Source organism: Arachis hypogaea, chromosome 14 (genome assembly GCF_003086295.3).
Source record: "Arachis hypogaea cultivar Tifrunner chromosome 14, arahy.Tifrunner.gnm2.J5K5, whole genome shotgun sequence".
Taxonomy (NCBI): Eukaryota; Viridiplantae; Streptophyta; class Magnoliopsida; order Fabales; family Fabaceae; genus Arachis; species Arachis hypogaea.
In genome coordinates this window covers 68,525,698-68,597,786 of record NC_092049.1, presented here as the reverse complement: position 1 = coordinate 68,597,786, position 72,089 = coordinate 68,525,698, and the positions used below count along the sequence as shown (strand labels likewise).

At 38.5% G+C, this 72,089-nt stretch overlaps 3 non-coding genes across 3 annotated transcripts; all 3 read right to left on the bottom strand.

The window, feature by feature from the left end:
• Window positions 1-5,048: 5,048 nt before the first annotated feature.
• Window positions 5,049-5,155, bottom strand: LOC112745120 (small nucleolar RNA R71). The gene has a single exon (XR_003173064.1). It is a non-coding gene; the product is annotated as a small nucleolar RNA R71 (small nucleolar RNA).
• Window positions 5,156-55,080: 49,925 nt separating this feature from the next.
• LOC112745985 (small nucleolar RNA R71) lies at window positions 55,081-55,187 on the bottom strand. Its single transcript, XR_003173887.1, has one exon. It is a non-coding gene; the product is annotated as a small nucleolar RNA R71 (small nucleolar RNA).
• Window positions 55,188-66,088: 10,901 nt separating this feature from the next.
• LOC112745432 (small nucleolar RNA R71) lies at window positions 66,089-66,196 on the bottom strand. The gene has a single exon (XR_003173361.1). It is a non-coding gene; the product is annotated as a small nucleolar RNA R71 (small nucleolar RNA).
• Between the last annotated feature and the right edge of the window lie 5,893 nt (window positions 66,197-72,089).

Sequence of the window (72,089 nt, the reverse complement as noted above, 5' to 3'; positions counted from 1 at the left end):
GCACTGAAGCCCTTGCATGAGCATATGATTTAGAGTTCACCCCACTGATACTTGATCACTTCACTCACTGCACTGTACAAGTATTCCTAAATCCATCTTAATTGAAAGAATCTCTGAGCATAATTCATTTCTTGCTTGGGGACAAGCAAACTTTAAGTTTGGTGTTGTGATGACAAGTCATCCTAGCCTATTTTAGCTAGTCTTTTTCTTTTGTTTTCATTAGAATTATGCACTTTCTTGAGCTACAAGCAAGCTAATTGAGTAGATTTTCATGTTTCCCTTGATTGAACCAACCATATATGAATTCATGCCATTTCATGAGGTTTTATGCTATATTTGTTGCATATTATGAAAGAATGAATATCTCATGATTTTGAGCATAGCTTTGATGTGTTTGGTTGATTAATGATAGGTGAAGAAAGCTTGGAGAAAGGTTGAAGCAAGAAGGAATAGCTAGGAGTAAAGAGAAGACAATGGAATAAGTGAAATTGAACCAGGAAGCAAGAAGCTGGACCTAAAGTTAGCATCAAACTTTTGCACAAACTTTTGGTTGAAAAGTTAGCCCTAACGTTAGCCCCTAACTTGGAGGCTAACGTTGGAACTTGAAAATTCTCCCCTGGGCTCCAAAAGTTTGCGCCAACGTTAGCCCCCTAACTTTGAGGCTAACGTTGGCACATGAATTTCTCCCCTGGGCACCAAAAGTTTGCGCCAACGTTAGCCCCCTAACTTGGAGGCTAACGTTGGCACATGAATTTCTCCCCTGGGCACCAACGTTTGCGCCAACGTTAGACCCCTAACTTGGAGGCTAACGTTGGCACATGAATATTCAAGGAAGAGGAGCAAAAGTTAGCCCCAACGTTAGCCCCCTAACTTGGAGGCTAACATTGGAACTTGAGAATTTCTCCCCTGGGCACCAACGTTTGCGCCAACGTTAGCCCCCTAACTTGGTGGCTAACGTTGGCGCCACTAGCACACAAAGCAAGGCCAACGTTAGGGTCAAAGTTAGACCCCTAACGTTGGCACCAACGTTGATATCAGAAAAATGTGCTAACTGATATGAAAAGTTGGAGCCAAAGTTAGACGGCTCAAACTTTTGGTCCAACTTTTGCTAACCTCAAAACCGGTTCAATTGGTTCACTTCGGTTCTTCTCCAAACTTCAAGAGCAATCAACCAAGGCCTCTTTCAACCCAATTCCACCAAGAGCAAAGGCCCAACTCAAGGCTTGAAGATCATTTTTGAAAGTGTATAAATAGGATAGGATTCAAGTTCTTCGGGGAGCTTTCTTTTTGGAATTTTCATAATAGTTTTCAGAGAGCTTTTGTTATTGAGTGAACTTGAATTTCTTTGTTTTCATTGCTTTCAATTTCATTTACACTTGTCTTGGATCTTGGATTGGAGAATTGAAGAAATTCTGTTTCAATCTCAATCTTGGATCTCTCTGTTTCTTTACTGTTAATTGAATTTCATTTCCGGTTAATTGCTCTTCATCTTTTCTTTGCAATTTACATTTTCTTTGCACTTGTTCTTGTTGGATCTAGGAAGGCATTGAGATCTAGACTTGGTTTTCTAGTCTCTGGGTCCTGAGATCCAAATCCCCAATTTACATTCTGTTTCTTTCCTTTCTATGTTCATTTACTTTTCTGCTTCATAACCGGTTCAAGCTCAACTGCCTTTCCCTCTTCTGTTTAATGCAATTCAACTTTTCCTTGTTTAAATTCTGCAAATCCATTCCCCAATTCCCTTTACAATTCCAGCTGTTTACAATTCTTGCACTTTAAGATTCCGTAATTTACATTTCTTGCACTTTAAGTTTCTGCTATTTAATTTCTTGTCCTTTATGTTTCAGCAATTTATTTCTTGTTCTTTTTACTTCAATGCAAATTAAATTCTGCAAGTCACAAAACCATCAACCAAATCTTAATTCGCTTGACTAAATCAACCACTAAGCTAAAATTGCTCAATCCTTCAATCCCTGTGGGATCGACCTCACTCCTGTGAGTTTTTATTACTTGATACGACCCGGTACACTTGCCGGTTAGATTTGTGTGTTTTGGGAGAGATTTATTTTTCCTCCAAAATACTCATCAGGTCCCTCAATTTCAGCCAGAAAATACCTGAAATCACAGAAAAACACACAAACTCATAGTAAAGTCCAGAAGTGTGATTTTTGAATAAAAACTAATAAAAACATAATAAAAACTAACTAAAACATACTAAAAACTATGTAAAAATAATGCCAAAAAGGGTATAAATTATCCGTTCATAAAAAAGATGGAGAATAAGCAACGTTGGTGGCCAAGTTGGACCGCCAACAATGCCTCAAACATTAGAAGAGAAGCAGAACAAGGCTCTGCATATTTCACTGATGCTCACGTTGGAGGGAGCGTTGGACATCCAACGTTAACCCCAACGTTATGACAAAATGATCAATTCTGGGGCTGATGGATTTTTGAGTGATGCGTACGCGTCTATGACGCGTACGCGTGAAAAGGCCAAATTTTCAAATCCACGTGCAAGCGTGAGTCACGTGCACATGTGGAATGGCAAAATCGACCATCCACGCGTAAGCGTGGGTCACGCGTATGCGTAACTAAACAAACGTTGGAGTCCAACGTTGCCTCAAATGCCAGCCTCCAACGTCTGCGATGAAGAACTCAGAATTTGGATTAGAAAAACTTAAATCGACATGTATGTAGCAGTGACGCGTACGCGTGGTTGGGAAGAAGGGCGAATCACGCGTAAGCATGGAATACGCGCACGCGTGAAAATGCTAACGTTGGAGGGAACGTTGGAGGTCCAACGCTGAAGCCAACGTTCCGTGCTTGGTTTTGAAGCTGTAAAATGAAATCTTCGCATCCATGCGCACGCGTCAAGCACGCGTACGTGTGGATGAGAATTTTTACCCCTTATGCCCAAACGCGCAAAGCACGCGCATGCGTGGATAGCAGAATGTTGGCCCTCCAACGTTGAGTCAAACGCCAATGACAGCAAGTTTCTCTGGTTTTTCTGAAGAGCATTTGAGTCAATGTTGGCCATCAAACGTTGACCCCAACGTGAAGCATCAGACTCTGCAATTCAAAACCAATCTCTTCTCAACAGCAAAGGGAACCAATTGGAGCCAATTCAACCCAATTCTACCAAGGCCAAAAGCCCAATTCAGAGATTGAAGTTCAATGGAAGAGAGTGTGTAAATAGTTTAGAATTTAAGTTAGAGGGACCTTTTTCCCAATTTTTGACTGGTACACTTACTGCACATTTACTTTCTGTTGATTTCTCTTTTGCAATGAATCTTTCAATTAGAATTTCCATTTTGAGAGTTATGAACAACTAAACCCCTTTTCATTGCGTTAGGGAGCTCTGTGTAATTCAATGGATCAATAGTAATTTTTATTCATCTTCTTCTTTCTTTTCTCTTGATTTTGCTAGAAAGCTTTCGGTCTTCATCCAATTGGATAGTTATCTTGGGAAAGAAGCTATTCATAATTGGATCTCCTCAGAACCTTGGGAGAGGAATGAGGAGATCATGCTAGAAATGCTTTCTCACATTGGATTAGATTGGGGTTTGGATGGATATAGTGACATGTAATCCTACCAACACTTTGATCTGTGAATTTGTGTGGTATAATCAGTGACCAAACTTTATCTCTTCTCATGAGCACTTAAATCAAGGAATTGGGCAATTGTTCATGTTTAGAGAGACTGGTGAACCAAGGAATTGGGATCTAATCACTTAAGATTGCCAAGGAGATCAATGAATGCATTGATTGCGGAAGAGATGAAAATGAATTTGATCCGGAGAATTATACATCTCCTGAATCCAATGAATTCCCCTTCTCTAATCTACCCATTCTATTTACTTTCTGCTCTTTAATTTCATGCTTAATTCCCCGTTCCCATTTAATTTCCAGCAATTTAAGATTCTGTCATTTACTTTCATGCCGTTTAATTTCTACCATTTAATTTCTTGCAATATAAGTTTCCCGCCAATTTAAGATTCTGCAATTCCCAATTCAATTCTGATTTTGCTCAACTAGCATAATTCTCCAATTAACATTGCTCAATCTACCAATCCCTGTGGGATTCGACCTCACTCTACAGTGAGTTTTTACTTGACGACAATCCGGTGCACTTGCTGGTAGGAAATTTGTTGAGAGACGGTTTCCGAGCGAATCAAGTTTATGGCGCCGTTGCCGGGGATTGGTTTTATATTGACAATTACTAAATTGAAGGATAACTAGATTGAGCGCTTTACCTTTTCTTTTGATTAATTGAATTTTAATTTCAGTTGTTCAGTTTATTATCTACAATTTTCTGTTAGTTATTTCTCTTTAATTTTACCTTACTTCTTTACTTTCCAGCAAGCTAACCTACTAACTATTTGATAAATTGCTCTAACCAAGCAAACTATACTCTGTTTTAGTAGACTCTACACTTTTTGTTTCTTGTACTTGTTCATTGTATGACAAGTAGGAGAAAGGAAACCTCAACTTCCTTTTATAGTAAACCGGAAAGAACCTTCCTGAGATTAAGGAGGGAAGCAAGAGGAAAAAGGGTTGTTGGTGCAGAAGAAGAGGAGGAAGACTTGGATATAACCATGGAGGATGATATGGAAAACCATCATGAAGGAGAGGTGAACAATCATGCCAGAAGAGGAGGAGCTAACCCTGCTGGACAAGAGAGGAGAGTTCTTGGATCATACATCAATCCAAATCCAGGAAATTGTGGCAGCAGCATTCAAAGGCCAACTATCCATGCTAATAATTTCAAATTGAATCCTCAGCTGATAACTCTTGTCCAGAACAACTGTTCTTTCGGAGGAAGTGCACAAGAGGATCCTAATAAGCATCTCACTAAATTCCAAAGGATATGTGACACGGTTAAATCTAATGGTGTTCATCCTGACACCTATAGATTGCTACTGTTTCCATTTTCTTTGAGGGACAAAGCATCAAAATGGCTAGAGTCATTTCCCAAGGAAAGCTTGAACACCTAGGAAGATGTAATGAACAGATTCTTAACAAGCTTCTACCCTCCACAAAGATTAAACAGGCTAAGAACTGAAGTGCAGACTTTCAGATAGCAGGATGGTGAAACTCTTTATGAAGCCTGGGAGAGATTCAAAGACTTGACAAAGAAATGCCCCCTGATATATTTAATGAGTGGGTGCGAATCCACATCTTTTATGAAGGGCTGAATTGTGAATCAAGGAAGGCTGTAGACCACTCATCTGGAGGTTCCCTAAATAAGAAGAAGACCATTGAAGAGGCCATTGATGTTACAGAGACAGTGGCTGACAATGAGTACTTTTATGCCTCAGATAGGAGCAACAACAGGGGAGTCTTAGAGTTAAACCATATGGATGCAATCCTGGCCTAGAATAAGATGATCACCAAGCAACTGGCTGAATTGACCAAGCAAATGGAAAAGAATCAGGCTGCAGCTATCCACACTCAACCATCACCCCAAGAATAGTTGGAGACAGAAGAGGGAGTTAACTAGGAGGAAGCTAATTACCTTGGAAACTCATCTAGGCAAGCTAATGATCCATACTCTAAAACCTATAACTCTGGTTGGAGGAGCCACCCAAACTTTGGGTCGGGGAACCAACAAAGCCAAGGCCAAGAACACAAACCTCACAATCCAAACCAGTATAACAACTCCACTCACCAAAACTCCAGCCAAAAATCATACCAGACCACACAAAACACTTATACACATGCACCATACCAAAACCACAACAACCACTCTCAACAACCCAATTCCAACCAACCCTCACCACATGAAGATGACAGAATGGCCAGGATGAAAGCTATGTGATGAGCGGATAATTTATACGCTTTTTGGCATTGTTTTTAGTATGTTTATAGTAGAATCTAGTTACTTTTTGGGATGTTTTCATTAGTTTTTATGTTAAATTCATATTTCTGGAATTTACTATGAGTTTGTATATTTTTCTGTGATTTCAGGTATTTTATGGCTGAAATTGAGGGACTTGAGCAAAAATCAGATTCAGAGGTTGAAGAAGGACTACTGATGCTGTTGGATTCTGACCTCCCTGCACTCAAAATGGATTTTCAGGAGCTACAGAACTCAAAATGGCGCGCTTCCAATTGCGTTGGAAAGTAGACATCCAGGGCTTTCCGGAAATATATAATAGTCCATATTTTGCCCAAGTTTAGACGACTCAAACTGGCGTTCAACGCCAGCTCTCTGCCCAATTCTGGCGTCCAGCGCCAGAAACAAGTTGCAAAGTGGAGTTCAACGCCCAAACTGGCACAAAAGCTGGCGTTCAACTCCAAGAATGACCTCTCCATGTGTAGACTTCAAGCTCAGCCCAAGCACACACCAAGTGGGCCCCGGAAGTGGATTTATGCATCAATTACTTACTTCTGTAAACCCTAGTAGCTAGTTTATTATAAATAGGACCTTTTACTATTGTATTAGACATCTTTGGATTATCTTTTGATCTATTGATCATGTTTGGGGGCTGGCCATTCGGCCATGCTTGGACCTTTATTACTTATGTATTTTCAACGGTAGAGTTTCTGCACTCCATAGATTAAGGTGTGGAGCTCTGCTGTTCCTCAAAGATTAATGCAAAGTACTACTATTTTCTATTCAATTCATCTTATTTCGCTTCTAAGATATTCATTCGCACTTCAACCTGAATGTGATGAACGTGACAATCATCATCATTCCCTATGAACGCGTGCCTGACAACCACTTCCGTTCTACATTAGATTGAATGAGTATCTCTTAGATCTCTTAATCAGAATCTTCGTGGTATAAGCTAGATTTTCTTGGCGGCATTCATGAGAGTCCGGAAAGTCTAAACCTTGTCCGTAGTATTCCGAGTAGGACTCTGGGATTGAATGACTGTGACGAACTCCAAACTCGCGAGTGCTGGGCGTAGTGACAGACGCAAAAGGATAGTAAATTCTATTCCAGTATGATCGAGAACCTCCAAGATGATTAGCCATGCAGTGACAGCGCATCGGACCATTTTCACAGAGAGGAATAGGATGCAACCAACGACAAGGTTGATGCCTCCAGACGATTAGCCGTGCTGTGATAGAGCATTTGGACCATTTTCCCGAGAGGATTGAAAGTAGCCATTGGCACCGGTGACATCCTTACATAAAGCCAGCCATAGAAAGGAGTAAGACGGATTGGATGAAGACAGTAGGAAAGCAGAGGTTCAGAGGAATGAATGCATCTCCATACGCTTATCTGAAATTCTCACCAATGATTTACATAAGTATTTCTATCCTTATTTTAGTATTAATTTTGAAAGCTCCATAACTATTTTATATCCGCCTGACTGAGATTTACAAGGTGACCATAGCTTGCTTCATACCAACAATCTCCGTGGGATCGACCCTTACTCACGTAAGGTTTATTACTTGGACGACCCAGTGCACTTGCTGGTTAGTTATGTGAAGTTGTGAAGACATGTTTAGACCATGGTTCTGTGCATCCGTTTTTGGTGCCATCGCCAGGGAATCAATTTCGAACAATAATTCACAACCTGAGTAACAATTTCGCATACCAAGTTTTTGGCGCCGTTGCCGGGGATTGTTCGAGTTTGGACAACTGACGGTTCATCTTGTTGCTCAGATTAGGTAATTTTCTTTTTATTTTATTTTCAAAAATTTTTCAAAATTCTTTCAAAAATTTCTCCTTTGTTTTCGAAAAAAAATTTTAAAATAAAAATGTTTTCAAAAATATATTTTTCTTCAAAATTTTTAAGAATGAATTCTAGTGTTTCATGAAGCATGTGAAAACCTGGCTGGCTGTAAAGCCATGTCTAATTCTTCTGTATGGGGCATGTCAGGCGTGTCATGTCTGAGTTACATACTAAAGCTTGGCTGGCTATTAAGCCAATTCCTGACCCTTTGATTGGAGCTTTAGGCTAAAGAGCATAAGATTCCTGGAATTCATATTAAAAATTTTGGAATCCTTATTTTCCTTTTTAAAAATAATTTTCGAAAAAATTCCAAAAAAATTTAGAAAATCATAAAAATCAAAAAAATATTTTTGTGTTTCTTGTTTGAGTCATGTGTCATGTTATAAGTTTGGTGTCAATTGCATACTCATCTTGCATTTTTCGAAAATTCATGCATTCATAATGTTCTTCATGATCTTCAAGTTGTTCTTGGTAAGTCTTCTTGTTTGATCTTGATATTTTCTTGTTTTGTGTTGTATGATGTTTTTCATATGCATTCTTGCATCCATAGAGTCTAAGCATCAAAGATTTCTAAGTTTGGTGTCTTGCATGTTTTCTTTGCATTAAAAATTTTTCAAAAATATGTTCTTGATGTTCATCATGATCTTCATAGTGTTCTTGGTGTTCATCTTGACATTCATAGCATTCTTGCATGCATCACATGTTTTGATCTAAAATTATCATGCATTGCATAATTTTCATGTTTTTCTCTCTCATCATTAAAAATTCAAAAATCAAAAAAAATATCTTCCCCTTTTTCTCTTAAAATTTCAAAAATTTGGATTGACTTTTTCAAAAATTTTTAAAATCTAGTTATTTTTATGAGTCAAATCAAATTTTCAATTTAAAAATCTCATCTTTTTCAAAATCTTTTTCAAAAATCAAATCTTTTTCATTTTTCTGAGTTATTTTCGAAAATTTCAAAAATATTTTTCTTAATTTCACATCATATTTTCGAAAATAACATCATCAATTAATGTTTTGATTCAAAAATTTCAAGTTTGTTACTTACTTGTTAAGAAAGATTCAAACTTTAAGTTCTAGAATCATATCTTGTGATTTCTTGTGAATCAAGTCATTAATTGAGATTTTAAAAATCAAATCTTTTTCAAAAACTAATTTCTATCATATCTTTTCAAAAATATCTTCTTATCTTACCTTTTTCAAAAAAGTGATTGCAAAATATCATTTCTAACTCCCTAACTTCTTATCTTTTCAAAATTTGTTTCAACTAACTAACTAACTTTTTGTTTGTTTCTTACCATTTTCAAAACTACCTAACTAACTCTCTCTCTCTAATTTTCAAAAAAAATCTTCCCTCTTTTTCAAAATTTCTTTTTAATTAGACTAATTATTTTATTTTTTATTTGAATTTTCGAAAAACTACTAACCTTTTTCAAAAACTATTTTCGAAAATCACTAACTCTTTTTCAAAAATTATTTTCGAAAATTCTTTGCTCCTATCATCACCTTTGTGTTTGGATTCTTCATTCTTCTTCACCCCTATTCCTTTTCTTCTTCTACTAACAATAAGGAACCTCTTTACTGTGACATAGAGGATCCCTCTTCTTTTCTTGTTCTCTTCTCTTTCTTATGAGCAGGAACAAGGAAAAAGGCATTCTTGTGGAAGCTGATCCAGAACCTGAAAGGACTCTGAAGAGAAAACTAAGAGAAGCTAAATTACAACAATCCAGAGACAACCTTATTGAAAATTTTGAACAAGTAAAGGAGATGGCAGCCGAACCCAACAACAATAATGCAAGGAGAATGCTTGGTGACTTTACTGCACCTAATTCCAATTTACATGGAAGAAGCATCTCCATTCCTACCATTGGAGCAAACAATTTTGAGCTGAAACCTCAGCTAGTTTCTTTGATGCAGCAGAACTGCAAGTTTCATGGACGTCCATCTGAAGATCCTTTTCAGTTCTTAACTGAATTCTTGCAGATCTGTGATACTGTTAAGACTAATGGAGTAGATCCTGAAGTCTACAAGCTCATGCTTTTCCCTTTTGCTGTAAGAGACAGAGCTAGAATATGGTTGGACTCTCAGCCTAAAGACAGCCTGAACTCTTGCGATAAGCTGGTCACGGCTTTCTTAGCCAAGTTCTTTCCTCCTCAAAAGCTGAGCAAGTTTATAGCTGATGTTCAAACCTTCAGACAGAAAGAAGGTGAACCCCTCTATGAAGCTTGGGAAAGATACAAGCAGCTGACCAAAAAGTGTCCTTCTGACATGCTTTCAGAATGGACCATCCTGGATATATTCTATGATGGTTTATCTGAGCTATCAAAGATGTCATTAGATACTTCTGCAGGTGGATCCATTCACCTAAAGAAAACGCCTACAGAAGCTCAAGAACTCATTGACATGGTTGCTAATAACCAGTTTATGTACACTTCTGAGAGGAATCCTGTGAGTAATGGGACGTCTATGAAGAAGGGAGTTCTTGAAATTGATACTCTGAATGCCATATTGGCTCAGAATAAAATATTGACTCAGCAAGTCAATATGATTTCTCAGAGTCTGAATGGAATGCAAGCTGCATCTAACAGTACTCAAGAGGCATCTTCTGAGAAAGAAGCTTATGATCCTGAGAACCCTGCAATAGCAGAGTTAAAATACATGGGTGAACCATATGGAAACACCTACAATCCATCATGGAGAAATCACCCAAATCTCTCATGGAAGGATCAAAAGCCTCAACAAGGCTTTAATAATGGTGGAAGAAACATGTTTAGCAATATGAAGCCTTTTCCATCATCCACCCAGCAACAGACAGAGAATTCTGAGCAGAATCCATCTAGCTTAGCAAATTTAGTCTCTGATCTATCTAAGGCCACTATGAGTTTCATGAATGAAACAAGGTCTTCCATTAGAAATTTGGAAGCACAAGTGGGCCAGCTGAGCAAAAGGATCACTGAAATCCCTCCTAGTACTCTCCCAAGCAATACAGAAGAGAATCCAAAAGGAGAGTGCAAGGCCATTGAATTAATTACCATGGCCGAACCCACAAGAGAGGAGAAGGACGTTAATCCCAAGGAGGAAGACCTCCTGGGATGTCCAGTGATCAATAAGGAGCTTCCCTCTGAGGAACCTAAGGAATCTGAGACTCATCTAGAGACCATAGAGATTCCATTGAACCTCCTTATGCCATTCATGAGCTCTGATGAGTATTCCTCTTCTGAAGAGAATGAGGATGTTACTGAAGAGCAAGCTGCCAAGTTCCTTGGTGCAATCATGAAGCTAAATGCCAAATTATTTGGTATTGAAGCTTGGGAAGATGAACCTCCCTTGTTCACCAATGAACTAAGTGATCTGGATCAACTGACATTGCCTCAGAAGAGACAGGATCCTGGAAAGTTCATAATACCTTGTACCATAGGCACCATGATCTTTAAGGCTCTGTGTGACCTTGGTTCAGGGATAAACCTCATGCCCCTCTCTGTAATAGAGAAACTGGGAATCTATGGGGTGCAAGCTGCTAAAATCTCATTAGAGATGGCAGACAATTCAAGAAAACAGGCTTATGGACAAGTAGAGGACGTGTTAGTAAAGGTTGAAGGCGTTTACATCCTGATGACAAGTCATCCTAGCCCATTTTAGCTAGTCTTTTTCTTTTGTTTTCATTAGAATTATGCACTTTCTTAAGCTACAAGCAAGCTAATTGAGTAGATTTTCATGTTTCCCTTGATTGAACCAACCATATGTGAATTCATGCCATTTCATGAGGTTTTGAACTATATTTGTTGCATATTGTGGAAGATTGAATACCTCATGATTTTGAGCAAAACTTTGATTAGTTTGGTTGATCAATGATAGGTGAAGAAGGCTTGGAGAAAGGTTGAAGCAAAGAGGAATGGCTAGGAGTGAAGAGAGGACAATGGAATAAGTGAAAATTGAACCGGGTTGCATGAAGTTAGCCCCAACGTTAGCCCCCTAACTTGGAGGCTAACGTTGGGCATATGAATCACTCTTTGGAAATAGCCAACGTTAGCTCCAACGTTAGCCCCCTAACTTGGAGGCTAACGTTGGAACTTGAGAGTTTCTCCCTGGGCTACCAACGTTTGCGCCAACGTTAGCCCCCTAACTTGGAGGCTAACGTTGGCACTTAAATCACAATGGGGGAGTAGGCAACGTTTGCGCCAACGTTAGCCCCCTAACGTGGAGGCTAACGTTGGCACCAATCACACCAAGCAAGGCCAACGTTAGGGTCAAAGTTAGACCCCTAACGTTGGCGCCAACGTCTAAACCAGAAGAATGTGGTTTGCTGATATGAAAAGTTAGGGTCAAAGTTAGACCCCTAACTTTGACCCTAACGTTGAAGACCAACGTTGGCTAACTCCATTTCCGGTTCAATTGGTTCACTTCGGTTCTTCTTCAATCTTCAAGAGCAATCAACCAAGGCCTCTTTCAACCCAATTCCACCAAGAACAAAGGCCCAACTCAAGGCTTGAAGATCATTTTGGAAAGTGTATAAATAGGATAGAATTCAATTTGTTTAGGGAGCTTTTTGGGGAGAGTTTTCTTTTAGAGCTTTCCTTTTAGAATTTTCATAATAGTTTTCGAAGAGCTTTTGAACTTGAGTGAACTTTAATTTCTTGCTTTCATTGCTTTCAATTTCATTTGACTTTTGTCTTGGATCTTGGATTGGAGAATTGAAGAAATTCTGTTTCAATCTCAATCTTGGATCTCTCTGTTTCCTTTACTGTTAATTGAATTAGCATTTCTGTTTCTATTACTTGATCTTCATCTCTTTTCTTTGCAATTTACAATTTCCTTGCTATTGTTCTTGTGGGATCTAGGAAGGCATTGAGATCTAGACTTGGTTTTCTAGTCTCTGGGTCCTGAGATCTAAATTCTCATTTCAATTCTCTGTTTAATGCTTTCATTGTTCATTTACTTTGCTGTTATAAGATCCGGTTCAATCCCAACTCCCTTTTCCTCTTCTGTTTGATGCAATTTAGTTTTCCCTTGTTTAAATTCTGCAAATCCTCATCCCAATCCCCTTTACTTTTCAAGCAATTTACATTTCTTGCACTTTAAGATTCTGCAATTTACATTTCTTGCCCTTTAAGTTTCTGTCATTTAATTTCTTGTCCTTTAAGTTTCAGCAATTTACTTTCCCGCTCTCTTTAATTTCATGCAATTTACATTCTGCAAATCACAAATCACCCAACCTACACTTGATTCGCTTGACTAAATCAACCACTAAACTAAAATTGCTCAATCCTTCAATCCCTGTGGGATCGACCTCACTTCCGTGAGTTTTTATTACTTGATACGACCCGGTACACTTGCCGGTTAGTTTTGGGTGTTTTGGTAGAAATTCGTTTCTCATCAAAATATCTCATCAAGTTTTTGGCGCCGTTGCCGGGGATTGATTAGATTGACAATGATTAAGTGAGGTGGTAATCTAGATCAAGCACTTTTTCTTTATTTTTCTTTAACCTTTGATTAACCCACTAACTGTTTGAATTTTTGCTTAAGCTAACTAAAACTTCATTCTAGCAGTAGATTGAAGTATCACTGGTTTGTGTGCTCTTATGTTCTGCTTGTATGTCAGGTACACAAAGAGCCATACCCAATTTTCATGAACAAGACGAAAGAACTCTCAGGAGGTTAAGAAGAGCCGAAAGAGGGAAAAGTATTGTTGGAGAAGAAGAATCTGAGGAAGAATACCACGAGATGGAAGGAGATACATCTAATCCAGGAGAAGGAGTTAATAATCCACCACAACAGAGGAGAGTATTGGCTTCCTATACTTTTGCAAATGCTAGACATTGTGGAAGCAGCATTCTCACCCCTAATGTCAATGCAAATAACTTTGAACTGAAGCCACAACTCATCACATTGGTCCAGAATAACTGCTCATTTGGAGGAGGACCATTGGAGGATCCAAATCAACATCTATCTACCTTCTTGAGGATCTGTGACACTGTCAAATCCAATGGTGTGAATCCTGAGACTTACAAGCTTCTGCTGTTCCCGTTCTCATTAAGGGATAAGGCTGCACAATGGCTTGAAACTTTTCCCCAAGCAAGTATCACTAGTTGGGATGACTTGGTGGCTAAATTTCTAGCCAAATTCTATCCACCCCAGAGAGTCATCAGGCTGAAAACTGAGGTGCAGACATTCACACAATTAGATGCTGAATCCTTGTATGAAGCATGGGAGAGGTACAAAGCCTTAATCAGAAAGTGCCCTCCAGAGATGTTCAATGAATGGGATGTGCTGCAAAATTTCTATGAAGGCCTGACATTGAAATCTCAGGAGGCATTAGATCATTCTGCTGGAGGTTCACTACAACTAATGAAAACTGCTGAGGAAGCTCAGAATCTTGTGGACATGGTGGCCAACAATCAATATTTCTTTGCTCATCAAAGAAGCCGCCAACCATCACAAAGAAGAGGAGTAATGGAACTAGACGGAGTGGATTCAATCCTAGCTCAAAACAAGATGATGCAGCAGCAATTTCAACAACAATTTGAGCAAATGGCTAAGAGGATTGACAGTCTCCAAGTTGCAGCAGTCAACACTAGCCAGCCATCAACCACATGGGGTCAGAGTGAAGAGACTCAAGAGGAGCAACAACAAGAACAAGTCCAGTACATGCACAACCAAAATTCTGGGCCAAATGAAGTATATGGTGACACTTACAACCCTTCTTGGAAGAACCACCCAAACCTTAGGTGGGGAGACAATCACAACCAAAATCAACAACCATGGCAGAGAAACTCAAACCAAAACACTTTAAGAAACAACCAAAACCACAACCAGCAGCAAACCAACCAAAACCCCTACAGAAAACCTCAAAACAACTACTCCAACCCCAACCATTACCAATCTAATAACCAACCCACCAACCAAAATGTCTACCATCCACCATCCACATTTCACAACCCACCACAAGCATCACCTGAATCTCACAGACTCACCAACTTGGAAACCTTGATAGACAAAATGTGGAAACACCAAGAAATGACAACCAAGAACCATGAAGCCTCCATGAAGAGCCTAGAGAGGCAAATTGGGCAAATCTCCAAACAGATTTCTGTTGAGAAATCTTCAAGCTCACTGCCAAGTGACACAATCCCAAATCCTAAGGAAGAATGCAAGGCAATACAATTGAGGAGTGGAAAAGTCTTGGTGAAAAATGAAGAAGCAACCAAGAAGCCAAAGGAAAGTGACAAGAAACAAGCTGAAGAAGAGAAAGTCAATGACAAGAAGGAGGCAGCAAGCAAGCCAACTCAGGATCAAGCTCAAGAAAAAGAAGATCAGCCACAAAAATCAAGAAAGGGAAAGGAAGTAATTGAAGAGCCAACTGAGGACCAAAGGCAGGGAAATAACTTCACTCCTCCCTTGCCATATCCTCAAAGGTTTAACAAGGAAACTAAGGACCAACACTTCCCAAAATTTCTTGAAATCTTCAAGAAGTTAGAAATCAATATTCCCTTAACTGAAGCACTTGAGCAAATGCCCCTGTACGCAAAGTTCTTGAAGGAACTTATCAACAAGAAGAGGAGTTGGCAAGTTAATGAAACTGTACTGCTCACTGAGGAATGCAGAGCACTAATCCAGAAGGGACTTCCTCCCAAACTTGAGGACCCTGGGAGTTTCTTTCTACCCTGCGCCATTGGCAGTATGACTATCAAGAAGGCGATGTGTGACTTGGGAGCTAGTATCAATCTGATGCCTGCTTCTCTAGTGAAAAAGTTAGGCATAAAAGAGGTAAAACCGGTACAGATGTCTCTAGAATTGGTGGACAAATCAGTGATATGCCCCAGTGGTATAATTGAGAACCTTCTAGTCAAAGTAGACAGATTCATCTTCCCAGCAGATTTTGTGATCCTGGATTCGAATCAGGATGAGGGCGATTCCATTATACTGGGAAGACCGTTTTTAGCCACTGCTAGGGCCATCATAGACATAGAGCAAGGAGAATTAACCCTCAGGATGCATAATGAAAGTATCACTCTGAGTGTACTACCAGAAACACCGAACAGTAATGAAAAGAAGGATGGTACAGAGACAGACAAGGAGAATCTGCAGTGGAGGGAGGAAATCAACAAGACAAACAACAACTGCCCTCCCAAGCAAGAGATAGACGATACAGCAGGCCAAAAAGAGAAAGAGACTGTGCAAAGTAATGAAGAAGCTCAAGGGAACATTGTAGTATTGGCAACTAAGAAAAGGAATTTCAAAAGGGAGCCTGTTTTCAAAGAAGAAGAATTAACAAAAGGAAGGAAGAAAAACAAAAACAGAATCAAAAAGGGGTGGAAGAACAAAAAAATCCCAACAGAAGGGCTCTTCAAAGGTGACAAAGTGCAGTTAGTCTATCAACAACTGGGAACAGACCAACAGACTAACGATTACTACACTGTGAGCAAAATATTATCACTAGAACATGCTGAGATAGAGCACCAAGGAACAAAGAAGAAGCTCACGATCAGAGGGGACAAGTTGAGGCACTACAGTCATCAACCACCATAAAAGAAAGCTTCAATGTCAAGCTAGTGACAATAAAAGAGCGCTTGTTGGGAGGCAACCCAACCGGAGGTACTTTTCTTTCATAGTTAGTTCAATAAAAAGGTTAAATGAGTAGTATGTATTGCAAGGAGCTAAGTTTGGTGTTTCACACCAAAACATATTAAGGGAGAATGAAGGATTCTAAGTTTGGTGTTCCACCAAAATCTTACTTAAAAGCACATTCTCACTTTCTATATAAAGAGCTACCAGCTCCAAGCAATCTGACAAATCATTTAAGCATTGTCTGTTTCTAGTTTTCAATTTTATTACCTTTAGCGAAGATTTAAGCTTTCACATATGGTTATGGATAAGAAACATGGCAAGAGACTGAGTTTGGTGTTCACACACCAAAGTAAGTTCAAACGCCTACAAGAAAGTCTTGCACACTAACAAATCACATAAGGGCTTGAGAAACAAGCAACTTCCATTAACACTGCAGAAAATCAATCACTCTTATGGGAGGACTACTCACCATTAGCTGAGATGAAAGAAGAAGGAGCCACCAAGAGGTTGTATTGTCATTTAACTCCATCAGTATTGAATTGCTCAAATTTGGAAGTATGAATATGCCCATTTTAACAGAAACTGTTAGTGTAGTATGCATCAATTATGTTTTTGTAGGCTGTTTTTTTATGTGTTGGCTTGTGTGTTCATTTTCACTTAACAAGAAGTATGTGTTGTCCCCTGCATCTTTAAATTTAATAAAAGAACAGTTTGAATGTGAAGTGAAATGGTCTCTGTTAGTTAGAAGTGGAATAAAAGTAAGTGGTGGTGTGTGTGATTGCATTATAACTCACTTTAGTGAATAAAGAGCTAAGATATCTCCTTCTAAGTAGAGAGTGGCCTATTGTCTATGAATCTTAATTGAATAGAATTCCTTGGTTAGAAAGAAAAACAAAAAAAAGAAAGAAAGAACAAAGAAAGCTAAAAGGTGGCAAAACAAAAGAAAAACAAAAAGAAATAAAGCTGGACACCAATAGCTTGAACTCTGAAATATATGCCTGTGATGTTTTTGTACTAGGATCTGCTTGGATTAGTAAGCTCTTAGGAGTGCCTCAACACTTGGTGACTTGGGTTAACTAACCCGGGATCATCAGCTGAAAATCCACTATCAAGAGCAACCTAACTACAAAGCATTTAGTAGCCCAAAGAGGTGCTGGGCATCAATGTTTTAAGAAGGAATGTGAGCCAAGTGTCTATGGTGAATAATGTGTCAAGTATAAAAAGAAAATGAACTTGCTACACATGACACTCAAATAAAGCTTTTGAATAAAGTAATAGCCAAGGATAAAGGAATAATGAGAGGTCATAGCAGTATGTCACTTGAAACTTGAAGGAAACTTTCTAGGCCTAGGAGTCAATAAGAAGTGAGCATTTGCATATCCACATAAAACCCCATGAACTATCAATAACACTTTGCTAGCATGAACTTCCTCTTCCATTTCATTCTTTCTTCTTAATAAATTCATTTCTTGCTTGGGGACAAGCAAGCTTTAAGTTTGGTGTTGTGATGACAAGTCATCCTAGCCCATTTTAGCTAGTCTTTTTCTTTTGTTTTCATTAGAATTATGCACTTTCTTAAGCTACAAGCAAGCTAATTGAGTAGATTTTCATGTTTCCCTTGATTGAACCAACCATATGTGAATTCATGCCATTTCATGAGGTTTTGAACTATATTTGTTGCATATTGTGGAAGATTGAATACCTCATGATTTTGAGCAAAACTTTGATTAGTTTGGTTGATCAATGATAGGTGAAGAAGGCTTGGAGAAAGGTTGAAGCAAAGAGGAATGGCTAGGAGTGAAGAGAGGACAATGGAATAAGTGAAAATTGAACCGGGTTGCATGAAGTTAGCCCCAACGTTAGCCCCCTAACTTGGAGGCTAACGTTGGGCATATGAATCACTCTTTGGAAATAGCCAACGTTAGCTCCAACGTTAGCCCCCTAACTTGGAGGCTAACGTTGGAACTTGAGAGTTTCTCCCTGGGCTACCAACGTTTGCGCCAACGTTAGCCCCCTAACTTGGAGGCTAACGTTGGCACTTAAATCACAATGGGGGAGTAGGCAACGTTTGCGCCAACGTTAGCCCCCTAACGTGGAGGCTAACGTTGGCACCAATCACACCAAGCAAGGCCAACGTTAGGGTCAAAGTTAGACCCCTAACGTTGGCGCCAACGTCTAAACCAGAAGAATGTGGTTTGCTGATATGAAAAGTTAGGGTCAAAGTTAGACCCCTAACTTTGACCCTAACGTTGAAGACCAACGTTGGCTAACTCCATTTCCGGTTCAATTGGTTCACTTCGGTTCTTCTTCAATCTTCAAGAGCAATCAACCAAGGCCTCTTTCAACCCAATTCCACCAAGAACAAAGGCCCAACTCAAGGCTTGAAGATCATTTTGGAAAGTGTATAAATAGGATAGAATTCAATTTGTTTAGGGAGCTTTTTGGGGAGAGTTTTCTTTTAGAGCTTTCCTTTTAGAATTTTCATAATAGTTTTCGAAGAGCTTTTGAACTTGAGTGAACTTTAATTTCTTGCTTTCATTGCTTTCAATTTCATTTGACTTTTGTCTTGGATCTTGGATTGGAGAATTGAAGAAATTCTGTTTCAATCTCAATCTTGGATCTCTCTGTTTCCTTTACTGTTAATTGAATTAGCATTTCTGTTTCTGTTACTTGATCTTCATCTCTTTTCTTTGCAATTTACAATTTCCTTGCTATTGTTCTTGTGGGATCTAGGAAGGCATTGAGATCTAGACTTGGTTTTCTAGTCTCTGGGTCCTGAGATCTAAATTCTCATTTCAATTCTCTGTTTAATGCTTTCATTGTTCATTTACTTTGCTGTTATAAGATCCGGTTCAATCCCAACTCCCTTTTCCTCTTCTGTTTGATGCAATTTAGTTTTCCCTTGTTTAAATTCTGCAAATCCTCATCCCAATCCCCTTTACTTTTCAAGCAATTTACATTTCTTGCACTTTAAGATTCTGCAATTTACATTTCTTGCCCTTTAAGTTTCTGTCATTTAATTTCTTGTCCTTTAAGTTTCAGCAATTTACTTTCCCGCTCTCTTTAATTTCATGCAATTTACATTCTGCAAATCACAAATCACCCAACCTACACTTGATTCGCTTGACTAAATCAACCACTAAACTAAAATTGCTCAATCCTTCAATCCCTGTGGGATCGACCTCACTTCCGTGAGTTTTTATTACTTGATACGACCCGGTACACTTGCCGGTTAGTTTTGGGTGTTTTGGTAGAAATTCGTTTCTCATCAAAATATCTCATCACATCCCTGCTGATTTCATAGTCCTGGATACTGGAAAGGAAGAGGATGAATCCATCATCCTAGGAAGACCTTTCCTAGCCACAGCAAGAGCTGTGATTGATATGGACAGAGGAGAATTGATCCTTCAATTAAATAAGGATAACCTTGTGTTTACAACTCAAGGATCTCTCTCTGCATCCATGGAGAGGAAGCAGAAAAAGCTTCTCTCAAAGCAGAGTCAACCAAAGCCCCCACAGTCAAACTCTAAGTTTGGTGTTGGGAGGCCACAACTAAACTCTAAGTTTGGTGTCAAACCCCCATATCCAAACTCTAAGTTTGGTGTTGGGAGGTCTCAACAAAGCTCTGCACATCTGTGAGGCTCCATGAGAGCCCATGTCAAGCTATTGACATTAAAGAAGCGCTTGTTGGGAGGCAACCCAATGTTTATTTATCTAATTTTATTTTTGTTTTTCATGTTTTCTTAGGTTCATGATTGATGAGCGGATAATTTATACGCTTTTTGGCATTATTTTTAGTTTGTTTTTAGTAGAATCTGGCTACTTTTAGGGATGTTTTCATTAGGTTTTACGTTAAATTCATATTTCTGGACTTTACTATGAGTTTGTGTGTTTTTCTGTGATTTCAGGTATTTTCTGGCTGAAATTGAGGGACTTGAGCAAAAATCAGGTTCAGAGGTTGAAGAAGGACTGCTGATGCTGTTGGATTCTGACCTCCCTACACTCAAATTGTATTTTCTGGAGCTACCGAACTCAAAATAGTGAACTTCCAATTGCGTTTGAAAGTAGACATCCAGGGCTTTCCAGAAATATATAATAGTCCATATTTTGCCCAAGTTTAGACGACTCAAACTGGCGTTCAACGCCAGCTCTCTGCCCAATTCTGGCGTCCAGCGCCAGAAACAAGTTGCAAAGTGGAGTTCAACGCCCAAACTGGCACAAAAGCTGGCGTTCAACTCCAAGAATGACCTCTCCATGTGTAGACTTCAAGCTCAGCCCAAGCACACACCAAGTGGGCCCCGGAAGTTGATTTATGCATCAATTACTTACTTCTGTAAACCCTAGTAGCTAGTTTATTATAAATAGGACCTTTTACTATTGTATTAGACATCTTTGGATTATCTTTTGATCTATTGATCATGTTTGGGGGCTGGCCATTCGGCCATGCTTGGACCTTTATTACTTATGTATTTTCAACGGTAGAGTTTCTGCACTCCATAGATTAAGGTGTGGAGCTCTGCTGTTCCTCAAAGATTAATGCAAAGTACTACTATTTTCTATTCAATTCATCTTATTTCGCTTCTAAGATATTCATTCGCACTTCAACCTGAATGTGATGAACGTGACAATCATCATCATTCCCTATGAACGCGTGCCTGACAACCACTTCCGTTCTACATTAGATTGAATGAGTATCTCTTAGATCTCTTAATCAGAATCTTCGTGGTATAAGCTAGATTTTCTTGGCGGCATTCATGAGAGTCCGGAAAGTCTAAACCTTGTCCGTAGTATTCCGAGTAGGACTCTGGGATTGAATGACTGTGACGAACTCCAAACTCGCGAGTGCTGGGCGTAGTGACAGACGCAAAAGGATAGTAAATTCTATTCCAGTATGATCGAGAACCTCCAAGATGATTAGCCATGCAGTGACAGCGCATCGGACCATTTTCACAGAGAGGAATAGGATGCAACCAACGACAAGGTTGATGCCTCCAGACGATTAGCCGTGCTGTGATAGAGCATTTGGACCATTTTCCCGAGAGGATTGAAAGTAGCCATTGGCACCGGTGACATCCTTACATAAAGCCAGCCATAGAAAGGAGTAAGACGGATTGGATGAAGACAGTAGGAAAGCAGAGGTTCAGAGGAATGAATGCATCTCCATACGCTTATCTGAAATTCTCACCAATGATTTACATAAGTATTTCTATCCTTATTTTAGTATTAATTTTGAAAGCTCCATAACTATTTTATATCCGCCTGACTGAGATTTACAAGGTGACCATAGCTTGCTTCATACCAACAATCTCCGTGGGATCGACCCTTACTCACGTAAGGTTTATTACTTGGACGACCCAGTGCACTTGCTGGTTAGTTATGTGAAGTTGTGAAGACATGTTTAGACCATGGTTCTGTGCATCCGTTTTTGGTGCCATCGCCAGGGAATCAATTTCGAACAATAATTCACAACCTGAGTAACAATTTCGCATACCAAGTTTTTGGCGCCGTTGCCGGGGATTGTTCGAGTTTGGACAACTGACGGTTCATCTTGTTGCTCAGATTAGGTAATTTTCTTTTTATTTTATTTTCAAAAATTTTTCAAAATTCTTTCAAAAATTTCTCCTTTGTTTTCGAAAAAAAATTTTAAAATAAAAATGTTTTCAAAAATATATTTTTCTTCAAAATTTTTAAGAATGAATTCTAGTGTTTCATGAAGCATGTGAAAACCTGGCTGGCTGTAAAGCCATGTCTAATTCTTCTGTATGGGGCATGTCAGGCGTGTCATGTCTGAGTTACATACTAAAGCTTGGCTGGCTATTAAGCCAATTCCTGACCCTTTGATTGGAGCTTTAGGCTAAAGAGCATAAGATTCCTGGAATTCATATTAAAAATTTTGGAATCCTTATTTTCCTTTTTAAAAATAATTTTCGAAAAAATTCCAAAAAAATTTAGAAAATCATAAAAATCAAAAAAATATTTTTGTGTTTCTTGTTTGAGTCATGTGTCATGTTATAAGTTTGGTGTCAATTGGATACTCATCTTGCATTTTTCGAAAATTCATGCATTCATAATGTTCTTCATGATCTTCAAGTTGTTCTTGGTAAGTCTTCTTGTTTGATCTTGATATTTTCTTGTTTTGTGTTGTATGATGTTTTTCATATGCATTCTTGCATCCATAGAGTCTAAGCATCAAAGATTTCTAAGTTTGGTGTCTTGCATGTTTTCTTTGCATTAAAAATTTTTCAAAAATATGTTCTTGATGTTCATCATGATCTTCATAGTGTTCTTGGTGTTCATCTTGACATTCATAGCATTCTTGCATGCATCACATGTTTTGATATAAAATTATCATGCATTGCATAATTTTCATGTTTTTCTCTCTCATCATTAAAAATTCAAAAATCAAAAAAAATATCTTCCCCTTTTTCTCTTAAAATTTCAAAAATTTGGATTGACTTTTTCAAAAATTTTTAAAATCTAGTTATTTTTATGAGTCAAATCAAATTTTCAATTTAAAAATCTCATCTTTTTCAAAATCTTTTTCAAAAATCAAATCTTTTTCATTTTTCTGAGTTATTTTCGAAAATTTCAAAAATATTTTTCTTAATTTCACATCATATTTTCGAAAATAACATCATCAATTAATGTTTTGATTCAAAAATTTCAAGTTTGTTACTTACTTGTTAAGAAAGATTCAAACTTTAAGTTCTAGAATCATATCTTGTGATTTCTTGTGAATCAAGTCATTAATTGAGATTTTAAAAATCAAATCTTTTTCAAAAACTAATTTCTATCATATCTTTTCAAAAATATCTTCTTATCTTACCTTTTTCAAAAAAGTGATTGCAAAATATCATTTCTAACTCCCTAACTTCTTATCTTTTCAAAATTTGTTTCAACTAACTAACTAACTTTTTGTTTGTTTCTTACCATTTTCAAAACTACCTAACTAACTCTCTCTCTCTAATTTTCAAAAAAAATCTTCCCTCTTTTTCAAAATTTCTTTTTAATTAGACTAATTATTTTATTTTTTATTTGAATTTTCGAAAAACTACTAACCTTTTTCAAAAACTATTTTCGAAAATCACTAACTCTTTTTCAAAAATTATTTTCGAAAATTCTTTGCTCCTATCATCACCTTTGTGTTTGGATTCTTCATTCTTCTTCACCCCTATTCCTTTTCTTCTTCTACTAACAATAAGGAACCTCTTTACTGTGACATAGAGGATCCCTCTTCTTTTCTTGTTCTCTTCTCTTTCTTATGAGCAGGAACAAGGAAAAAGGCATTCTTGTGGAAGCTGATCCAGAACCTGAAAGGACTCTGAAGAGAAAACTAAGAGAAGCTAAATTACAACAATCCAGAGACAACCTTATTGAAAATTTTGAACAAGTAAAGGAGATGGCAGCCGAACCCAACAACAATAATGCAAGGAGAATGCTTGGTGACTTTACTGCACCTAATTCCAATTTACATGGAAGAAGCATCTCCATTCCTACCATTGGAGCAAACAATTTTGAGCTGAAACCTCAGCTAGTTTCTTTGATGCAGCAGAACTGCAAGTTTCATGGACGTCCATCTGAAGATCCTTTTCAGTTCTTAACTGAATTCTTGCAGATCTGTGATACTGTTAAGACTAATGGAGTAGATCCTGAAGTCTACAAGCTCATGCTTTTCCCTTTTGCTGTAAGAGACAGAGCTAGAATATGGTTGGACTCTCAACCTAAAGACAGCCTGAACTCTTGCGATAAGCTGGTCACGGCTTTCTTAGCCAAGTTCTTTCCTCCTCAAAAGCTGAGCAAGTTTATAGCTGATGTTCAAACCTTCAGACAGAAAGAAGGTGAACCCCTCTATGAAGCTTGGGAAAGATACAAGCAGCTGACCAAAAAGTGTCCTTCTGACATGCTTTCAGAATGGACCATCCTGGATATATTCTATGATGGTTTATCTGAGCTATCAAAGATGTCATTAGATACTTCTGCAGGTGGATCCATTCACCTAAAGAAAACGCCTACAGAAGCTCAAGAACTCATTGACATGGTTGCTAATAACCAGTTTATGTACACTTCTGAGAGGAATCCTGTGAGTAATGGGACGTCTATGAAGAAGGGAGTTCTTGAAATTGATACTCTGAATGCCATATTGGCTCAGAATAAAATATTGACTCAGCAAGTCAATATGATTTCTCAGAGTCTGAATGGAATGCAAGCTGCATCTAACAGTACTCAAGAGGCATCTTCTGAGAAAGAAGCTTATGATCCTGAGAACCCTGCAATAGCAGAGTTAAAATACATGGGTGAACCATATGGAAACACCTACAATCCATCATGGAGAAATCACCCAAATCTCTCATGGAAGGATCAAAAGCCTCAACAAGGCTTTAATAATGGTGGAAGAAACATGTTTAGCAATATGAAGCCTTTTCCATCATCCACCCAGCAACAGACAGAGAATTCTGAGCAGAATCCATCTAGCTTAGCAAATTTAGTCTCTGATCTATCTAAGGCCACTATGAGTTTCATGAATGAAACAAGGTCTTCCATTAGAAATTTGGAAGCACAAGTGGGCCAGCTGAGCAAAAGGATCACTGAAATCCCTCCTAGTACTCTCCCAAGCAATACAGAAGAGAATCCAAAAGGAGAGTGCAAGGCCATTGAATTAATTACCATGGCCGAACCCACAAGAGAGGAGAAGGACGTTAATCCCAAGGAGGAAGACCTCCTGGGATGTCCAGTGATCAATAAGGAGCTTCCCTCTGAGGAACCTAAGGAATCTGAGACTCATCTAGAGACCATAGAGATTCCATTGAACCTCCTTATGCCATTCATGAGCTCTGATGAGTATTCCTCTTCTGAAGAGAATGAGGATGTTACTGAAGAGCAAGCTGCCAAGTTCCTTGGTGCAATCATGAAGCTAAATGCCAAATTATTTGGTATTGAAGCTTGGGAAGATGAACCTCCCTTGTTCACCAATGAACTAAGTGATCTGGATCAACTGACATTGCCTCAGAAGAGACAGGATCCTGGAAAGTTCATAATACCTTGTACCATAGGCACCATGATCTTTAAGGCTCTGTGTGACCTTGGTTCAGGGATAAACCTCATGCCCCTCTCTGTAATAGAGAAACTGGGAATCTATGGGGTGCAAGCTGCTAAAATCTCATTAGAGATGGCAGACAATTCAAGAAAACAGGCTTATGGACAAGTAGAGGACGTGTTAGTAAAGGTTGAAGGCGTTTACATCCCTGCTGATTTCATAGTCCTGGATACTGGAAAGGAAGAGGATGAATCCATCATCCTAGGAAGACCTTTCCTAGCCACAGCAAGAGCTGTGATTGATATGGACAGAGGAGAATTGATCCTTCAATTAAATAAGGATAACCTTGTGTTTACAACTCAAGGATCTCTCTCTGCATCCATAGAGAGGAAGCAGAAAAAGCTTCTCTCAAAGCAGAGTCAACCAAAGCCCCCACAGTCAAACTCTAAGTTTGGTGTTGGGAGGCCACAACTAAACTCTAAGTTTGGTGTCAAACCCCCATATCCAAACTCTAAGTTTGGTGTTGGGAGGTCTCAACAAAGCTCTGCACATCTGTGAGGCTCCATGAGAGCCCATGTCAAGCTATTGACATTAAAGAAGCGCTTGTTGGGAGGCAACCCAATGTTTATTTATCTAATTTTATTTTTGTTTTTCATGTTTTCTTAGGTTCATGATTGATGAGCGGATAATTTATACGCTTTTTGGCATTATTTTTAGTTTGTTTTTAGTAGAATCTGGCTACTTTTAGGGATGTTTTCATTAGGTTTTACGTTAAATTCATATTTCTGGACTTTACTATGAGTTTGTGTGTTTTTCTGTGATTTCAGGTATTTTCTGGCTGAAATTGAGGGACTTGAGCAAAAATCAGGTTCAGAGGTTGAAGAAGGACTGCTGATGCTGTTGGATTCTGACCTCCCTACACTCAAATTGTATTTTCTGGAGCTACCGAACTCAAAATAGTGAACTTCCAATTGCGTTTGAAAGTATACATCCAGGGCTTTCCAGAAATATATAATAGTCCATATTTTGCCCAAGTTTAGACGACTCAAACTGGCGTTCAACGCCAGCTCTCTGCCCAATTCTGGCGTCCAGCGCCAGAAACAAGTTGCAAAGTGGAGTTCAACGCCCAAACTGGCACAAAAGCTGGCGTTCAACTCCAAGAATGACCTCTCCATGTGTAGACTTCAAGCTCAGCCCAAGCACACACCAAGTGGGCCCCGGAAGTTGATTTATGCATCAATTACTTACTTCTGTAAACCCTAGTAGCTAGTTTATTATAAATAGGACCTTTTACTATTGTATTAGACATCTTTGGATTATCTTTTGATCTATTGATCATGTTTGGGGGCTGGCCATTCGGCCATGCTTGGACCTTTATTACTTATGTATTTTCAACGGTAGAGTTTCTGCACTCCATAGATTAAGGTGTGGAGCTCTGCTGTTCCTCAAAGATTAATGCAAAGTACTACTATTTTCTATTCAATTCATCTTATTTCGCTTCTAAGATATTCATTCGCACTTCAACCTGAATGTGATGAACGTGACAATCATCATCATTCCCTATGAACGCGTGCCTGACAACCACTTCCGTTCTACATTAGATTGAATGAGTATCTCTTAGATCTCTTAATCAGAATCTTCGTGGTATAAGCTAGATTTTCTTGGCGGCATTCATGAGAGTCCGGAAAGTCTAAACCTTGTCCGTAGTATTCCGAGTAGGACTCTGGGATTGAATGACTGTGACGAACTCCAAACTCGCGAGTGCTGGGCGTAGTGACAGACGCAAAAGGATAGTAAATTCTATTCCAGTATGATCGAGAACCTCCAAGATGATTAGCCATGCAGTGACAGCGCATCGGACCATTTTCACAGAGAGGAATAGGATGCAACCAACGACAAGGTTGATGCCTCCAGACGATTAGCCGTGCTGTGATAGAGCATTTGGACCATTTTCCCGAGAGGATTGAAAGTAGCCATTGGCACCGGTGACATCCTTACATAAAGCCAGCCATAGAAAGGAGTAAGACGGATTGGATGAAGACAGTAGGAAAGCAGAGGTTCAGAGGAATGAATGCATCTCCATACGCTTATCTGAAATTCTCACCAATGATTTACATAAGTATTTCTATCCTTATTTTAGTATTAATTTTGAAAGCTCCATAACTATTTTATATCCGCCTGACTGAGATTTACAAGGTGACCATAGCTTGCTTCATACCAACAATCTCCGTGGGATCGACCCTTACTCACGTAAGGTTTATTACTTGGACGACCCAGTGCACTTGCTGGTTAGTTATGTGAAGTTGTGAAGACATGTTTAGACCATGGTTCTGTGCATCCGTTTTTGGTGCCATCGCCAGGGAATCAATTTCGAACAATAATTCACAACCTGAGTAACAATTTCGCATACCAAGTTTTTGGCGCCGTTGCCGGGGATTGTTCGAGTTTGGACAACTGACGGTTCATCTTGTTGCTCAGATTAGGTAATTTTCTTTTTATTTTATTTTCAAAAATTTTTCAAAATTCTTTCAAAAATTTCTCCTTTGTTTTCGAAAAAAAATTTTAAAATAAAAATGTTTTCAAAAATATATTTTTCTTCAAAATTTTTAAGAATGAATTCTAGTGTTTCATGAAGCATGTGAAAACCTGGCTGGCTGTAAAGCCATGTCTAATTCTTCTGTATGGGGCATGTCAGGCGTGTCATGTCTGAGTTACATACTAAAGCTTGGCTGGCTATTAAGCCAATTCCTGACCCTTTGATTGGAGCTTTAGGCTAAAGAGCATAAGATTCCTGGAATTCATATTAAAAATTTTGGAATCCTTATTTTCCTTTTTAAAAATAATTTTCGAAAAAATTCCAAAAAAATTTAGAAAATCATAAAAATCAAAAAAATATTTTTGTGTTTCTTGTTTGAGTCATGTGTCATGTTATAAGTTTGGTGTCAATTGCATACTCATCTTGCATTTTTCGAAAATTCATGCATTCATAATGTTCTTCATGATCTTCAAGTTGTTCTTGGTAAGTCTTCTTGTTTGATCTTGATATTTTCTTGTTTTGTGTTGTATGATGTTTTTCATATGCATTCTTGCATCCATAGAGTCTAAGCATCAAAGATTTCTAAGTTTGGTGTCTTGCATGTTTTCTTTGCATTAAAAATTTTTCAAAAATATGTTCTTGATGTTCATCATGATCTTCATAGTGTTCTTGGTGTTCATCTTGACATTCATAGCATTCTTGCATGCATCACATGTTTTGATCTAAAATTATCATGCATTGCATAATTTTCATGTTTTTCTCTCTCATCATTAAAAATTCAAAAATCAAAAAAAATATCTTCCCCTTTTTCTCTTAAAATTTCAAAAATTTGGATTGACTTTTTCAAAAATTTTTAAAATCTAGTTATTTTTATGAGTCAAATCAAATTTTCAATTTAAAAATCTCATCTTTTTCAAAATCTTTTTCAAAAATCAAATCTTTTTCATTTTTCTGAGTTATTTTCGAAAATTTCAAAAATATTTTTCTTAATTTCACATCATATTTTCGAAAATAACATCATCAATTAATGTTTTGATTCAAAAATTTCAAGTTTGTTACTTACTTGTTAAGAAAGATTCAAACTTTAAGTTCTAGAATCATATCTTGTGATTTCTTGTGAATCAAGTCATTAATTGAGATTTTAAAAATCAAATCTTTTTCAAAAACTAATTTCTATCATATCTTTTCAAAAATATCTTCTTATCTTACCTTTTTCAAAAAAGTGATTGCAAAATATCATTTCTAACTCCCTAACTTCTTATCTTTTCAAAATTTGTTTCAACTAACTAACTAACTTTTTGTTTGTTTCTTACCATTTTCAAAACTACCTAACTAACTCTCTCTCTCTAATTTTCAAAAAAAATCTTCCCTCTTTTTCAAAATTTCTTTTTAATTAGACTAATTATTTTATTTTTTATTTGAATTTTCGAAAAACTACTAACCTTTTTCAAAAACTATTTTCGAAAATCACTAACTCTTTTTCAAAAATTATTTTCGAAAATTCTTTGCTCCTATCATCACCTTTGTGTTTGGATTCTTCATTCTTCTTCACCCCTATTCCTTTTCTTCTTCTACTAACAATAAGGAACCTCTTTACTGTGACATAGAGGATCCCTCTTCTTTTCTTGTTCTCTTCTCTTTCTTATGAGCAGGAACAAGGAAAAAGGCATTCTTGTGGAAGCTGATCCAGAACCTGAAAGGACTCTGAAGAGAAAACTAAGAGAAGCTAAATTACAACAATCCAGAGACAACCTTATTGAAAATTTTGAACAAGTAAAGGAGATGGCAGCCGAACCCAACAACAATAATGCAAGGAGAATGCCTGGTGACTTTACTGCACCTAATTCCAATTTACATGGAAGAAGCATCTCCATTCCTACCATTGGAGCAAACAATTTTGAGCTGAAACCTCAGCTAGTTTCTTTGATGCAGCAGAACTGCAAGTTTCATGGACGTCCATCTGAAGATCCTTTTCAGTTCTTAACTGAATTCTTGCAGATCTGTGATACTGTTAAGACTAATGGAGTAGATCCTGAAGTCTACAAGCTCATGCTTTTCCCTTTTGCTGTAAGAGACAGAGCTAGAATATGGTTGGACTCTCAACCCAAAGACAGCCTGAACTCTTGCGATAAGCTGGTCACGGCTTTCTTAGCCAAGTTCTTTCCTCCTCAAAAGCTGAGCAAGTTTATAGCTGATGTTCAAACCTTCAGACAGAAAGAAGGTGAACCCCTCTATGAAGCTTGGGAAAGATACAAGCAGCTGACCAAAAAGTGTCCTTCTGACATGCTTTCAGAATGGACCATCCTGGATATATTCTATGATGGTTTATCTGAGCTATCAAAGATGTCATTAGATACTTCTGCAGGTGGATCCATTCACCTAAAGAAAACGCCTACAGAAGCTCAAGAACTCATTGACATGGTTGCTAATAACCAGTTTATGTACACTTCTGAGAGGAATCCTGTGAGTAATGGGACGTCTATGAAGAAGGGAGTTCTTGAAATTGATACTCTGAATGCCATATTGGCTCAGAATAAAATATTGACTCAGCAAGTCAATATGATTTCTCAGAGTCTGAATGGAATGCAAGCTGCATCCAACAGTACTCAAGAGGCATCTTCTGAGAAAGAAGCTTATGATCCTGAGAACCCTGCAATAGCAGAGTTAAAATACATGGGTGAACCATATGGAAACACCTACAATCCATCATGGAGAAATCACCCAAATCTCTCATGGAAGGATCAACAAAAGCCTCAACAAGGCTTTAATAATGGTGGAAGAAACATGTTTAGCAATATGAAGCCTTTTCCATCATCCACCCAGCAACAGACAGAGAATTCTGAGCAGAATCCATCTAGCTTAGCAAATTTAGTCTCTGATCTATCTAAGGCCACTGTGAGTTTCATGAATGAAACAAGGTCTTCCATTAGAAATTTGGAAGCACAAGTGGGCCAGCTGAGTAAAAAGATCACTGAAATCCCTCCTAGTACTCTCCCAAGCAATACAGAAGAAAATCCAAAAGGAGAGTGCAAGGCCATTGAATTAATCACCATGGACGAACCTGTAAGGGAAGGAGAGGACGTGAATCCCAAGGAGGAAGACCTCCTGGGATTTCCAGTGATCAATAAGGAGCTTCCTTCTAAGGAACCAAAGGACTCTGAGGCTCAATTAGAGACCATAGAGATTCCATTGAACCTCCTTATGCCATTTATGAGCTCTGATGAGTACTCCTCTTCTGAAGAGAATGAGGATGTTACTGAAGAGCAAGCTGCCAAGTTCCTTGGTGCAATCATGAAGCTGAATGCCAAATTATTTGGCATTGAAACTTGGGAAGATGAACCTCCCTTGTTCACCAATGAACTAAGTGATCTGGATCAACTGACATTGCCTCAGAAGAAACAGGATCCTGAAAAGTTCTTAATACCTTGTACCATAGGCACCATGATCTTTAAGGCTCTGTGTGACCTTGGTTCAGGGATAAACCTCATGCCTCTCTCTGTAATAGAGAAACTGGGAATCTATGGGGTGCAAGCTGCTAAAATCTCATTAGAGATGGCAGACAATTCAAGAAAACAGGCTTATGGACAAGTAGAGAACGTGTTAGTAAAGGTGGAAGGCCTTTACATCCCTGCTGATTTCATAGTCCTAGATACTGGAAAGAAAGAGGATGAATCCATCATCCTTGGAAGACCTTTCCTAGCCACATCAAGAGCTGTGATTGATGTGGACAGAGGAGAATTGATCCTTCAAATAAATGAGGACAACCTTGTGTTTACAACTCAAGGATCTCTCTCTGCATCCATGGAGAGGAAGCATAAAAAGCTTCTCTCAAAGCAGAGTCAAACAAAGCCCCCACAGTCAAACTCTAAGTTTGGTATTGGGAGGCCATAACCAAACTCTAAGTTTGGTGTCAAACCCCCATATCCGAACTCTAAGTTTGGTGTTGGGGAGTCTCAACAAAGCTCTGCACATCTGTGAGGCTCCATGAGAGCCCACTGTCAAGCTATTGACATTAAAGAAGCGCTTGTTGGGAGGCAACCCAATGTTTATTTATCTAATTTTCATTATTTTTCATGTTTTATTAGGTTCATGATCATGTGGAGTCATAAAATAAACGAAAAATTTAGAAACAGAATCAAAAACAGCGGAAGAAATCACACCCTGGAGGAAGCACCTGTCTGGCGTTCAACGCCAGAACAGAGCATGGTTCCGGCGCTGAACGCCCAAAATGGGCAGTATCTGGGCGCTAAACGCCCAAAATGGGCAGCATCTGGGCGCTGAACGCCAGAATTGCACCCTGGAGAAGAGCTGGCGCTGAACGCCCAGAACAAGCATGGTTCTGGCGTTCAACGCTAGAAATGGGCAACAAATGGGCGTTGAACGCCCAGAGTTGTGTGCAAGGGCATTTTACATGCCTAATTTGGTGCAAGGTTGTAAATCCTTGAATACCTCAAGATCTGTGGACCCCACAGGATCCCCACATACCTCCACTCACTCTCTTCTCTTTTCTCAATCATCCTCTATTCCCAATAAACACTCTTCCCCAAAACCCTTCACCACTCACATCCACCCACTCTTCCCCATAAACCTACCCAATAAACTCCACCTACCTTCAAAATTTAAAATCAATTTCCCACCCAAACCCACCCATATGGCCGAAACTTAACCCCCCCTCCCTTCCCTATATAAAGCCTTCCATTCTTCTTCATTTTCACACAACACAACCCTCTCTTTCCCTTCTTGGCCGAAACACACCTCCCCCCTCTTCTCCATATTTTCTTCTTCTTCTTCATCTAATTCTTTCTTTTCTTGCTCGAGGGCGAGCAATATTCTAAGTTTGGTGTGGTAAAAGCATAAGCTTTTTGTTTTTCCATTACCATTGATGGCACCTAAGACTGGAGAATCTTCTACAAAAGGAAAAGGGAGGACAAAAGCTTCCACCTCCGAGTCATGGGAGATGGAAAGATTCATCTTCAAAGCTCATCAAGACCACTTCTATGATGTTGTGGCCAAGAAGAAGGTGATCCCTGAGGTCCCTTTCAAGCTCAAGAGGCGCAGGAAGCTCATCACCATGAGATCTCGGAGATGCCTCAAATGCATTTTCCTCCACAAAACTATTGGGAGCAAATCAACACCTCCCTAGGAGAATTAAATTCCAATATGGGACAACTAAGGGTGGAACATCAAGAGCACTCCATCATCCTTCATGAAATCAGAGAAGATCAAAAAGCAATGAGGGAGGAGCAACAAAGACAAGGAAGAGACATAGAAGAGCTCAAGGACATCATTGGTTCCTCAAGAAGGAAACGCCATCATCACTAAGGTGGATTCATTCCTTGTTCTTATTTCTTCTATTTTTCGTTTTCTATGTTAAGTGCTTATCTATGTTTGTGTCTTCATTACATGATCATTAGTAGTTAGTAACTCTGTCTTAAAGTTATGAATGTCCTATGAATCCATCACCTCTCTTAAAAGAAAACCGTTTTAATTCAAAAGAACAAGAAGTACATGAGTTTCAAATTTATCCTTGAACTTAGTTTAATTATATTGATGTGGAGACAATGCTTCTTATTTTCTGAATGAATGCTTGAACAGTGCATATGTCTTTTGGAGTTGTTGTTTTAGAATGTTAAATATGTTGGCTCTTGAAAGAATGATGACAAGAAGACATGTTATTTGATAATCTGAAAAATCATAAAAATGATTCTTGAAGCAAGAAAAAGCAGCAAAGAACAAAGCTTGCAGAAAAAAAAATATAGGCGAAAAAAAAAAGAAATATAGATAAAGAAAAAGCAAGCAGAAAAAGCCAAAAGCTCTTAAAACCAAGAGGCAAGAGCAAAAAGCCAATAGCCCTTAAAACCAAAAGGCAAGGGTAATAAAAAGGATCCCAAGGCTTTGAGCATCAGTGGATAGGAGGGCCTAAAGAAATAATATCCTGGTCTAAGCGGCTAAACCAAGCTGTCCCTAACCATGTGCTTGTGGCGTGAAGGTGTCAAGTGAAAACTTGAGACTGAACGGTTAAAGTCAAGGTCCAAAGCAAAAAAAAAGAGTGTGCTTAAGAACCCTGGACACCTCTAATTGGGGACTTTAGCAAAGCTGAGTCACAATCTGAAAAGGTTCACCCAATTATGTGTCTGTGGCATTTATGTATCCGGTGGTAATACTGGAAAACAAAGTGCTTAGGGCCACGGCCAATACTCATAAAATAGCTGTGTTCAAGAATCATCATACTGAACTAGGAGAATCAATAACACTATCTGAACTCTGAGTTCCTATAGATGCCAATCATTCTGAACCTCAATGGATAAAGTGAGATGCCAAAACTATTCAAGAGGCAAAAAGCTACAAGTCCCGCTCATCTGATTGGAGATATGATTCATTGATAGTTTGGAATTTATAGTATATTCTCTTCTTTTTATTCTACTTGATTTTCAGTTGCTTGGGAACAAGCAACAATTTAAGTTTGGTGTTGTGATGAGCGGATAATTTATACGCTTTTTGGCATTATTTTTAGTATGTTTTTAGTAGAATCTGGCTACTTTTAGGGATGTTTACATTAGTTTTTATGTTAAATTCACATTTCTGGACTTTACTATGAGTTTGTGTGTTTTTCTGGGATTTCAGGTATTTTCTGGCTGAAATTGAGGGACTTGAGCAAAAATCAGACTCAGAGGTTGAAGAAGGACTGCTGATGCTGTTGGATTCTGACCTCCCTGCACTCAAAATAGATTTTCTGGAGCTACAGAACTCAAAATAGCGCACTTTCAATTGCGTTGGAAAGTAGACATCCAGGGCTTTCCAGCAATATATAATAGACTATACTTTGCCTAAGTTTAGATGACGAAAACTGGCGTTCAATGCCAGCTCTCCGCTCAATTCTGGTGTCCAGCGCCAGAAACAAGTTGCAAAGTGGAGTTCAACGCCCAAAATGGCACAAAAGCTGGCGTTCAACTCCAAGAATGACCTCTCCACATGTAGACTTCAAGCTCAGCCCAGGCACACACCAAGTGGGCCCCGGAAGTGGATTTATGCATCAATTACTTACTTCTGTAAACCCTAGTAGCTAGTTTATTATAAATAGGACTTTTTACTATTGTATTAGACATCTTATGATCATATTTTGATCTAGTGATCACGTTTTGAGGGCTGGCCTCTCGGCCATGCCTGAACCTTTCACTTATGTATTTTTAACGGTAGAGTTTCTACACTCCATAGATTAAGGTGTGGAGCTCTGCTGTTCCTCAAAGATTAATGCAAAGTACTAATGTTTTTCTATTCAATTCAACTTATTCCGCTTCTAAGATATTCATTAGCACTTCAACCTGAATGTGATAAACGTGACAATCATCATCATTCCCTATGAACGCGTGCCTGAAAACCACTTCCGTTCTACCTTAGATTGAATGATTATCTCTTAGATCTCTTAACCAGAATCTTCGTGGTGTAAGCTAGATTGATGGCGGCATTCATGAGCGTCCGGAAAGTCTAAACCTTGTCTGTGGTATTCCGAGTAGGACTCTGGGATTGAATGACTGTGACGAACTTCAAACTCGCAAGTGCTGGGCGTAGTGACAGACGCAAAAGGATAGTAAATTCTATTCCAGTATGATCGAGAACCTCAAAGATGATTAGCCATGCAGTGACAGCGCATCGGACCATTTTCACAGAGAGGAATAGGATGCAACCATCGACAAGGGTGATGCCTCCAGACGATTAGCCGTGCTGTGACAGAGCATTTGGACCATTTTCCCGAGAGGATTGAAAGTAGCAATTGGCACCGGTGACATCCTTACAAAAAGCCAGCCATAGAAAGGAGTAAGACTGATTGGATGAAGACAGTGGGAAAGCAGAGATTCAGAGGAACGAAAGCATCTCTACACGCTTATCTGAAATTCTCACCAATGAATTACATAAGTATTTCTATCCTTCTTTTATTATTTAATTTCGAAAACTCCACAACTATTTTATATCTTCCTGACTGAGATTTACATGGTGACCATAGCTTGCTTCATACCAACAATCTCCGTGGGATCGACCCTTACTCACGTAAGGTTTATTACTTGGACGACCCAGTGCACTTGCTGGTTAGTTGTATCGAAGTTGTGACAAATTATGAATTGAGATTAGAGCACCAAGTTTTTGGAGCCATTACCAGAGATCACAATTTCGTGCACCAATGATCATGTGGAGTAACAAAATAAACGAAAAATTTAGAAACAGAATCAAAAACAGCGGAACAAAAATCACACCCTGGAGGAAGCACCTGTCTGGCGTTCAACGCCAGAACAGAGCATGGTTCTGGCGTTCAACGCCAGAAATGGGCAACAAATGGGCGTTGAACGCCCAAAATGGGCACCAACCTGGCGCTGAACGCCCCGAGTTGTGTGCAAGGGCATTTTACATGCCTAATTGGGTGCAAGGTTGTAAATCCTTGAACACCTCAGGATCTGTGGACTCCACAGGATCATCTCAGGATCTGTGGACCCCACAGGATCCCCACCTACCTCCACTCACTCTCTTCTCTCTTCTTAATCATCCTCTATTCCCAATAAACACTCTTCCACAAAACCCTTCACCTATCACCTACATCTCTCTTCCCTATTAACCCTTCACCACTCACATTCACCCACTCTTCCCCAAAAACCTACCTAATAAAGTCCACCTACCTTCAAAATTCAAATCAATTTCCCACCCATACCCACCCATATGGCCGAACCTTAACCCCCCTCCCTTCCCTATATAAAGCCTTCCATTCTTCCTTATTTTCACACAACACAACCCTCTCTTCTCTTCTTGGCCGAAACACACCTCCCCCCTCTTCTCCATCTTTTCTTCTTCTTCATCATCTAATTCTTTATTTTCTTGCTCGAGGGTGAGCAATATTCTAAGTTTGGTGTGGTAAAAGCATAAGATTTTTGTTTTTCCATTACCATTGATGGCACCTAAGACCGGAGAATCCTCTAGAAAAGGGAAAGGAAAGACAAAAACTTCCACCTCCGAGTCATGGGAGATGGAAAGATTCATCTCCAAAGCTCATCAAGACCACTTCTATGATGTTGTGGCCAAGAAGAAGGTGATCCCCGAGGTCCCTTTCAAACTCAAAAAAAATGAGTATCCGGAGATCCGACATGAAATTCAAAGAAGAGGTTGGGAAGTTCTAACAAATCCCATCCAACAAGTCGGCATCCTAATGATTCAAGAGTTCTATGCCAACCATGATCAAAGTAAGAACCCGGATCCAAAGAACTATGTTACAATGGTTCGGGGGAAATACTTCGATTTTAGTCCGGAAAATGTGAGGTTGGCGTTTAACTTGCCTACGATGCAAGGAGATGAACGCCCCTACACTAGAAGGGTCAACTTTAATCAAAGGTTGGACCAAGTCCTCATGGACATATGTGTGGAAGGAGCTCAATGGAAGATTGACTCCAAAGGCAAGCCGGTTCAACTAAGAGGATTGGACCTCAAGCCTATGGCTAGAGGATGGTTGGAGTTCATCCAACGCTCCATCATCCCCACTAGCAACCGATCTGAAGTTACTGTGGATCGGGCCATCATGATCCATAGCATCATGATTGGAGAAGAAGTAGAGGTTCATGAAGTCATCTCCCTTGAACTCTACAAAATAGCCAAAAAGCCCTCTCCTGGGGCAAGGCTAGCTTTTCCTCATCTTATCTGCCATCTATGTTACTCAGCTGGAGCTTCCATAGAAGGAGACATTCACATTGAGGAAGAGAAGCCCATCACTAAGAAAAAGATGGAGCAAGCAAGAGAGCCCATTCATGGAGCTCAAGAGGCGCAGGAAGCTCCTCACCATGAGATCCCGGAGATGCCTCATATGCATTTTCCTCCACAAAACTATTGGGAGCAAATAAACACCTCCCTAGGAGAATTAAGTTCCAACATGGGACAACTAAGGGTGGAACATCAAGAGCACTCCATCATCCTTCATGAAATAAGAGAAGATCAAAAAGCAATGAGGGAGGAGCAACAAAGACAAGGAAGAGACATAGAAGAGCTCAAGGACATCATTGGTTCCTCAAGAAGGAAACGCCACCATCACTAAGGTGGACTCATTCCTTGTTCTTACTTTCTCTGTTTTTCGTTTTCTCTATGTTAAGTGCTTATCTATGTTTGTGTCTTCATTACATGATCATTAGTAGTTAGTAACTTTGTCTTAAAGTTATGAATGTCCTATGAATCCATCACCTCTCTTAAATGAAAAATGTTTTAATTCAAAAGAACAAGAAGTACATGAGTTTTGAATTTATCCTTGAACTTAGTTTAATTATATTGATGTGGTGACAATGCTTCTTGTTTTCTGAATGTATGCTTGAACAGTGCACATGTCTTTTGAAGTTGTTGTTTAAGAATGTTAAATATGTTGGCTCTTGAAAGAATGATGACTAGGAGACATGTTATTTGATAATCTGAAAAATCATAAAAATGATTCTTGAAGCAAGAAAAAGCAGCAAAGAACAAAGCTTGCAGAAAAAAATAAAATAAAATAGGCGAAAAAAATAGAAAGGAAAAAAAAAAGCAAGCAGAAAAAGCCAAAAGCTCTTAAAACCAAGAGGAAAGAGCAAAAAGCCAATAACCCTTAAAACCAAAAGGCAAGGGCAAATAAAAAAGATCCCAAGGCTTTGAGCATCAGTGGATAGGAGGGCCTAAAGGAATAAAATCTTGGTCTAAGCGGCTAAACCGAGCTGTCCCTAACCATGTGCTTGTGGCGTGTAGGTGTCAAGTGAAAACTTGAGACTGAGCGGTTAAAGTCAAGGTCCAAAGAAAAAAAAGAGTGTGCTTAAGAACCCTGGACACCTCTAATTGGGGACTTTAGCAAAGCTGAGTCACAATCTGAAAAGGTTCACCCAATTATGTGTCTGTGGCATTTATGTATCTGGTGGTAATACTGGAAAACAAAGTGCTTAGGGCCACGGCCAAGACTCATAAAGAAGCTGTGTTCAAGAATCATCATACTGAACTAGGAGAGTCAATAACACTATCTGAACTCTGAGTTCCTATAGATGCCAATCATTCTGAACCTCCATGGATAAAGTGAGATGCCAAAACTATTCAAGAGGCAAAAAGCTACAAGTCCCGCTTATCTGATTTGAGCTATGTTTCATTGATAGTTTGGAATTTATAGTATATTCTCTTCTTTTTATCCTATTTGATTTTCAGTTGCTTGGGGACAAGCAACAATTTAAGTTTGGTGTTGTGATGAGCGGATAATTTATACGCTTTTTGGCATTGTTTTTAGTATGTTTTTAGTAGAATCTAGTTACTTTTATGGATGTTTTCATTAGTTTTTTGTTAAATTCACATTTCTAGAATTTACTATGAGTTTGTGTGTTTTTCTATGATTTTAGGTATTTTATGGCTGAAAATGAGGGACTTGAGCAAAAATCAGATTCAGAGGTTGAAGAAGGATTGCTGATGCTGTTGGATTCTGACCTCCCTGCACTCAAAATTGATTTTCTGGAGCTACAGAACTCAAAATGGCGCGCTTCCAATTGCGTTAGAAAGTAGACATCCAGAGCTTTCCAGCAATATATAATAGTCTATACTTCGCCCAAGTTTAGATGACGCAAACGGGCGATCAACGCCAGCTCTCTGCCCAATCCTGGCGTCCAGCGCCAGAAACAAGTTGCAAAGTGGAGTTCAACGCCCAAACTGGCACAAAAGCTGGCGTTCAACTCCAAGAATGACCTCTCCACGTGTAGACTTCAAGCTCAGCCCAAGCACACACCAAGTGGGCCCCGGAAGTGGATTTATGCATCAATTACTTACTTCTGTAAACCCTAGTAGCTATTTTATTATAAATAGGACCTTTTACTATTGTATTAGACATCTTTGGATTATCTTTTGATCTATTGATCACGTTTGGGGGCTGGCCATTCGGCCATGCCTGGACCTTTATTACTTATGTATTTTCAACGGTAGAGTTTCTGCACTCCATAGATTAAGGTGTGGAGCTCTGCTGTTCCTCAAAGATTAATGCAAAGTACTACTGTTTTCTATTCAATTCATCTTATTTCGCTTTTAAGATATTCATTCGCACTTCAACCTGAATGTGATGAACGTGACAATCATCATCATTCCCTATGAACGCGTACCTAACAACCACTTCCGTTCTACATTAGATTGAATGAGTATCTCTTAGATCTCTTAATCAGAATCTTCGTGGTATAAGCTAGATTGATGGCGGCATTCATGAGAGTCCGGAAAGTCTAAACCTTGTCCGTGGTATTCCAAGTAGGACTTTGGGATTGAATGACTGTGATGAACTCCAAACTCGTGAGTGCTGGGCGTAGTGACAGACGCAAAAGGATAGTAAATTCTATTCCAGTATGATCGAGAACCTCCAAGATGATTAGCCATGCAGTGACCGCGCATCGGACCATTTTCACAGAGAGGAATAGGATGCAACCAACGACAAAGGTGATGCCTCCAGACGATTAGCCGTGCTGTGACAGAGCATTTGGACCATTTTCCCGAGAGGATTGAAAGTAGCCATTGGCACCGGTGACATCCTTACATAAAGCCAGCAATAGAAAGGAGTAAGACGGATTAGATGAAGACAGCAGGAAAGCAGAGGTTCAGAGGAATGAATGCATCTCCATACGCTTATCTGAAATTCTCACCAATGATTTACATAAGTATTTCTATCCTTATTTTAGTATTAATTTCGAAAGCTCCATAACTATTTTATATCCGCCTGACTGAGATTTACAAGGTGACCATAGCTTGCTTCATACCAACAATCTCCGTGGGATCGACCCTTACTCACGTAAGGTTTATTACTTGGACGACCCAGTGCACTTGCTGGTTAGTTATACGAAGTTGTGAAGATATGTTTAGACCATGGTTCTGTGCATCCGTTTTTGGTGCCATCGCCAGGGAATCAATTTGGAACAATAATTCACAACCTGAGTAACAATTTCGCATACCACTATGCTTGCAAACCTTAGCAAGGAGATTAAAGACATGAAGAAATTCCAAAAGGGAGTAACATCCAATCTGAAAAATCAAGATGTTGCCACTCAAAAACTTGAAGCACAAATTGGATACTTGTCCAAGCAAGCTTTTGGGCATAGTTCAAGTAATGCCACCCGGACAACTTCAAAAGAGGAATGTGATGACATGTCATCATGTCATGTTTTTCTATCCTTTTTCATACAAGAAATTGATGATTAGGGCTTAAATATTGAATGCTTTTGTGCTTAAATGGTATATTTCTTTGATCTTTTGATTTTATAAATTTTGTAGGAAATAATAGAAGAAGAAGCAATAAAAGCCCTAAAAGAAGAATCATACTCCCAAGGTCGCAAAAAGGTTGGAAACAGACTCAAGGAGGAGCAAAGAGGATTTGCAACCCTGACCTCTTTACACTCCAACATAAATAACTTAAGCTACAAAACTCCAAATGAGGTGATTCAAGTGGCATTGGAAAGTAGGAATCTAGAGCTTTCCAAGCATATATGGCATGGCATGGTGGACACTAAATCTGAGCGAGAAAACTTACCCCGAAAGTGCAAAGATGAACATAGTATCAACCTGTAGTAAGGCGACCTGACCTCTCCACCTTACAGGGAGAATAACCTGAGCTGTAGAGCTTTGAATGATGCGCTCTCAAATGCATTGGAAAGTAGACATCTAGAGATTTCCAACGATATATAATAGTATGTGGTGAATATTAAGTTTGGGCCTTAGAAGCTGGCGCTAACTTTGGGCTCCAATCAGTGCTCATTTGCCAAGTGAGCGCCACGCTCACTAATTGAGCGTTTTCGGCCTCCAAAACAACATGACCATGCCTTCTTCAAAGGACTATGACTTGAGCTATAAATGTCCAATTGATGGGCTTTCAGTTGCGTTAGAAAGCTGACATTCAGAGCTTTCCAACGAAATATAACAATCTATATTTAGCATGAAATTGAAGCACAAGTGATAGGCATCTTTAAGGCCCAAAAACCACGCTCAATAGCCAAACAAGGCTAGCGCTCACTAAGTCACCTTTATCGTGACTTTCACACTGGGGAGGCCATCCTATGCACTAAGCAGTGTTCAAATAGTGAACTTAGCACTCAATAGAGGAGCGCTAGTGAAGAAACTCACGCACCACGGGAGAGCACTCAATGATTGAGCGCAGCGCTCAAAAAGGGAGCGCTAGGCAAGCAATTGAATGCACCAAAATTGGCACGCCTAGGCTAGCAAGCGCAGCGCTCAAATTGTGAACTGAGCGCTCCACTGGGAGGAGACCGAAGCCACCAAACCCTTGACCGACTCTAATTCAAGGCCAAACCAGCAAAAGCCCATTGGACATTACTCAAAGGCACAAGAAACAATTAGAATAGGAATTTCATTTAATTGTAATTTGTTTTCAATTTCAATATCATTTTCATTTTGTAAAGCCTATATAAAGGATTCAGTTTCATTTTATTAAGGAGGCTGGCTCTGCTAGAGAGCAATAGGAGTAGGAGTAGGAGTAGAGTAGAAGGCTCTTTGATACACTTTTCTTTTCTGCACTTTCTACATTTCATTTCTATTGAATTTAGCTGATGCAATTTCAATTTCTGATAATCCTTTTCTACAAATTTACTTTCTGCAACTTTACATTTAAGCTTGTTGTGATCTTAATTTACTTTTCATACAATTTAATCTTCTGCACTTTTATTTCTCTGCAACTTTACATTCCTGCTTATAATTCGATCTGATTTAATCTTCCTGCAATTTAAATTTCCTGTTACTTGTTCTGGAGTTCTCTTCAATTGCTTGATCTACTGCTTTCTTTAATTTCCCTGCACCCAATTCTCTTTACATTTGATGTAATTTACATTTCTTGTTCTTTAAGATTCTGTCAATTTACTTCCTGCAAGTTAGATCTTCTGCAATTTGCTTTTCTTGCCCTTTAAGTTTCTGCCAAATTTACTTTCTGCACTTTAAATACCTTGCCATTTACATTCTGCTGCTCAATTTCACTTAATTTATTACTGTTAGCTTGACTAAACTAATCACCTCACTAAATTTGTTTGATCCATCAATCCCTATGGGATCGACCTCACTCTTGTGAGTTATTACTACTTGATGCGACCCGGTACACTTGCCGGTGAGTTTGTGTGGAATCATTTTTCCCTCATCAAGTTTTTGGCGCTGTTGCCGGGGATTGATGTAGATCGACAATGATTAAGTGGGTGAGAAGTCTAGATTAAGCATTTTCTTTGTTTTTGTTCTTTTAATTTTCTGTTCTGAGTTGACACCAAGGTGTTTGTGTTTTTGCCTCACTAAGCAAATCTTAGCTGAGATATGAATTTAAGTTTTCTTTTGATCTAACAAATTTCATGGGATATTGCTCACCATCACAATATGATTCAAGTCATTATCCTAATATCAACAAGAAATCACATATTCTGAGCAACCCAATTATTGGGGATATGCTCCGGAGCCACAAATTGATCAAGCAAATCACATGAGATATAGTCCAGAACCAAAAAATGATTTATGTCATTATCCTCATGGTATCTGGGCATATCAACAAGAGTGTGAACAATCAAGTGAAATGAATTTTCTCCCAGAACCACAAAGTGACTCATACTGTTATGACAGTTACACAAACTATGGCTGGGAAGGGAATTCTAGTGCTCCATATGATACTCAGCAAGAGACATCATCTCTCGATTATGCTTTCAATAAATTCATGCAAAATTGTCCATCAATTCCACAAGATGATCCATACTGTGATGAATTCAACAATTCTTCAAGTTGTGCTTGGGAGGATCAAAATCAAAAAGCACCCAATGTGTCATACCCCATTAATCAAGAGCCATCATCACTTGATCAAACCTTCAACTTATTTATGCAAAGTTGTCCAACTTCACCCCCACCCCATTTTTCATTTGAAAATATTTCATCACTTGACTATAAATCAACACAAAGCTTCCTCCAAGATCCATACAATTCATTCCACCAATGATACCACGGAAACTTTGTCTCTCAACAAATTTCCTTCGGCAAGTATACCGAATTGTCGTCAAGTACTAACTCACAAAAGAGTGAGGTCGAATCCCACAGAGATTAATGGATTAAGCAATCAATGGTTAATTGATTATCCTAGTTAGATGAATCAGATTGGAGTGATAAGCAACAAGGAAATGTAAATGGCATAAAAATAAAGAAAGCAATAAAGTGCAGAAAAGTAAAATGGCAAGAAAAGTAAATGTAAGAACTAAAAATAAAATGAACATTGGGATCAAGAGATGTTGCAATCCTCCGGATCAAGTTCATTCTCATCTCTTCCTCAATCAATGCATTCATTGATCTCCTTGGCAATCTTAAGTGATCGAATTACAATTCCTTGTAATTCAATCTCTCAAATCTTGATCAATAGCCAATTCCTTGGTCAATTGCTCATGAGAAGAGATGAAGTATGGTCACTGATTATACCACATGCATTCCCAAATCAAGTGTTGGTAGGATTATAGTCACCATATCCTTCCAACCCCAATTTGGTCCAACATGAGAAAGCATTTCTAGCATGATCTCTTCATTCCTCTTCCAAGGTTCAGAAGAGATCCAAGTATGAATAGCTTCTTTTCAAAATGTATATTAACTAAAATTCACCTATGCTTGAGATTTTGTTTCATGCAGAGATTTTTCATGATTTTGCTCCTTTATCAGTAGAAATTGTATGAAAACTGAATTAAAATCTACTGAAAAGGTATAGAAAAATAGACCATGATGCCCTGGCATCACAACATCAAACTTAAATCTTGCTTGTCCCCAAGCAAGAAGAGAATCATGCAATAAGGTTTGACATCCAAGGTAAGAAGAGTAGCAGTGTAATGTTCATGGTTAGCTAGCTTTCTATGCATGCAACAATCACAAAAGAAGTTCAGATGATTGATGCCTTTATCTAGCTCATTTTATGAAATCTTTTCTGTATGTTTCTTCCTTGAACAAGCTTGTCATTCTCTTTTTATCTTATCTTCTCAGGTGCTTTGCACCATAATTTGAAAGCTACGACTCTAAATGCTTTGTTTTCAAGTATTACCACTTGATACATAAGCACCACAAGCATTTAATTAGAGGACTCTTTTAGCTTATTTTGTTTTCTTGTCTTCTTGACTCTCTAATCATTGATGCTCAGAGCCTTGAGCTTTGAGGGAGTGCTTTTGCACTTGAGCCTAGCCTTGACTCTAAATGTTTTGTTTTCAAGCTTTTTGCTTGATACATAAACACCACAAGCACTTAACAATTGAATTGTCATTGGTACTCAGAGCCTTCAGCTTTCTCATTCTCTCCCTTTGCCTTATTTGCAACTGCTTTTTCAAGGTTTTCATGATTTCAAAGATTTCATAAAATGTCCTAGATGAAAACTTCAATTAAATAAATTCAAACGCAATTGAGCAACAATAGTCATGCTAGCTTCCCAATACTTATATGCTTATGCTAACTTCTTCTTAGATGACCTTGTTTGTTTATGATCATGAGACTACATTGCTTTGGACTCACAAAAATTCAAGATGGCAAGCATAATGTCACAGCAACATATTGTAATTCAAAAATCAAACTATTCTTATTCATGAGGAGCAAGCACACATACATACAAAGAAATTAGAAGACAATCATGCAATTGAATGTACTGAAAATAAGTAAGAGGAAAAAGGAACTTTACCACCTTGTAGCTCATCTTCATTGTTGTTGCCCTTTTTCTCCTACTTTTCTCCCTTCCCACACCAATTTAGACTAATTGCTTGTCTTCAAGCAGCAAATAAAACAGTGGTGGTGGGGTCTATGATGGGTCATGAACGTCTTACATACTGAAATGTAAGTGATGTATGTGGTTAAGCAAGCAAAAATTAAGGATAACACTGCAAGCCAAAGAAGCACAGACATTATGATTGTACAAACAAGTGGTGTTGCTGGATACATTGCATAAAAAAATAAGTGGCACACCAAACTTAGTGTGACACTTTCTCTTGGAATTGATGCAAGTATCCAGAAAGATTGAAAACAGATTGTTGTAGGGCAACACCAAACTTAGAATGTGATCATATGCCAATTTTATTTGTAAAGAAGCTGAGTAAAAGAATTGTTGTATTAATAACGAAATCACCAAGAGCCAGAGCTGTCACGAACAGGGGCTTCTTGGTGAGGCATTACCATAAACAGTTAGAGGGCATAGAAAGTAAAGAACTAAAGCAATTACATGAATAAAGCAAAACAAAAAAAAAATGTCTAATCTAGGTAATCAACCAACCGGTAGTTTGTTAATCACAATTAATCCCCGGCAACGGCGCCATAAACTTGATACCACGGAAACTTTGTCTCTCAACAAATTTCCTTCGGAAAGTATACCAAATTGTCGTCAAGTAATAACTCACAAAAGAGTGAGGTCGAATCCCACAGAGATTAACAGATTAAGCAATCAATGGTTAATTGATTATCCTAGTTAGTCGAATCAGATTGGAGTGATAAGCAACAAGGAAATGTAAATGGCATAAAAGTAAAGAAAGCAATAAAGTGCAGAAAAGTAAAATGGCAAGGAAAGTAAATGTAAGAACTAAAAATAAAATGAACATTGGGATCAAGAGATGTTGCAATCCTCCGGATCAAGTTCACTCTCATCTCTTCCTCAATCAATGTATTCATTAATCTCCTTGGCAATCTTAAATGATCGAATTACAATTCCTTGTAATTCAATCTCTCAAATCTTGATCAATAGCCAATTCCTTGGTCAATTGCTCATGAGAAGAGATGAAGTATGGTCGCTGATTATACCACATGCATTCCCAAATCAAGTGTTGGTAGGATTATAGTCACCATATCCTTCCAACCCGAATTTGGTCCAACATGAGAAAGCATTTCTAGCATGATCTCTTCATTCCTCTTCCAAGGTTCAGAAGAGATCCAAGTATGAATAGCTTCTTTTCCAAGATAACTACCCAATTGGATGAAGATTGAAAGCTTTCTAGTAAAATCAAGAGAAAAGATAGAAGAAGAATAATGAAAACTAATATTGATCCATCAAATAACAATAGAGCTCCCTAACCCAATGAAAGGAGTTAGTTGATCATTGCTCTACAAAAATAGAAAAGAAAGAAAGTGCAGAAAAGTAAAGAGGAAGATTAAAATTGGAATTGAAACTTCAAAATTCATAAATAAAAATTACAACTAAAACGAAACTACTCTTAAGGAAGAAAAGAAGAGAAAAGGAAGAAGAGTGTGGGAGGGGAGGGGTCCGAAGACCCACTCCCCTTGGAGTGTGCCAATTCATAGAAGTTCGAATTGGTCTTCACTCTCTCCCCCTTTCTTCAATTCTCCATTCTAGTGTCTTTTCAATGTAAAAACTAAGGCCTTTATATAGGCTCTCCTAAATTACAAAATGAAATTAAAAGCAAATTACAATTAAATGAAAATTCCTATTCTAGATGCTTCTTGTGGCTTTGATTGGTTGACACTTGTGGGCTTGCTTGCTTGAGCTTTGAAGTGGACTTGAGAGAGAAGTGAATCAAATTGAGGTCCAAGATGACTTGGCGTTATTGCTGCCATTAGCCATACTAACGCTGCAAGTGTGGCGTTAGTGCTAAAGTTAGTGTGGCTAACGTCACACTTGCTACCCAGTTGGTGTTTTGGGGCTTAAACGATGCCTCTGATTTGTACTCCAATTTCATGCCCACTATAGAGTATTATATATCGTTGGAAAGCTCTGAATGTCAGCTTTCTAACGCAACTGAAATCCCCTCAATTGAACCTGCGCAACTCAAGTTATGCTCCTTTGAAGTGGACAAGGTCGCTGGCATGGTTGCCATCGTTACTGGAGAACGTGAGTCACAATAACGTCCGCGTCCAGGGGGTTAATATTGCCAGTTTCTGAAGCTCAAACTTAATTTCCACCCCATACTATTATATATTGTTGGAAAGCCCTGGATGTCTACTTTCCAAAGCCTTTGGAAGCGCATCTTTGGAGCTCTACAACTCGAGTTATATTTCTTGGAAGGTGAAGAGGTCAGCTGGCCTTTCTACAGGTTGATACCATGTTCATCTTTGCACTTTTGGGGCAGGTTTTCTCCCTCAAATTTAGTGTCCACCATGTAGTGCCATATATTCTTGGAAATCTCTAGAATCCTACTTTCCAATGCCATTGGAATCACCTCATTTGGAGCTTTGTGGCTCAAGTTATTCTTGTTTGAAGAAGGCATGGTCAGGCTGCCAGGTGAGACTTTTGCCCACGTTAACTACCAGTTAATGTAGTTAACGTGGAAGCTAACGTAGGTCTTTTTGCTTCACAAATGTTAGTGGAGATCACCTTTTCCACTAACGTTGGCATCTCCCTTTCCTTCCACGTTAGTTCCCACGTTAATGTAGTTAACGTGGAAGCTAACGTGGGTCTTTTTGCTTCGCAAACGTTAGTGGCACTCACTTTTTCCACTAACGTTGGTGTTTCCCTTTCCTTCCACGTTAGTTCCCACGTTAATGTAACTAACGTGGCGACTAACGTGGATCTTCTTGCACCTTCGCTAGCATTATTGGCACTCACTTTTGCCACTAACACTGCTCCTTCTTCAAAGTTGATGCCATTAACGTTCCCACTAACGTTCCAACTTTCCTTCCTTCCACGTTAGTGCCCACGTTAGTGTAACTAACGTAGCCACTAACGTGGCTCTTCTCTGCTTCTTTTGGCCTGAAATCAAACAAACAAAGTGCATCAAGGTAACATACAAGATGATCTTTATATACTAAGTGTGCTAATAATACTCAAAATCAAAACATCACTTAGTGTGATCTATTTCATCATATTTACCATGTATATTAACTAAAATTCACCTATGCTTGAGATTTTGTTTCATGCAGAGATTTTTCATGCTTTTGCTCCTTTATCAGTAGAAATTGTATGAAAACTGAATTAAAATCTACTGAGCTCTTGAACCTCTTCAATTGTCTTTCTCATGTGTATAGATTCACCAGTTGAGTAGTCTAGAGACATCTGGCCCTTTTCTGTAAGCCCATAGTAAAAGATGTCTAACTGCACCCACTTTGAAAACATTTCAAAGGGGCATTTCCTTAGCATCCCTCTGTACCCTCCCAGGCATTATAAAAAGATTCATTATCCTCTTGTTTAAAGCCTTGGATGTCCAGCCTTAGCTGTATCATCCTTTTTGGAGGGAAATATTGATTCAGGAATTTGTCTGATAACTGTTTCCATGTTCTTATGCTTGCTGTGGGTTGGTTATTTAACTACCTCTTAGCTTGATCTTTTACAGCAAATGGAAATAGTAATAATCTGTAGACATCCTGATCTACTTCCTTGTCACGTACTGTGTCAGCAATTTGTAAGAACTGTGCCAGAAACTCAGTAGGTTCTTCCTGTGGAAGACCGGAATACTGGCAATTTTGCTACACCATGATAATGAGCTGAGGGTTTATATCAAAACTGGTGGCTCTGATGGGAGGTATACAGATACTACTCCCATATGAAGCAGTAGTGGGGTTAGCATATGACCCCAGAGTCCTTCTCGACTGTTCATTTCCACTTAGGTCCATGATGGAGAAAGGGAGATGATGTGGATTAAAAATATATTTCTTTTGAATACCAAAATTAAAAGAAAATAAAATAAAATAAATGGAAAGTCGAATATACGTTAAAAAATTAAAAGATAATTGAAAACTAAAATAATTAATTAATTAAAAAGATTTGAAAAAGATATGACTTTAAAATTTTAAAGATTGAAACTTTCTTAACAAGGAAACACCAAACTTAAAATTTTTCAATCAAAATAATAAAATAGAACAAGTAATTCGAAAATGATAAATAAAAAAGAAAAAGATTTTGAAAAAGATTTAAATAGATTTGAGATTAGAAAAGATAAGATAAGTTAGGTAAGAGAAGATAAGGAATTTAAATTAAAAATTTTTGAAATTTAAATTTTAAAATTGAAAATTAAATTTTGAATTTTGAATTTTGAAAAAGTCAACAATAGAAGATAAAGATTTGAAAAAGATTTAAATTTTGAAAAGATTTGATTTTTAAATTTGAAAATTAAATTTTCAATTTTAAATTTTGAAATTTGAAATTTGAAATTTGAATTTTGAATTTTGGAAGTTGAAATTTGAAATTTGAAATTTGAATTTGAAATAACATAAGATAAGATTTTGAAAAAGATATGATTTTTGAAAAAGATTTAAATTTTGAAATTTTAAAACTAAGATAAGATAAAATAGAAATTTTAAAATAAAAATCTAAAATTCTTATGTAAATTTCGAAAATTAACTTAAAATAAAGAGAAAAGATATTTTTTTTTTAATTTAATGAGGAAAGAGAAAAACAATAAAATGACACCAAACTTAGAATTTTTAGATCAAAACAAAGAAAACAAATAGGAAAACTTTGAATGTCAAGATGAACACCAAGAACACTTTGAAGATCAAGATGAACACCAAGAACAAATTTTGGAAAATCTTTAAGAAAATAAAAACACAAAGACACCAAACTTAAAAATTTTTATACTTTGGACACTAATAGTTCAAAAATGTACAAGAAAAACAAGGAAAGATACAAAACAACAAAAACTAAGGATCAAACAAGGAAAATAAACAAGAACAAGTTGAAGATTAAGAAAGAACTAAGAACATATAATTCAAAAAATTGAAAGAAAGATAAAATCATGCAATTGACACCAAACTTAAAACATGAAACTAAACTCAAACAGAAGACTAAATTATGAGGTTATTGGTTTTAAAAAATTTTTGAAAATAAATTAGAAAAAGAAAATAAGGATTTTAAAATTTTAACCAAAAACAATAATAGAAGATGCAATTTTAGTGACTCTAAACCAAAAAGATAAATTTTTCCTAATCTAAGCAATAAAATAAACCGTGAGTTGTCCAAACTTAAACAATCCCCGGCAACGGCGCTAAAAACTTGGTGCACGAAATTGTGATTTACACTTTCACAACTCCGCACAACTAACCAGCAAGTGCACTGGGTCGTCCAAGTAATACCTTACGTGAGTAAGGGTCGATCCCACGGAGATTGTCGGCTTGAAGCAAGCTATGGTTATTTTGTAACTCTCAGTCAGGATGTTAATGATAAAAAGGGTTTTGTTTATGAAAGGCAATTAACATAAAATAAAAGGTACTTGTGATTCAGTAATAAGAAACAGGCTGAGGTTCCGGAGATGCTCTGTCATCCGAATTTCTGCTTTCCTACTATCTTCTTCTCCAAACACGCATGGCTTCCTTCAATGGCAGGCTGTATGATCCTCTCGGATGAAAACAAATCCATATGCGCTGTCATCGCACGGCTAATCATCTGTCGGTTCCCGCTAGCATCGGAATAGGACCATTGTCCTTTTGCACACTGTCACTGTGCCCAACATTCGCAAGTTTGAAGCTCATCACAGTCATCCCTTCTCAAATCCTTCTCGGAATACCACAGACAATGTTTAGACTTTCCGGATCCCAGGAATGCTTCCAATGGTTCTAGCCTATACCACGAAGGTTCTAACCTCCGGACTCGGTCCGTGGATTAGAAAACCAAGAGATACGCACTCAAGCTGTCGCCCAATGACTACGTTGAGCTCAAATAGAACGGAGTGGTTGTCAGGCACGCGTTCATAGATGTGAGAATAATGATGAGTGTCACAGATCATCATCTTCTCCGATTGAAGTACGAGTGAATATCTTAGAATAGAATCAAGCGTAATTGAATAGAAAATAGTAGTAATTGCATTAATCCATTGAAAGACAGCAAAGCTCCTCACCCCCACCTTTGGAGTTTAGAGACTTATGCCGTCAGAAATACAATATGAAGTGTAAAAATGTCATAAGGTACAAAATGAATCTCTAAAAGTAGTTTTTATATTAGAGTAGTAACTTAGGTTTGCAGAAAATGAGTAACTAAGTGCAGATAGTGCAAAATACCATTTTCGGGACCCACTTGGTGTGTGCCTGGGATGAGCTTTCAAGCTTTCACATGCATATGCCCAAAATTGGCGTTAAACGCCACTCTGGGTGCCAAAATGGGCGTTTAACGCCGAAACAGGTGTCAATTCTGGCGTTTTACGCCAGAATTCCTTGGGCTAACTTTGAGCGCCAGTTTGGGCCATCAAATCTCGGGTGAAGTATAGACTATTATATATTGCTGGAAAGCCCAGAATGTCTACTTTCTAATGCAATTAAGAGCGAGCCAATTGGGCTTCTGTAGCTTCAGAAAATCCATTTCGAGTTCAGGAGGGTCAGAATCCAACAGCATCTGTAGTCCTTTTTCAGCCTCTAAATCAGATTTTTGCTCAGGTCCTTCAATTTCAGCCAGAAAATACCTGAAATCACAGAAAAACACACAAACTCATAGTAAAGTCCAGAAGTGTGATTTTTGAATAAAAACTAATAAAAACATAATAAAAACTAACTAAAACATACTAAAAACTATGTAAAAATAATGCCAAAAAGGGTATAAATTATCTGCTCATCAAAAAGATGGAGAATAAGCAACGTTGGTGGCAAAGTTGGACCGCCAACAACGCCTCAAACATTAGAAGAGAAGCAGAACAAGGCTCTGCATATTTCACTGATGCTCACGTTGGAGGGAGCGTTTGGACATCCAACGTTAACCCCAACGTTGTGACAAAATGATCAATTCTGGGGCTGATGGATTTTTGAGTGATGCGTACGCGTCTATGACGCGTACGCGTGAAAAAGACAAATTTTCAAATCCACGTGCAAGCGTGAGTCACGTGCACGTGTGGAATGGCAAAATCGACCATCCACGCGTAAGCGTGGGTCACGCGTACGCGTAACTAAACAAACGTTGGAATCCAATGTTGCCTCAAACGCCATCCTCCAACGTCTGCGATGAAGAACTCATAATTTGGATTAGAAAAACTTAAATCGACGCGTATGCAGCAGTGACGCGTATGCGTGGTTGGGAAAAAGGGCGAATCACGCGTAAGCGTGGAATACGCGCACGCGTGAAAACGCTAACGTTGGAGGGAACGTTGGAGGTCCAACGCTGAAGCCAACGTTCCCTGCTTGGTTTTAAAGCTGTAAAATGAAATCTTCGCATCCATGCGCACGCGTCAAGCACGCGTACGCGTGGATGAGAATTTTTACCCCTTGTGCCCAAACGCGCAAAGCACGCGCACGCATGGATAGCAGAACGTTGGCCCTCCAACGTTGAGTCAAACGCCAATGACAGCAAGTTTCTCTGGTTTTTCTGAAGAGCGTTTGAGTCAATGTTGGCCATCAAACGTTGACCCCAACGTGAAGCATCAGACTCTGCAATTCAAAACCAATATCTTCTCAACAGCAAAGGGAACCAATTGGAGCCAATTCAACCCAATTCTACCAAGGCCAAAAGCCCAATTCAAAGATTGAAGTTCAATGGAAGAGAGTGTGTAAATAGTTTAGAATTTAAGTTAGAGGGACCTTTTTCCCAATTTTTGACTGGTACACTTACTGCACATTTACTTTCTGTTGATTTCTCTTTTGCAATGAATCTTTCAATTAGAATTTCCATTTTGAGAGTTATGAACAACTAAACCCCTTTTCATTGGGTTAGGGAGCTCTGTGTAATTCAATGGATCAATAGTAATTTTCATTCATCTTCTTCTTTCTTTTCTCTTGATTTTGCTAGAAAGCTTTCGGTCTTCATCCAATTGGATAGTTATCTTGGGAAAGAAGCTATTCATAATTGGATCTCCTCAGAACCTTGGGAGAGGAATGAGGAGATCATGCTAGAAATGCTTTCTCACATTGGATTAGATTGGGGTTTGGATGGATATAGTGACATGTAATCCTACCAACACTTTGATCTATGAATTTGTGTGGTATAATCAGTGACCAAACTTTATCTCTTCTCTTGAGCACTTAAATCAAGGAATTGGGAAATTGTTCATGTTTAGAGAGATTGGTGAGCCAAGGAATTGGGATCTAATCACTTAAGATTGCCAAGGAGATCAATGAATGCATTGATTGCGGAAGAGATGAAAATGAATTTGATCCGGAGAATTATACATCTCCTGAATCCAATGAATTCCCCTTCTCTAATCTACCCATTCTATTTACTTTCTGCTCTTTAATTTCATGCTTAATTCCCCGTTCCCATTTAATTTCCAGCAATTTAAGATTCTGTCATTTACTTTCATGCCGTTTAATTTCTACCATTTAATTTCTTGCAATATAAGTTTCCCGCCAATTTAAGATTCTGCAATTCCCAATTCAATTCTGATTTCGCTCAACTAGCATAATTCTCCAATTAACATTGCTCAATCTACCAATCCCTGTGGGATTCGACCTCACTCTACAGTGAGTTTTTACTTGACGACAATCTGGTGCACTTGTTGGTAGGAAATTTGTTGAGAGACGGTTTCCGAGCGAATTAAGTTTATGGCACCGTTGCCGGGGATTGGTTTTATATTGACAATTACTAAATTGAAGGATAACTAGATTGAGCGCTTTACTTTTTCTTTTGATTAATTGAATTTTAATTTCAGTTGTTCAGTTTATTATCTGCAATTCTCTGTTAGTTATTTCTCTTTAATTTTACCTTACTTCTTTACTTTCCATCAAGCTAACCTACTAACTATTTGATAAATTGCTCTAACCAAGCGAACTATACTCTGTTTTAGTAGACTCTACACTTTCTGTTTCTTGTACTTGTTCATTGTATGACAAGTAGGAGAAAGGAAACTTCAACTTCCTTTTATAGTAAACCGGAAAGAACCTTCCTGAGATTAAGGAGGGAAGCAAGAGGAAAAAGGGTTGTTGGTGCAGAAGAAGAGGAGGAAGACTTGGATATAACCATGAAGGATGATGATATGGAAAACCATCATGAAGGAGAGGTGAACAATCATGCCAGAATAGGAGGAGCTAACCCTGCTGGACAAGAGAGGAGAGTTCTTGGATCATACATCAATCCAAATCCAGGAAATTGTGGCAGCTGCATTCAAAGGCCAACTATCCATGCTAATAATTTCAAATTGAAGCCTCAGCTGATAACTCTTGTCCAGAACAACTGTTCTTTCGGAGGAAGTGCACAAGAGGATCCTAATAAGCATCTCACTAAATTCCAAAGGATATGTGACACAGTTAAATCTAATGGTGTTCATCCTGACACCTATAGATTGCTACTGTTTCCATTTTCTTTGAGGGACAAAGCATCAAAATGGCTAGAGTCATTTCCCAAGGAAAGCTTGACCACCTAGGAAGATGTAATGAACAGATTCTTAACAAGCTTCTACCCTCCACAAAGAGTAAACAGGCTAAGAACTGAAGTGCAGACATTCAGACAGCAAGATGGTGAAACTCTTTATGAAGCCTGGGAGAGATTCAAAGACTTGACAAAGAAATGCCCCCTGATATGTTTAATGAGTGGGTGCAAATCCACATCTTTTATGAAGGACTGAATTGTGAATCAAGGAAGGCTGTAGACCACTCATCTGGAGGTTCCCTAAATAAGAAGAAGACCATTGAAGAGGCCATTGATGTTACAGAGACAGTGGCTGACAATGAGTACTTTTATGCCTCAGATAGGAGCAACAACAGGGGAGTCTTGGAGTTAAACCATATGGATGCAATCCTGGCCTAGAACAAGATGATCACCAAGCAACTGGCTGAATTGACCAAGCAAATGAAAAAGAATCAGGCTGCAGCTATCCACACTCAACCATCACCCCAAGAATAGTTGGAGACAGAAGAGGGAGTTAACTAGGAGGAAGCTAATTACCTTGGAAACTCATCCAGGCAAGCTAATGATCCATACTCTAAAACCTATAACTCTGGTTAGAGGAACCACCCAAACTTTGGGTGGGAGAACCAACAAAGCCAAGGCCAAGAACACAAACCTCACAATCCAAACCAGTATAACAACTCCACTCACCAAAACTCCAGCCAAAAACCATACCAGACCACACAAAACACTTATACACAGGCACCATACCAAAACCACAACAACCACTCTCAACAACCCAATTCCAACCAACCCTCACCACATGAAGATGACAGAATGGCCAGGATGAAAGCTATGCTTGCAAACCTTAGCAAGGAGATTAAAGACATGAAGAAATTTCAAGAGGAAGTAACATCCAATCTGAAAAATCAAGATGCTGCCACTCAAAAACTTGAAGCACAAATTGGATACTTGTCCAAGAAAGCTTTTGGGCATAGTTCAGGTAATGCCACCCGGACAACTTCAAAAGAGGAATGTGATGACATGTCATCATGTCATGTTTTTCTATCCTTTTTCATACAAGAAATTGATGATTAGGGCTTAAATATTGAATGCTTTTGTGCTTAAATGGTATATTTCTTTGATCTTTTGATTTTATAAATTTTGTAGGAAATAATAGAAGAAGAAGCAATAAAAGCCCTAAAAGAAGAATCATACTCCCAAGGTGGCAAAAAGGTTGGAAACAGACTCAAGGAGGAGCAAAGAGGATTTGCAACCCTGACCTCTTTACACTCCAACAAGAATAACTTAAGCTACAAAACTCCAAATGAGGTGATTCAAGTGGCATTGGAAAGTAGGAATCTAGAGCTTTCCAAGAATATATGGCATTGCATAGTGGACACTAAATCTGAGCGAGAAAACTTACCCCGAACGTGCAAAGATGAACATAGTATCAACCTGCAGTAAGGCGACCTGACCTCTCCATCTTACAGGGAGAATAACCTGAGCTGTAGAGCTTTGAATGATGCGCTCTCAAATGCATTGGAAAGTAGACATCTAGAGCTTTCCAACGATATATAATAGTATGTGGTGAATATTAAGTTTGGGCCTTAGAAGCTGGCGCTAACTTTGGGCTCCAATCAGTTCTCATTTGCCAAGTGAGCGCCACGCTCACTAATTGAGCGTTTTCGGCCTCCAAAACAACATGACCATGCCTTCTTCAAAAGACTATGACTTGAGCTACAAATGTCCAATTGATGGGCTTTCAGTTGCATTGGAAAGCTGACATTCAGAGCTTTCCAACGATATATAACAATCTATATTTAGCATGAAATTGAAGCACAAGTGATAGGCATCTTTAAGGCCCAAAAACCACGCTCAATAGCCAAACAAGGCTAGTGCTCACTAAGTCACCTTTATCGTGACTTTCATACTGGGGAGGCCATCCTATGCACTAAGCAGTGTTCAAATAGTGAACTTAGCATTCAATAGAGGAGCGCTAGTGAAGAAACTCACGCACCACGGGAGAGCACTCAATGATTGAGCGCAGCGCTCAAAAAGGGAGCGCTAAGCAAGCAATTGAATGCACCAAAATTGGCACGCCTAGGCTAGCAAGCGCAGCGCTCAAATTGTGAACTGAACACTCCACTGGGAGGAGACCGAAGCCACCAAGCCTTTGACCGACTCTAATTCAAGGCCAAACCAGCAAAAGCCCATTGGACATGACTCAAAGGCACAAGAAACAATTAGAATAGGAATTTCATTTAATTGTAATTTGTTTTCAATTTCAATATCATTTTCATTTTGTAAAGCCTATATAAAGGCATCAGTTTCATTTTATTAAGGAGGCTGGCTCTGCTAGAGAGCAATAAGAGTAGGAGTAGGAGTAGAGTAGAAGGCTCTTTGATACACTTTTCTTTTCTGCACTTTCTACATTTCATTTCTATTGAATTTAGCTGATGCAATTTCAATTTCTGATAATCCTTTTCTACAAATTTACTTTCTGTAACTTTACATTTAAGCTTGTTGTGATCTTAATTTACTTTTCATGCAATTTAATCTTCTGCACTTTTATTTCTCTGCAACTTTACATTCCTGCTTATAATTCGATCTGATTTAATCTTCCTGCAATTTAAATTTCCTGTTACTTGTTCTGGAGTTCTCTTCAATTGCTTGATCTACTGCGTTCTTTAATTTCCCTGCACCCAATTCTCTTTACATTTGATGCAATTTACATTTCTTGTTCTTTAAGATTCTGTCAATTTACTTCCTGCAAGTTAGATCTTCTGCAATTTGCTTTTCTTGCCCTTTAAGTTTCTGCCAAATTTACTTTCTGCACTTTAAATTCCTTGCCATTTACATTCTGCTGCTCAATTTCACTTAATTTATCACTGTTAGCTTGACTAAACTAATCACCTCACTAAAGTTGCTTGATCCATCAATCCCTGTGGGATCGACCTCACTCTTGTGAGTTATTACTACTTGATGCGACCCGGTACACTTGCCGGTGAGTTTGTGTGGAATCATTTTTCCCTCATCAAGTTTTTGGCGCTGTTGCCGAGGATTGATGTAGATCGACAATGATTAAGTGGGTGAGAACTCTAGATTAAGTATTTTCTTTGTTTTTGTTCTTTTAATTTTCTGTTCTGAGTTGACACCAAGGTGTTTGTGTTTTTGCCTCACTAAGCAAATCTTAGCTGAGATATGAATTTAAGTTTTCTTTTAATCTAACAAATTTCATGGGATATTGCTCACCATCACAATATGATTCAAGTCATTATCCTAATATCAACAAGAAATTACATATTCTGAGCAACCCAATCATTGGGGATATGCTCCAGAGCCACAAATTGATCAAGCAAATCACATGAGATATAGTCCAGAACAAAAAAATGATTTATGTCATTATCCTTATGGTATCTGGGCATATCAACAAGAGTGTGAACAATCAAGTGAAATGAATTTCCTCCCAGAACCACAAAGTGACTCATACTGTTATGACAGTTACACAAACTATGGCTGGGAAGGGAATTCTAGTGCTTCATATGATACTCAGCAAGAGACATCATCTCTTGATTATGCTTTCAATAAATTCATGCAAAATTGTCCATCAATTCCACAAGATGATCCATACTGTGATGAATTCAAAAATTCTTCAAGTTGTGCTTGGGAGGATCAAAATCAGAAAGCACCCAATGTGTCATACCCCATTAATCAAGAGCCATCATCACTTGAGCAAACCTTCAACTTATTTATGCAAAGTTGTCCAACTTCACCCCCCCATTTTTCATTTGAAAATATTTCATCACTTGACTATACCTCAACACAAAGCTTCCTCCAAGATCCATACAATTCATTCCACCAATGATACCACGGAAACTTTGTCTCTCAACAAATTTCCTTCGGCAAGTATACCGAATTGTCGTCAAGTACTAACTCAAAAAAGAGTGAGGTCGAATCCCACAGAGATTAATGGATTAAGCAATGAATGGTTAATTGATTATCCTAGTTAGACGAATCAGATTGGAGTGATAAGCAACAAGGAAATGTAAATGGCATAAAAGTAAAGAAAGCAATAAAGTGCAGAAAAGTAAAATGGCAAGAAAAGTAAATGTAAGAACTAAAAATAAAATGAACATTGGGAACAAGAGATGTTGCAATCCTCCGAATCAAGTTCATTCTCATCTCTTCCTCAATCAATGCATTCATTGATCTCCTTGGCAATCTTAAGTGATCGAATTACAATTCCTTATAATTCAATCTCTCAAATCTTGATCAATAGCTAATTCCTTGGTCAATTGCTCATGAGAAGAGATGAAGTATGGTCGCTGATTATACCACATGCATTCCCAAATCAAGTGTTGGTATAGTCACCATATCCTTCCAACCCCAATTTGGTCCAACATGAGAAAGCATTTCTAGCATGATCTCTTCATTCCTCTTCCAAGGTTCAGAAGAGATCCAAGTATGAATAGCTTCTTTTCCAAGATAAATACCCAATTGGATGAAGATTGAAAGCTTTCTAGTAAAATCAAGAGAAAAGATAGAAGAAGAATAATGAAAACTAATATTGATCCATCAAATTACAACAGAGCTCCCTAACCCAATGAAAGGAGTTAGTTGATCATTGCTCTACAAAAATAGAAAAGAAAGAGAGTGCAGAAAAGTAAAGAGGAAGATTAAAATTGGAATTGAAACTTCAAAATTCATAAATGAAAATTACAACTAAAACGAAACTACTCCTAAGGAAGAAAAGAATAGAAAAGGAAGAAGAGTGTGGGAGGGGAGGGGTCCGAAGACCCACTCCTCTTGGAGTGTGCCAATTCACAGAAGTTCGAATTGGTCTTCACTCTCTCCCCCTTCCTTCAATTCTCCATTCTAGTGTCTTTTCAATGTAAAAACTAAGGCCTTTATATAGGCTCTCCTAAATTACAAAATAAAATTAAAAGCAAATTATAATTAAATGAAAATTCCTATTCTAGATGCTTCTTGTGGGTTTGATTGGTTGACACTTGTGGACTTGCTTGCTTGTGCTTTGAAGTGGACTTGAGAGAGAAGTGAATCAAATTGAGATCCAAGATAACTTGGCGTTATTGCTGCCATTAGCCATACTAACGCTGCAAGTGTGGCGTTAGTGCTAAAGTTAGTGTGGCTAACGTCACACTTGCTACCCAGTTGGTGTTTTGGGGATTAAAAGATGCCTCTGATTTGTGCTCCAATTTCATGCCCACTATAGAGTATTATATATCATTGAAAAGCTCTGAATGTCAGCTTTCTAACGCAACTGGAATCACCTCAATTGGACCTCTGTAACTCAAGTTATGCTCCTTTGAAGTGAACAAGGTCGCTGGCATGGTTGCCAGCGTTACTGGAGAACGTGAGTCACAATAACGTCGGCGTCCTGGGGGTGAATATTGCCAGTTTCTGAAGCTCAAACTTAATGTCCACCCCATACTATTATATATTGTTGGAAAGCCCTGGATGTCTAATTTCCAACGCTTTTGGAAGCGCATCATTTGGAGCTATACAACTCGAGTTATACTTCTTGGAAGGTGAAGAGGTCAGCTGGCCTTTCTATAGGTTGATACCATGTTCATCTTTGTACTTTCGGGGCAGGTTTTCTCCCTTAAATTTAGTGTCCACCGTGTAGTGCCATATATTCTTGGAAATCTCTAGAATCCTACTTTCCAATGCCATTGGAATCACCTCATTTGGAGCTTTGTGGCTCAAGTTCTTCTTGTTTGAAGAAGGCATGGTTAGGCTGCCAGGTGAGACTTTTGTCCACGTTAATGTAGTTAACGTGGAAGCTAACGTGGGTCTTTTTGCTTCGCAAACATTAGTGGAGATCACTTTTTCCACTAACGTTGGCATCTCCCTTTCCTTCCATGTTAGTTCCCACGTTAATGTAGTTAACGTGGAAGCTAACGTGGGTCTTTTTGCTTCGCAAACGTTAGTGGCACTCACTTTTTCCACTAACGTTGGTGTTTCCCTTTCCTTCCACATTAGTTCCCACGTTAATGTAACTAACGTGGAGACTAACGTGGGTCTTCTTGCACCTTCACTAGCGTTATTGGCACTCACTTTTGCCACTAACGCTGCTCCTTCTTCAAAGTTGATGCCATTAAAGTTCCCACTAACGTTCCAACTTTCCTTCCTTCCACGTTAGTGCCCACGTTAGTGTAACTAACGTAGCCACTAACGTGGCTCTTCTCTGCTTCTTTTGGCCTAAAATCAAGCAAACAAAGTGCATCAAGGTAACATACAAGATGATCTTTATATAATAAGTGTGCTAATAATGCTCAAAATCAAAACATCACTTAGTGTGATCTATTTCATCATATTTACAATGTATATTAACTAAAATTCACCTATGCTTGAGATTTTGTTTCATGCAGAGATTTTTCATGATTTTGCTCCTTTATCAGTAGAAATTGTATGAAAACTGAATTAAAATCTACTGAAAAAGTATAGAAAAACAGGCCATGATGCCCTGGCATCACAACATCAAACTTAAATCTTGCTTGTCCCCAAGAAAGAAGAGAATCATGCAATAAGGTTTGACATCCAAGGTAAGAAGAGTAGTAGTGTAATGTTCATGGTTAGCTAGCTTTCTATGCATGCAACAATCACAAAAGAAGTTCAGATGATTGATGCCTTTATCTAGCTCATTTTATGAAATCTTTTCTGTATGTTTCTTCCTTGAACAAGCTTGTCATTCTCTTTTTATCTTATCTTCTCAGGTGCTTTGCACCATGATTTGAAAGCTACGACTCTAAATGCTTTGTTTTCAAGTATTACCACTTGATACATAAGCACCACAAGCATTTAATCAGAGGACTCTTTTAGCTTATTTTGTTTTCTTGTCTTCTTGACTCTCTAATCATTGATGCTCAGAGCCTTGAGCTTTGAGGGAGTGTGATGAGCGGATAATTTATACGCTTTTTGGCATTGTTTTTAGTATGTTTTTAGTAGGATCTAGTTACTTTTAGGGATGTTTTCATTAGTTTTTATGTTAAATTCACATTTCTGGACTTTACTATGAGTTTGTGTGTTTTTCTGTGATTTCAAGTATTTTCTGGCTGAAATTGAGGGACTTGAGCAGAAATCAGATTCAGAGGTTGAAGAAGGACTGCTGATGCTGTTGGATTCTGACCTCCCTGCACTCAAAGTGGATTTTATGGAGCTACAGAACTCGAAATGGCGCGCTTCCAATTGCGTTGGAAAGTAGACATCCAGGGCTTTCCAGAAATATATAATAGTCCATACTTTGGCCAAGAATTGACGACGTAAACTGGCGTTCAACGCTAGCCTTCTGCCCAAATCTGGCGTCCAGCGCCAAAAAAGGATCCAAAACCAGAGTTGAACGCCCAAACTGGCACAGAAACTGGCGTTCAACTCCACAAATGGCCTCTGCACGTGCAACACTCAAGCTCAGCCCAAACACACACCAAGTGGGTCCAGGAAGTGGATTTATGCATCAATTACTTACTCATGTAAACCCTAGTGACTAGTTTATTATAAATAGGACCTTTTACTAGTCTTTTTGACCATCTTTGGATTACCTTATGATCCTTTGATCACGTTTTAGGGGGCTGGCCATCTCGGCCATGCCTGGACCTTCACTTATGTATTTTCAAACGGTAGAGTTTCTACACTCCATAGATTAAGGTGTGGAGCTCTGCTGTTCCTCAAAGATTAATGCAAAGTACTTCTGTTTTCTATTCAATCCTTCTTATTTCGCTTCTAAGATATCCATTCGCACCCAAGAACGTGATGAAGGTGATGATTATGTGTGACGCTCATCATCCTTCTCCCTTATGAACGCGTGTCTGACAAACACTTCTGTTCTACATGAAATAAGCTAGAATGAGTATCTCTTAGATCTCCTAACCAGAATCTTCGTGGCGTAAGCTAGAATGATGGCGGCATTCAAGAGAATCCGGAAGGTCTAAACCTTGTCTGTGGTATTCCGAGTAGGATTCAATGATTGAATGACTGTGACGAGCTCCTAACTCGCGATTGCAGGGCGTTAGTGACAGACGCAAAAGGATAGTAAATCCTATTCCAGCATGATCGAGAACCGACAGATGAATAGCCGTGCCGTGACAGGGTGCGTGAGCATATTATTCACTGAGAGGATAAGATGAAGCCATTGACAAGGGTGATGCCTCCAGACGATTAGCCGTGCCGTGACAGGGCATTGGATCATTTTCCCGTGAGATGACCGAAAGTAGCCATTGACAGTGGTGATGTATCACATAAAGCCAGCCATGGAAAGGAGTAAGACTGTTTGGATGAAGATAGCAGGAAAGCAGAGGTTCAGAGGAACGAAAAGCATCTCCATTCGCTTATCTGAAATTTCTACTAATGATTTACATAAGTATCTCTATCCCTATTCTATTATTTAATATTCGAAAACTCCATGATTATTTTATATCCGCCTGACTGAGATTTACAAGGTGACCATAGCTTGCTTCATACCAACAATCTCCGTGGGATTCGACCCTTACTCACGTAAGGTATTACTTGGACGACCCAGTGCACTTGCTGGTTAGTTGTATCGAAGTTGTGACAATTATAAATTAAGATCAAAGCACCAAGCTTTGGAGTCATTACCAGGGATTGTTCGAGCCTGGACAACACAATTTCGTCCACCAAGTTTTTGGCGCCGTTGCCAGGGATTGTTTGAGTTTGGACAACTGACGGTTCATCTTGTTGCTCAGATTAGGTAATTTTCTTTTTGTTTTCTTTTCAAAAAAAAAAAAATTTTTTTTTCAAAAATTTTCCTTTGTTTTCGAAAAAAATAAAAATGTTTTCAAAAATATATTTTTATTCAAAATTTTTAAGAATGAATTCTAGTGTTTCATGAAGCATGTGAAGCCTGGCTGGCTGTAAAGCCATGTCTAAATTTATTTGGACTGAGGCAGCAATTTGTTATCAAGAGCAAGCTAGTTGTTGCTAATCCACCTGCTACTGTTCCTGATCTACATGCTAAAGCTTGGCTGGCCATTGGCCATGTCTAGTGTTTTGGACTGAAGCTTTCATTGAAAGCTTGGCTGGCTAGTGAGCCATGTCTAATTCCTGGACTGAAGCTTTAGACTAACATGGCAAGATTCCTAGAATTCATATTAAAAATTTTGGAATCCTTATTTTCCTTTTTCAAATTAATTTTCGAAAAAAAAAATACAAAAAAATTAGAAAATCATAAAAATCAAAAATATTTTTCTGTTTCTTGTTTGAGTCTTGAGTCATGTTATAAGTTTGGTGTCATTTGCATGTGCATCTTGCATTTTTCGAAAATTTCATGCATTCATGGTGTTCTTCATGATCTTCAAGTTGTTCTTGGTATGTCTTCTTGTTTGATCTTGATGATTTTTTGTTTTGTGTCTTTTCATGTTTATCATATGCATTCTTGAATTCTTAGTGCGTAAGCATTAAAGAATTCTAAGTTTGGTGTCTTGCATGTTTTCTTTGCATTAAAAATTTTTCAAAATTGTGTCTATGAAGTTCATCTTGACATTCATAGTGTTCTTGGTGTTCATCTTGACATTCATAGCATTCTTGCATGCATCACATGTTTTGATCTAAAAATTTCATGCATTGCATAATTTTCATGTTTTTCATAAAAATTTCAAAAATCAAAAAAATATCTTTCCCTTTTTCTCTCATCAAATTCAAAAATTTGGATTGACTTTTTCAAAAATTTTTAAAATCAAATTGTTTCTTATGAGTCAAATCAAATTTTCAATTTGAAAATCTTATCTTTTTCAAAATCTTTTTCAAAAATCAAATCTTTTTCAAATTTCTTAGTTATTTTCGAAAATTCAAAAAAATATTTTTCAAAAAAATCTTTTTCTTATTTTTATACCAAATTTTCGAAAATAACATAAACAATTAATGTTTTGATTCAACAATTTGAAGTTTGTTACTTGCTTGTTAAGAAAGATTCAAACTTTAAGTTCTAGAATCATATCTTGTGATTTCTTATGAATCAAGTCATTAATTGAAATTTTAAAAAAATCAAATCTTTTTCAAAAAAACTAACTTCAATCATATCTTTTCAAAAATATCTTCTTATCTTATCTTTTTCAAAAATATCTTTTCAAAATATCTTCTCTAACCTCCTAACTTCTTATCTTTTCAAAATTTGTTTCAACTAACTAACTAACTTTTTGTTTGTTTCTTAACTTTTTCAAAACCACCTAACTAACTCTCTCTCTCTCATTTTTCGAAAATATCTTCCCCCTTTTTCAAAATTTCTTTTTAATTAACTATTATTTTAAATTTTAAATTTTAATTTTCGAAAAAAAAAAAACCATTTTCAAAAATCACTAACTCTTTTTCAAAATAATTTTCGAAAATTATCCCTCCCCCATCCTATTCTATTTATTCATTCATATCCTAACATCTCATCTCACATCTCTTCCATTCGTACAGTTGCATTTCTTCCTTTACATCACATTCTTTGTCTCCCCCTTCTCTTCCACTCACAAAGGGATCCCTATACTGTGGTATAAAGGATTTTTATTATTATTATCATTTTTCTGGCCATTCTTCCTTGTCATATGAGCAGGAGCAAGGATAAGAACATTCTTGTGGAAGCAGATCCAGAACCTGAAAGGACTCTGAAGAAAAAATTAAGAGAAGCTAAAATACAACAATCCAGAGATAACCTTTCAGAAATTTTCGAACAGGCAGAGGAGATGGCAGCCGAAAATAATAATAATGTAAGGAAGATGCTTGGTGACTTTACTGCACCTAATTCCAATTTACATGGAAGAAGCATCTCCATTCCTGCCATTGGATCAAACAACTTTGAGCTTAAACCTCAATTAGTTTCTCTAATGCAGCAGAACTGCAAGTTTCATGGACTTCCATCTGAAGATCCTTTTCAGTTCTTAACTGAATTCTTGCAGATATGTGATACTGTTAAGACTAATGGAGTAGATCCTGAAGTCTACAGGCTCATGCTTTTCCCTTTTGCTGTAAGAGACAGAGCTAGATTATGGTTGGATTCTCAACCCAAAGACAGCCTGAACTCTTGGGATAAGCTGGTCACGGCTTTCTTAGCCAAGTACTTTCCTCCTCAAAAGCTGAGCAAGCTTAGAGCTGATGTTCAAACCTTCAGACAGAAAGAAGGTGAATCCCTCTATGAAGCTTGGGAAAGATACAAACAGTTGACCAAAAAGTGTCCTTCTGACATGCTTTCAGAATGGACCATCCTGGATATATTCTATGATGGTTTATCTGAGCTATCAAAGATGTCACTGGACACTTCTGCAGGTGGATCCATTCACCTAAAGAAAACGCCTGCAGAAGCTCAAGAACTCATTGACATGGTTGCTAATAACCAGTTCATGTACACTTCTGAAAGGAATCCTGTGAGTAATGGGACGCCTATGAAGAAGGGAGTTCTTGAAGTTGATACCCTGAATGCCATATTGGCTCAGAATAAAATATTGACTCAGCAAGTCAATATGATTTCTCAGAGTCTGCATGGAATGCAAGCTGCATCCAACAGTACTCAAGAGGCATCTTCTGAAGAAGAAGCTTATGATCCTGAGAACCCTGCAATAGCAGAGGTAAATTACTTAGGTGAACCTTATGGAAACACCTATAACTCAACATGGAGAAATCATCCAAATTTCTCATGGAAGGATCAAAAGCCCCAACAAGGCTTTAATAATGGTGGAAGAAACAGGTTTAGCAATAGCAAACCTTTTCCATCATCAACTCAGCAACAGACAGAGAACTCTGAACAAAATGCTTCTAATTTAGCAAATCTAGTCTCTGATCTATCTAAGGCCACTGTAAGTTTCATGAATGAAACAAGATCTTCCATTAGAAATCTGGAAGCACAAGTGGGCCAGCTGAGCAAAAGGATCACTGAAATCCCTCCTAGTACTCTCCCAAGCAATACAGAAGAGAATCCAAAAGGAGAGTGCAAGGCCATTGACATAAGCGCCATGGCCGAACCTGTGAGGAGAGGAGAGGACGTGAATCCCAAGGAGGAAGACCTCCTGGGACGTCCAGTGATCAATAAGGAGCTTCCCTCTGAGGAACCAAAGGAATCTGAGACTCATCTAGAGACCATAGAGATTCCATTGAACCTCCTTATGCCCTTCATGAGCTCTGATGAGTATTCCTCTTCTGAAGAGAATGAGGATGTCACTGAAGAGCAAACTGCCAAGTTTCTTGGTGCAATCATGAAGCTGAATGCCAAATTATTTGGCATTGATGCTTGGGAAGTTGAACCTCCCTTGTTCATCAATGAACTAAGTGATCTGGATCAACTGACATTGCCTCAGAAGAGACAGGATCCTGGAAAGTTCATAATACCCTGTACCATAGGCACCATGATCTTTAAGGCTCTGTGTGACCTTGGTTCAGGGATAAACCTCATGCCCCTCTCTGTAATAGAGAAACTGGGAATCTATGGGGTGCAAGCTGCTAAAATCTCACTGGAGATGGCAGACAGCTCAAGAAAACAGGCCTATGGACAAGTAGAAGATGTATTAGTAAAGGTTGAGGGCCTTTACATCCCTGCTGATTTCATAGTCCTGGATACTGGAAAGGAAGAGGATGAATCCATCATCCTAGGAAGACCTTTCCTGGCCACAGAAAGAGCTGTGATTGATGTTGACAGAGGCGAAATAGTCCTTCAATGGAATGAGAACTCCCTTGTATTCAAAACTCAAGGATCCCCCTCTGCAACCATGGAGAGGAAGCAGGAAAAGTTTCTCTCCCAGCAGAGTCAACTAGAGCCCCCACAGTCAAACTCTAAGTTTGGTGTTGGGAGGCCACAACCAAACTCTAAGTTTGGTGTTGAACTCCCATATCTAAACTCTAAGTTTGGTGTTGGAGAGTCTCAACAAAGCTCTGCACATCTGTGAGGCTCCATGAGAGCCCACTGTCAAGCTATTGACATTAAAGAAGCGCTTGTTGGGAGGCAACCCAATGTTTATCTAATTCTTATTTTTATTGTTTTCTTAGGTTCATGATCATGTGGAGTCACAAAATAAACAAAAAAATTCAAAAACGGAATCAAAAACAGCAGAAGAAAAATCACACCCTGGAGGAGCATCTGTCTGGCGTTCAAACGCCAGAACAGAGCATAGTTCTGGCGCTGAACGCCCAGAATGGGAGCATCCTGGCGCTGAACGCCCAGAACAAGCATGAAACTGGCGTTCAACGCCAGAAATGGCAGCAAATGGGCGTTGAACGCCCAAAATGGGCACCAACCTGGCGCTGAACGCCCAGAGTTGTGTGCAAGGGCATTTTGCATGCCTAAATTGGTGCAGGGATGTAAATGCCTTGACACCTCAAGATCTGTGGACCTCACAGGATCACCTCAGGATCTGTGGACCCCACAGGATCCCCACCTACCTCCAATCACTCTTTTCTCTCTTCTCAATCATCCTCTATTCCCAATAAACACTCATCCCTTTTGTCTTCCATTTACCACTCACACATATACACCCACTTACCTTCAAAAATTCAACATCTCTTCCCCACCCAATCCCACCCATATGGCCGAATACACACAGCCATCCCTCTCCTCCATATCCTCTTCTTCTTCTATTCTTTCTTCTTTTGCTCGAGGGCGAGCAACATTCTAAGTTTGGTGTGGTAAAAGCATAGCTTTTTTGTTTTTTCCATAACCATTGATGGCACCTAAGGCCAGAGAAACCTCTAGAAAGAGGAAAGGGAAGACAAAAGCTTCCATCAAGGGTCTATAGCTCAGTGGTAGAACATTTGACTGCAAATTAAGAGATCCCTGAGATACCTCAGAGGATACATTTTCTTCCACACAATTATTGGAAGCAACTAAGGGTGGAACATCAAAAGCACTCCATCATCCTTCATGAAATCAGAGAAGATCTAAAAGCAATGAAGGAGGAGCAGCAAAGACAAGGAAGAGACATAGAAGAACTCAAGGACATCACTAAGGTGGACTCATTCCTTGTTCTTACTTTCTCTGTTTTTCATTTTCTATGTTATGTGCTTATCTATGTTTGTGTCTTCATTACATGATCATTAGTAGTTAGTAACTTTGTCTTAAAGATATAAATGTCCTGTGAATCCATCACCTCTCTTAAATGAAAAATGTTTTAATTCAAAAGAACAAGAAGTACATGAGTTTCGAATTTATCCTTGAACTTAGCTTAATTATATTAATGTGGTGACAATGCTTCTTGTTTTCTGAATGTATGCTTGAACAGTGCATATGTCTTTTGAAGTTGTTGTTTAAGAATGCTAAATATGTTGGCTCTTGAAAGAATGATGACTAGGAGACATGTTATTTGATAATCTGAAAAATCATAAAAATGATTCTTGAAGCAAGAAAAAGCAGCAAAGAACAAAGCTTGCAGAAAAAAAAAATAGGGCGAAAAAAAAAATAGAAAAAAAAATAATAGAAAGAAAAATAAAAAGCAAGCAGAAAAAGCCAATAACCCTTAAAACCAAAAGGCAAGGGCAAATAAAAAGGATCCCAAGGCTTTGAGCATCAGTGGATAGGAGGGCCTAAAGGAATAAAATCCTGGTCTAAGCGGCTAAACCAAGCTGTCCCTAACCATGTGCTTGTGGCGTGTAGGTGTCAAGTGAAAACTTGAGACTGAGCGGTTAAAGTCAAGGACCAAAGCAAAAATAAAGAGTGTGCTTAAGAACCCTGGACACCTCTAATTGGGGACTCTAGCAAAGCTGAGTCACAATCTGAAAAGGTTCACCCAATTATGTGTCTGTGGCATTTATGTATCCGGTGGTAATACTGGAAAACAAAGTGCTTAGGGCCACGGCCAAGACTCATAAAGAAGCTGTGTTCAAGAATCATCATACTGAACTAGGAGAGTCAATGACACTATTCGAAATCTGAAGTTCCTATAAGATGCCAATCATTCTGAACCTCAATGGATAAAGTGAGATGCCAAAACTATTCAAGAGGCAAAAAGCTATAAGTCCCGCTCATATGATTGAAGCTCTGTTTCATTGATAGTTTGGAATTTATAGTATATTCTATTCTTTTTATCCTATTTGATTTTCAGTTGCTTGGGGACAAGCAACAATTTAAGTTTGGTGTTGTGATGAGCGGATAATTTATACGCTTTTTGGCATTGTTTTTAGTATGCTTTTAGTAGGATCTAGTTACTTTTAGGGATGTTTTCATTAGTTTTTATGTTAAATTCACATTTCTGGACTTTACTATGAGTTTGTATGTTTTTCTGTGATTTCAGGTATTTTCTGGCTGAAATTGAGGGACTTGAGCAGAAATCAGATTCAGAGGTTGAAGAAGGACTGCTGATGCTGTTGGATTCTGACCTCCCTGCACTCAAAGTGGATTTTATGGAGCTACAGAACTCGAAATGGCGCGCTTCTAATTGCGTTGGAAAGTAGACATCCAAGGCTTTCCAGCAATATATAATAGTCCATACTTTGGCCAAGAATTGACGACGTAAACTGGCGTTCAACGCCAGCCTTCTGCCCAAATCTGGCGTCCAGCGCCAGAAAAGGATCCAAAACCAGAGTTGAACGCCCAAACTGGCACAGAAACTGGCGTTCAACTCCACAAATGGCCTCTGCACGTGCAACACTCAAGCTCAGTCCAAACACACACCAAGTGGGCCCAGGAAGTGGATTTATGCATCAATTACTTACTCATGTAAACCCTAGTGACTAGTTTATTATAAATAGGACCTTTTACTAGTCTTTTTGACCATCTTTGGATTACCTTATGATCCTTTGATCACGTTTTAGGGGGCTGGCCATCTCGGCCATGCCTGGACCTTCACTTATGTATTTTCAAACGGTAGAGTTTCTACACTCCATAGATTAAGGTGTGGAGCTCTGCTGTTCCTCAAAGATTAATGCAAAGTACTTCTGTTTTCTATTCAATCCTTATTATTTCGCTTCTAAGATATCCATTCGCACCCAAGAACGTGATGAAGGTGATGATTATGTGTGACGCTCATCATCCTTCTCCCTTATGAACGCGTGTCTGACAAACACTTCTGTTCTACATGAAATAAGCTAGAATGAGTATCTCTTAGATCTCCTAACCAGAATCTTCGTGGCGTAAGCTAGAATGATGGCGGCATTCAAGAGAATCCGGAAGGTCTAAACCTTGTCTGTGGTATTCCGAGTAGGATTCAATGATTGAATGACTGTGACGAGCTCCTAACTCGCGATTGCAGGGCGTTAGTGACAGACGCAAAAGGATAGTAAATCCTATTCCAGCATGATCGAGAACCGACAGATGAATAGCCGTGCCGTGACAGGGTGCGTGAGCATATTATTCACTGAGAGGATAAGATGAAGCCATTGACAAGGGTGATGCCTCCAGACGATTAGCCGTGCCGTGACAGGGCATTGGATCATTTTCCCGTGAGATGACCGAAAGTAGCCATTGACAGTGGTGATGTATCACATAAAGCCAGCCATGGAAAGGAGTAAGACTGTTTGGATGAAGATAGCAGGAAAGCAGAGGTTCAGAGGAACGAAAAGCATCTCCATTCGCTTATCTGAAATTTCTACTAATGATTTACATAAGTATCTCTATCCCTATTCTATTATTTAATATTCGAAAACTCCATGATTATTTTATATCCGCCTGACTGAGATTTACAAGGTGACTATAGCTTGCTTCATACCAACAATCTCCGTGGGATTCGACCCTTACTCACGTAAGGTATTACTTGGACGACCCAGTGCACTTGCTGGTTAGTTGTATCGAAGTTGTGACAATTATAAATTAAGATCAAAGCACCAAGCTTTGGAGCCATTACCAGGGATTGTTCGAGCCTGGACAACACAATTTCGTGCACCAGAGTGCTTTTGCACTTGAGCCTAGCCTTGACTCTAAATATTTTGTTTTCAAGCTTTTTGCTTGATACATAAACACCACAAGCACTTAACAATTAAATTGTCATTGGTACTCAGAGCCTTCAGCTTTCTCATTCTCTCCCTTTTCTTTTCTTGCCTTATTTGCAATTGCTTTTTCAAGGTTTTCATGATTTCAAAGATTTCATAAAATGTCCTAGATGAAAACTTCAATTAAATAAATTCAAATGCAATTGAGCAACAATAGTAATGTTAGCTTCCCAATAC